The sequence below is a fragment of the Equus quagga genome, unplaced genomic scaffold (genome assembly GCF_021613505.1).
Source record: "Equus quagga isolate Etosha38 unplaced genomic scaffold, UCLA_HA_Equagga_1.0 72560_RagTag, whole genome shotgun sequence".
Classification (NCBI taxonomy): Eukaryota; Metazoa; Chordata; class Mammalia; order Perissodactyla; family Equidae; genus Equus; species Equus quagga.
In genome coordinates this window covers 130,100-202,188 of record NW_025802468.1, presented here as the reverse complement: position 1 = coordinate 202,188, position 72,089 = coordinate 130,100, and the positions used below count along the sequence as shown (strand labels likewise).

At 35.9% G+C, this 72,089-nt stretch overlaps 1 protein-coding gene across 1 annotated transcript; it reads right to left on the bottom strand.

The window, feature by feature from the left end:
• Window positions 1–38,787: 38,787 nt before the first annotated feature.
• On the bottom strand, window positions 38,788–71,339 carry LOC124234185 (membrane-bound transcription factor site-2 protease-like). The gene is made up of 10 exons (XM_046651435.1): window positions 71,265–71,339; window positions 64,499–64,647; window positions 63,067–63,283; window positions 57,041–57,144; window positions 55,024–55,151; window positions 46,084–46,202; window positions 44,955–45,135; window positions 41,176–41,270; window positions 40,626–40,815; window positions 38,788–38,907 (listed from the first exon to the last, which is right to left on the bottom strand). The coding sequence occupies exons 1-10, from the start codon at window positions 71,337–71,339 to the stop codon at window positions 38,858–38,860; spliced, it is 1,308 nt and encodes a 435-aa protein (XP_046507391.1). The 3' UTR covers window positions 38,788–38,857.
• Window positions 71,340–72,089: the final 750 nt, after the last annotated feature.

The window sequence follows — 72,089 nt, the reverse complement described above, 5'->3', positions numbered from 1 at the left end:
CCATAGCCCACAACCCATGGTCCCTGGCAACCAGTGTTTGATTCTCTGTTTCTCTAAGTTCAATTATTTAATTCTACATGTAAGTGAGATCATACAATATTTGCCTTTCTGTCTGGCTTATTTCATTTGAATGATTTCCTCCTTGTCCATTGATGTTGTTGCAAATGGCAGGATTTCCTTTTTTTTTTTTATGGCTGGATAACATTCTATTGTGTATAAATCTCATGATTTTTTAAATTAATTATCCATTGAAGAACAGTAATGTTGTTTCCATGCATTGAGTATTGTGACTAATGCTACAATGAAACTAGGACTGAGGATATCTCTTTGAGATAGTGATTTCATTTCTTTGATATCTACTAAAGTGGGATTGCTGGATCATACGGTAGTTCTATTTTTTATTTTTTTCAGGAACCTCCGTAAGGTTTTCCATTATTGATGTAAAATTGACATATTCACCAACAGCGTACAGGGTTTTCTTTCCTCTACATCTCCACCAACACTTGTTATCTCTTGTTTTTTGTTTTTTCGGGATTTTTTTGATTCTAGCCATCCTAACAGGTTTGAGGTGATATCTCATTGTGGTTTGATTTGCCTTCCTCTAATGATTAGTGATGCTAAGCATCTTTTAATGTACCTAATGGCCATTAGTATGTCATCTTTGGAATTATGGCTATTCAAGTGCTTGACCAGTTTAAAAATCAGATTTTTTTTTTTTTGGCTATTGAGTAGTATGTATTCCTTATTAACCCTTTATCAGATAGAGAATTTGCAAACATGTTCTCTTGTTCCATACATTGCGTTTTCATTTTGCTGATTGTTTCTTTTGTTCTGCAGAAGTTTTTAGTATGATATAGTCCCACTTATTTATTATTGTTTTTGTTGATTGGACTTTTGATATCATATCCAGAAAATTGTTGAATTTTATCAAATGCTTTTTCTGCATCTATTGAGAAGATCATATGGTTTTTGTCTTTCATTCTGATAATATGCTATATCTCATTCATTGAATTCCATTAGTTAAACTACCCTTGGCATCCCAGGGAAAGATCCCATGATCATATCTTTTCAATATGCTATTAGCTTTGATTTGCTCGTATATTGTTGAGGATTTTTTTCATGTATATTTATCAGAGATATTGGCGTAATATATATTTTTTCATAGCGTCCTTATCTGGCTTTGGTACTGACCTCAAGTGATGATTTTGGGAGGGTTTCTTCCTTTTGAATTTTTTGGAAGAGTTCAAGAAGGATTGGTGTTAGTCTACTTTAAATTTTTGGTAGAATTCACCTGTGAAGCCATCAGATTTGGGGCTTTTGGTTGTTGAGAGATTTTTGATTATTGCATTGTCAGTCTCTTTACTGGTAATTGATACGTTTAGTATTTTTATTTTGTCATGATTCAGTCTTGGTAGGTGTATGTTTTTAGGCACTTGTCTGTTTCTTCTACAATTTGCTGACATATTATTGTTTAGTAGTCTCTTTTTACTTTTTGTATTTTTCTGGTATCAGTTTTAATATCTCCTAATTTTATAATTAAAAAAATTTGTATTTATTGAAGTCATTTCTCTTTTTTATTAGTCTATTTAATGGTTTGCCAATTTTGTTTGTTTTCTCAAAATATCTACTCAGATTCATTAACCTTTACTTATTCCTCTTCTCTATTTTATTTATTTCCTTTCTAATCTTTGTTATTTCCTAATTCTGCTAACTTTGTGCTTGGTTTGTTATTTTTATATTTCTTGAGGTGTAATATTAGTTGTTTATTTGAGATCTTCCTTTTTTCTTAATGTAGGCATTTATAGCTCTAAACTTTATTCCTACCACTGCATTTTCCATGTTTTGTGGATAAGTAGAAACCAAAATAAATTGGAAGTGGCTATATGTACATCAGACAAAATAAACTTTCAGCCAAAAACAGTAACAAAGGACAAAGAAAGTATGTCATATGTATGTATGTATGCATTTATATATATTCATATAATCTAGAGCTCAGAAATAGCTAAAACATATACATATATATAGAATATTCCATCCAACAGCATCAGAACACACATTCTTCTAAAATGTACAAAGACCATTCTTCAGGATAGATCCCATGTAAGGTCACAAAAAAGTCTAAAAAAATTGAAGAAAACTGAAATTATACCAGTTATCTTTTCCAACCACAATGGAATAAACTGGAAATCAATAACAAGAGGAAACTTAGAGTATTAACTAATATGTGGAAATTAAACAACATACTCCTGAACTACCAATGGGTCAAAGAAAAAATCAAAAGGGAAATTTAAAAATATCTTAAACAAATAAAAATGGAAACACAAAATACCAAAACCATGGGATGCTAAAAAACATTATAAGAGGAATGTTTGCAGCCATAAATAACTATTTTAAGAAAAAAGAACAGGAGAGATCTCGTCAAGATGGCGCCCTGAGCAGACGTTGAACTCGCCTCCTCCCATGAACACAACCAGGTTACAACAATTTTGGGAAGAATCACCCTGGATTGAAAACTGAAAACTGGACAAAAAGAACCCCCACGACAAGGGACAATCCTGAAGAAGGCAGAAGAGGCAGTAACTCCAGCAGGAGAGGAAAAAAGCCACCATTGGGAGCAGTGGAGCTTCTCAGCTGGCCAGGTGGGAGCCAACCTAAGGTACAAGCCCTCCCTGGAGGAGGTCCGGAGCAGGGGCAATACTGCTATAACTATCCTTGGGACTCAGCCCACCTGAGAAGGGGGTCTTACTGTCTGGCTTTGCTGGCTATTAACTGCAGTGAGGACACCCCAGAAAAGCTATCAGCCAAAAGCTGAAAAGATCTGGGTCTTAAAGGGCCCACACACAAACTAACTCACTGCAGCAACCTAAAATCACCAGAGAGAAGGCTGACTGTCCTTTGATGAAATAAGACTCACTGGTGGGCTCTGGGGGCATCTTGGTGAGAGGAGGATCCTCTCTGGAGACTGAGACATTAGCGGGGGCCATTGTTCCGAGGTGGTCCAGGCGTGCTGATATGGACACCAGTGGGGGCCACTGAGGTGCATCCCATGGGCTGTTAGGCCAGGGGCCTGCCACACCCACTAGAACACAGAGTTAATCCAGTTCAGCCAGGGAAGGCAACCAGTACAGATAGGAATTTAATGTACTGAAATAAACACTTTAAAAGAAGTCTCTGCTTACTTAAGTCTAGGTTTATTTTTCATTTGACTAAATTGAAACAGATAATTAGAGGAGCCCTACATCTACCAAAGAAATCAAATACATTATTTAGGAATCCCCAAAAGAAATCTCAAGGCCCGGATGCCTTCACTAGAGAGTTCTGTTAACTGTTTAACAATAAAATTTGGAAGATTCATTTAATGGAATACCATTTGCCCATGAAAAGAAATGAATCTGCTACAACACAGATTAACCTTAAAAATATGTTAACTGAAAGAAGCCAGATGCAAAATGCCACATATTGTATGTTTCCCTCTTTATGAGATCTCTAGAATGGGCAAACCACAAGGACACAAAATTTATTAATCATTTCTGGGGGTTAGAAGGAGGGAAAAATGGGGATTGACTGCTAAAGTGTATAGGAGTTTCTTTGGGGGGAGTGAAAATATCCTGGAATTAGAAAGTAATGATGATCACACAATTCTGTGAATATACTGAAAAACACAAAAATGTACAGTTTAAATTTAAAAGGCTAGATTGTACAGTATGTGAATCATACTTACAATTAAAAACTACATTAAAAATATGTTTTAAAAAATGTCTTTTAAAAATTCTACTTTAATAGCTTAAAGCATGCCTACCCTCAAATAACATGCCAATCCATAATTTTCTGCCTCTTCTTTTGCCAACAGAACTTTGTTTTATTTTTCAGTACATTAAATTCCTATCTCTTTCTGAGCATTTTTATCCACTGGCACAATTTCAAAGTACTCAGACAGTATTACAATTACTGTTAAGCTTTTTATGTTATCATTTCACATTCTTCCAAACTTTTTATTTAACATTCCATCCAACAACATATTTTGTGGAAGTTTGGTATCATTAGCAGTTTCATGAAGACAAAGAAATTAACATGCATGTTAAACTACCCACAAAGTTAATACAGCTCCAGAATCTAGACCATGTTATCACTCCCACGAGCTCCTTTGAGTTTGCAGATTTTATTCAGACCACTGCAGTAGAGGAGAGACTAGCCCAATTCCAGTCTGTGCATAGGTGACCAGGTGGCAGGAGGGGCTGGTGTGATTAGTCAGCTGTGTCTGCTAATTGTGCATGGTTCACATACTTGGTTTCCAGAATCATGTGAAGATATTTGTGAGTTTTCACTAGAACCCAGCCTATAATTCAGCTACCATAAATAGGACAGGGTTACAACCACAGTAAAATAGTTTAAAACTCAGAATATACATGGATGTGAAAAAATACTAAGAGTTTTATTAAACATCTTTTAAACAGACACCCAAATACTACCCAGTAATTTTCTAATTAAATCTTACCTGTGAAGTTTAATATAACTATGGTGGTTTCAATTCAAATTGTTAAGACCATAAATTTTCCAAATCTTATCCATCTACCAACTCTAAAATCCAAGCCCTAACTTTCAAAGCTGCTAGAGACCACAGAACTTCAGTCTTTGTCTCCTAAGAAAGAAGCTATGGCTTGCAACAATTCAATTTTTTTTTGTTTGAGGAAGATTAGCCCTGAGCTAACATCTGCCATCAATCCTCCCCTTTTTGCTGAGGAAGACTGGCCCTGAGCTAACATCTGTGCTCATCTTCCTCTACTTTAAATGTGGGACGTCTGCCACAGCATGGCTTGCCAAGAGGTGCTATGTCCATACCCAGGATCCGAAATGGCAAACCCCAGGCTGCCAAAGCGGAACATGCACACTTCACTGCTGTGCCACCAGGCCGGCCCCAACCAACTGAAATTTCATCAGCATTATTACATACTGAAAGGGTGCAAAGAAGATTTCAAACTATTAACTCCTGCAATGCAAAAAACAAGAGGATTTCCTGAGAGGGGGAAAACCCCCCACACAACAAATGTCTACCAGTTTTTAAACTGGAAAAACCTCTATTTAAGAACTGTTGCATTTGGGTATTTGGGCTTATCTAAAAATACCTGCCCTGGGTTTAGGTAACTTCTACTGACAGAACCAATTTCTTAAACAGTTTTATCCCCTTCAATGCAATTAAAACAAAAAAGAACTCCCAAATAAGAACAAAATAGGGCTTTTTGACATAAAGTACAAATAGCTTTACCAAGAAGCACTTCTATATGTTTAAAGAAATAGATAATAACTGGAAACTAAACTTTACAAAAAATCATTATGGTTTATTTATGATGTCTTAAGGCAAGCTGTCAAAACTAATTCTAAGAATCGACATTATTCAGCCTGCAGTCATTATGGAACATGATCAGTACAATTCAGAATGTTTTGTAGAGTTTAAGAGAATTTACAAAATAACCACTATATAAAACATTTTCACCACAATTAACATACAGGAAAATACCTAATACCTAAGTAAAGGACAAAAAAGCTTTCCAATCCAAAGCTGTTACATGTCACTGAGGCTATTAGCAAGAAAGGTAGTTTCAACCAATGACAGCTTCTGTTAAAAAAAGGGTTGGCTTCCAAGGACATGAAACTTAGAGAAGATACCAGATGTTTCAGAATAGATGTGTTCAGTAAAGTAGCCATAGCTACATGTACCTACTTATTTAATTATAATAGCTGAAGTGCTTAATAGTCACATATGACTACTAGCGACCCTACCAGACAGCACAAATCTACAGACATTTTCCTCATGAAGAAAATTCTACTGAATATCACCAGTCTAGAATCATTTAGGGGGTTGTTTTTTCTGAATTTCCAATCAAGCTAATGCTCTAGAGACCAGAACTTCTGATTTTGTACCCAGTGTTGTTAAATCAAGGTTACACTATAAAGACAATTCAGTTTTTAGGCTCTTTCTACACTAAATTGTCACAAAACTTAAGACTTGGAATTCTGAGTTCAGGTGTCTCCTACTTAGAATTAAAGAAACGTGAGATTCCAGTGGAGTGTTGGAGACGGAGGGAGAAGTCAAAAGTAGACCCTCTATATGCTGGTATCAGACTTTATTCTTAGGTTAATGGAGACACACAGGGTTTTAAGTGGGACAGTGACAGCCACAGTGTTGAGTTTCTATTAATTGCACCCTTGGAGACAAACGAGGAGAGCATGGTTAAACTTTGGCCTGAAGAAAAAAGAGCATTAAATTCAGTTTGGCAGGTAAAATCAGGCTGACTAGCTAACTGGGTGTTGGGGTGTGGTGTTGGCACCTCAAAAGTTTCTGATACTTTGTTTTTTAATGCAGAATGTACCATAGTGACTTTCATTCTTTAATCACCATCAGAGTCACTGAGTTAGTGTCTATTGAAGTAAGAACAAAACGCTGCGCCTTCCATATGGGCAATCAACCTACCAGCCTGTAGCTGGGTGATTGCTGGGAGCCGCGGCTACATCATTTGATCGGCTGTTTGACAGCGTCCAGCCGATTAACGCCGAGGGGTGCAGGGTTGCCCCTTGGTGAAGAATAACCGGCCAGCCCCTCACATAGTTCTGAAACCTGTGCTGCTTCTAATTGCCCTTCATTCCTTTTCCTTTCTTAATCTCCAGTTTTCACTCCTTTGGGTGGCTGCTTGGGAGGCACTACCTCCTGGGAAAATTAGATATACTAAGAGAATGTGACCACCTGCAGGTAACTTTCAAGATATTTTTCAGTTAATTAATGGAGGAGCACACAGTCCCTTTTGAGACAAGCAGAAAGGAATCCTGCCCAGATAAGATGTCGAATTAGGTTTATGGTCTCCATCTGGTTAATGTTTCCTTCTTCCTCCAGTTCTTTGTCTAAATATATATGCATCGTCCTTCCAAGTTTGCTGGTTAACTGGATGATCAAGAAGTATCTATATATTATTCTTGACCTTCTGCTTTCTGTTAAAATGTTATAAAGGTTTTCTCCTAAAAGCAATAAATAATAAATAATTGATGAGTAGAAGGGCCGAGGGGTGCAGGGATGCCCCTTGGTGAAGAATGGCCAGCTGACACCCCTGATATTTTCTGAATTATATGCATGCTTTCTATCAAGGTTATGTCTATACTTATTTCTGTTTTTTATTCTTGAAGATATATAGTTTAGCTTAGCTTTTCAGCCCTTTACTTTACTAACAAAATGATATTTTCTCTGGGCAGTGTGCTTAAGGGACTGTTAGCTCTACAATCTAAAAGACAAAGGAATGCTTTCACCCCTTAAAGGTCACGGGAATGTAAAGATGTTTAACTGCCCGCTGAGAACGCAAATAGCCCTGGGGATAAGATACCCTGGAGTCGCCTTTTGTTCCCATTAACCATCTACACTAATGGCGTAAATGATTAAGGGAGCCAGGGATGGCTCCCACAGGATGTAAACAGATGGAATGCTGCCCTGTCTGGAGGCCTGGACCTTCTCTCTTTGATTTAACTTTACCATGAATGACAACAGATGTCTAGGTACCTACCTCTTTTAGCTTAGAGACAACAAACACTAGTTAATTGTGAAGAAGACTACCATTAACCTTATGCTCTATAGAAGAGAATGCTAATAAATATTCTTGTGCTTGTTTTTTACTTCCTTATCTCTCTGAGAATATTTGTAGAGCTATTTCTGTACTAATCTTGAAAAATATAAAAACCACACTCGTGCACAGTAAAGTTGGACTTGCTAACGCCAACCCAAGTCTCACGTTTCCTTTATTTTCCCCTCATTGCACTGATGCCGTCCATCCCTCAGGAACCTGGACTCAGGCGGGGCGGGACTCCGGCAGGTGATCACACTGGGAATGTTACTATGTCAGGACCCCAGTCTTGGTTTCTGCTGCTAGCTGATTGGGCACTCAGCAGTGTCCATTACTGATCCCAGGCTTAACCTCCATCCCAGCCATGATGGCCACTTTGTTCTTGAGATCACTGGGCTATGACAGAGGTAGCTGGGGAAAGAGGCTGACTATATCCACAGGAAGGGTCATCTTTAGTAGTTAACTCCTAAGTAAATGTCCAGTCACACAATGGCAAGTTAAATATAAGTATCTGAGTAATAAAATTACAAGATGATAGTTCTAAAATTGTTAACCTGAGACTATTATAAACAACTGGAACATATTAAACCAAGTCTCTTGAGGTTCTAGAGAGTTAACTCACTGATCAAATCAGATACTTCAAAAAACTGCAAAATGCTTGATTATGAGGAAGGACTAGGGAAATTCATTGGTACTGGGTCAGTATTTAGTAAACACCTGAAAAATCACAGAGTAGAAGGAGCAAACAGTGGGAACATATGTTATATTCATGATGTTATGCCTCAATAATCAAGAACCTTTTCTTACTGTCTATAGTTATAGTTTGGCTGGTAACTTCAACTAAACTCAATGGCTTTCTTCCTCTGGGCACAATGACGTGAGATTCTTTGTATTTGCAATTTAATAAGCCTTATTCCTTATTAATATCCCTTATGTTAAACCTAAAACTTTTAAATTTCATTTTATTGTGTCCCTGTTAACACTCTGCTGATTTGGTATGTACTGGAAATACTCACCTCTGTGTAATTTTATCCAACTACTTACAATCCTAGAAGAGGGGCTGGCCAGTGGGGCAGCAGTTAAGTTTGCACATTCCGCTTTGATGGCCTGGGATCCCAGGTGCAGACATGGCACTTCTTGAAAAGCCATGCTGTGGTAGGTGTCCCACATATAAAATAGAGGAAGATGGGCCCAGATGTTAGCTTAGGGCGTCTTCCTTAGCAAAAAGAGGAGGATTGGTGGCAGATGTTAGCTCAGGGCTAATCTTCCTCCAAAAACAAAACAAAACCAATCCTAGAACACCGCATTTCTTCTCCCACCCTTCTCTTAGATTAGTTTTCAGGAACTCCTGAGGATCTTTAAATTTAGCCTTGGAAATTATTCAAAGCAAGTAATTGATTTCTTTAGGTCTCATTTCTTCTAGTTGAAGAATACTTGTGCTCAATATTAAAGTCCTTTCGTTTCTCCAGTTTACTATCTGCCCAGCTGGTTAATGCTCAAGGTTTCAGGCTGCTCAAATATAGATAAAATCAAGTCAGTCTATTTATAAGACTAAGACAGGATCAAGAAAATCTAGATCCAAAGGCTCACTTCAGAGTTATTGCTATAAAATGTTTTCCAAAATTCCTCATAAGAATTGGTGGTGAAGGAAAGGCTTTTGCATCAAATTCATTTGACCTGTACAAAAGTGAGGATGTTAGAAAAGAATTAACATCAATCCTTTTCCAAATCTTCCTGGAAGAGAAAGGAATGTTTTCTAATTCATTCTGTGCTGTCAGCATTACCCTGATGGCAAATTCAGATAAAGTCATTACAGGAAAAAAAATTACAGACCAATATTCCTTAAGAATATAGAAGAAATATCTTCAAAAATACCAGTAAAGCATTTCCAACAGTGTAAAAAGAGATTACACATGATAACCATATGAGACTTATCCTGGGAATGCAAGAGTAGTTCAATCTAAGAAAATTATCAATGTAATTTACCACATTAATTAAATGAAAGGAGAAAACCCCCACATGATCATCATAATTGAAGTAGCAAAGATATTTGCATAATTCCATACCCTTTCACAATAAAAACTCAGAAAATTAGGAATAAAAAGGAATTCCCTCATGAAAAACCAAAAGCAAACATCATGCTCACTGGTGAAAGAATGAAAACTTACCTCTAGTAGGCAAAGAGGATATCCTCTTTCACCACTACTATTAAACATTGTATTGCAAATTCTTTCCAGGCAAGAAAAAGAAATGAAAGGCATCCAAATTGGAAAGGAAAAAGTAAAACTGTATTTGCGTGACTCTATATACAGGGAATTACAAAGAATTCAAACAAAAACTACTACAGCTTGTAAACTATTCAGCAAAGTTGCAGCAACAAGATTAAAACACTAAATTTAGTTCTGTTTCTATACATCAATAATAAACAATCTGAAAAAGGAAACAATTCCATTTATTACAGCATCTGTATTAATTTCCTAGGACTGCAATAATAAAGTAAAACAAACTGGGTAGCTTAAAACAACAGAAATTTATTTTCTCATAGTTCTGGAGGCTAGAAGTTCAAAATCAGGTTGTAAGAACTATGCTTCCTCTGAAACTGTTATAGGAAAATTCTTCCTTGCCTCTCCCAGTTTCTAGTATTTGCGAGTAATCTGTGGCATTCTTTGGCTTCTACCACTCTATTCTTTGCCTCTGTCATCACAGGGCCATCTTCTCCCTATATCTATCTCTGTCTCTTCTTTCTTTGTAAGGACACTGATCATGTTGCATTAAGGGCCCAACCTATGCCAGTATAACTTCATCGTAGTTTAAAATATCTGCAATCTCTTTTTCCAAATAAGGCCAGATTGTGAGCTACTAGGACTTAGGATTTCAACGTATTTTTTAGGGGGCACAACCAATAACCAATAACATTTCACCCTCTGGCCCCCCACAATTCATGTCCTTTCCAACATCCCCCAAATCTTAATGATTCCATGGCTGCTGTGCAGGTGGAGGAGATCCACTTACCTCCTTCAACTGTAGCAGAGACGTAGGGCATTGACTGGCATGCAACTCTCAGTGCAGATAGGGAAAAGGCAGCCTTCCACAGATATGCTCTTGCTCTAGGAGTTGCTTCTTAGCCCACAGGAATGCTCCCCACCAAGGCAGCTAAGTCAGTACGGTGGTGCCCACACCAAGCTGAGCAGCCCAGGTGGGCTACCAGTGAGTGCAGAAGTGGGAGCACAGGCAGGAAACAAAGTGCCTCTTCCCTGCCATCCTGCCTGGTCCATCAGCTTAGGTGGTCAGCCAAGACAGGGTATCCTTGCCAGATCACCTGTGCCTGTGTATGTGAAGCAGTGGTGGCCAGATGCAGGGAGTCCTATCAGTACAACTTCCAACAGATGGACACAACTGCCAGTGGATGAGGCAGGTGCAGAAAACATAGCTCATGCCCCTTCAGTGGTGGCAGGTGGAATCTAAACACCCCACTAAACCACTAACCACCCCATCAAACCATGTGAAGAAATACGTTAACACTCCAGACCAGAAGGAAAATAACAAGTGTCCAGAAACCAATCCTGAAGTCACAGAACTTTACAATCTAAATGACAGAAAATTCAAAATAGTTACGATAAAAAAACTCAATGAGTTACAAGAAAACTATTCAGTGAACTCGGGAATAATATTAATGAGCAGGAGGAATTCTTCATAAAAGATCAAAACTCTAAAAAACCCCAAACAGAAATGCTGGAGATGAAAAACCCAATAAATGAGATTAAAATGATGTAGAATCCTTAAAAAACAGCACTGACATTAAGGAGGACAGAACTGGTAATTTAGAGGGCAGAAATTTAGAAATGCTTCAGGCAGAGGAGACAGAACTAAGATTAAAAAGAAATGAAGAAATTCTTCAAAAACTATCTGACTCAATTAGGAAATGCAGTATAAAGATTATTGGTATTCCAGATGGAAAAGGGAGGGAAAAAGGAGCAGTGAGGTTGTTCAAAGAAATAATAGCTGAGAACTTTCCCAATCTGGAGAAGGAGCTGGAATTATAGGTAAATGAAGCTAACAGAACTCCTAATTACATCAATGCAAAAAGACCTTCTCCAACGCATATATTAATAGCACTGGCAAAAGTCAATGAGAAAAAAATTTCATTAATTAAGGGCAGCAAGGCAGAAGAAAGTAACCTACAAAGAACCCCTGTCAGTCTTTCAGCAAATTTCTCAGCAGAAACCTTACAGGCTAGGAGAAGGTGGAATGATATATTTAAAATTCTGAAAGACAAAAACTTTTAGCCAAGAATACTCTATCCAGTGAAACTATCCTTCAGATATGATAGAAAAATAAAAACTTTCCCAGGTAAACAAGAGCTGAGGGAGTTCATCACCACAAGACCCCCCCCCCCCAGAAAGAAACAAAAAAGGCCCCCAAACCTGAACAAAAAAAAAAGGTTTATAAAACCTCGAGCAAGGAGATAAATAGACAAAATCAGAAAATTGCAGCTATCAGAACAGGTTAGCAAACACTTGATTATAACATTAAAAATAAAGGGAAAGAAAGCATCAAAAATATAATCACTTCATTTTAATCAAAAACTCACAACACAAAAAGAATAATTTGTGACAACAACAATGTAGATGGGGAAGAGGAAAGGGATGGAACCTCCTTAGGTAAGGAGATAAGAGGCTATCAGATAATGGTTATCAGAAAACATCTACAAGATCTTTTATACAAACCAAAGAGTAAGTGCAAACAAAAAATCAGAACAGACATGCAAGTGATAAATGCAGAGAAAACTATCATAGAAAGTCACCATGCTGAAATGGCAGTTGGAAATACACAGGGCAAGAAACAAAGGAAATTCAGAACAACTGGGGAACAAGAGATAAAGAGGCAGTATTAAGCCCCTCTAAGTCAATAAAAACCATAAATATCAATGGATTGAATTCTCCAACGAAAAGACACAGAGTGGAGGGATGGGTCAAAAAACAAGAACAAAGTGCTGGCCCCATGGCCGAGTGGATAAGTTTGCTTGCTCTGTTTTTGAGGCCCACGGTTTTGTTGGTGTGGATCCTGGGCCCACATAGGGCACTGCTCATCACGATGAGGCAGCATTCCACATAGCACAACCAGAGGCACTCACAAATAGAATATACAACTAGGTACTGTGGGCATTGGGGAGAAGAATAAAAAAAAAGAAGAAGATTGGCAACAGTTGTTAGCTCATGTGCCAATCTTAAAAAAAAAGAAAAGAAGTGCAAGACAAAAGCTGAGAGAGTCCAAATACGTGGAGACTACACAACATGCTCCAACCAATGGATCAATAAAGAAATTAAAGGAGAAATCAAACAATATCTGGAGACAAATGAAAATGAAAACACATCATACCAACACGTAGAATGCAGCAAAAGCTGTCCTAAGAAGGAAATTCATAGCAATACAGGCCTACCTAACAAAAAGAAAAATCTCAAATGCGTAATTTTTTTTTTTTAAAGATTGGCACGTGAGCTAACAACTCTTGTCATTCTTCTTCTTTTTTTTCCTTTCTGCTTTTTTTCCTCCCCAAATCCCCCCAGCACATAGTTGTATATTTTAGTTGTGGGTGCTTCTAGTTGTGTCAAATATGTAATCATAGGCTACACCACCAGAACTAGAAAAAGAACAAAGCCCAAAGTCAGCAAAAGGAGGGAAAAAATAAAAATTAGAGCAGAAATATATGAAATAGAAACAAATGAGCAAACAAAACAATAGAAAGGATCCATTAAACTAAGAGCTGGTTCTTTGAGAAGATAAATAAAATTGACAAACTCTTAGCCAGACTCACAAGATAAAAAGAGAGAAGACTCAAGTAAAATTAGAAATGAAAAAGCAGAAATTATAACAGATACCACAGAAATGTAAAGATTATAGCAGAATACTATGAAAAACTATATGCCAAAAAATTGGGCATTCTAGAATAAATGGATAAATTCTTAGCCTCATACAACCTCCCAAAACTGAATGAAGAATAAATACAAAATATCAGTAGAACATCACAAGTAAAGAGATTGAAACAGTAATAAAAAGTCTCCCAAAAAACAAAAGTCCAGGACCAGATGGCTTCTCAGGAGAATTCTACCAAACATTCAAAGAAGATTTAATACCTATCCTTCACAAACTATTCCAAAAAACTGAAGAAGACAGAATGCTTCCTAACCCATTCTACCAGACCAATATCAGCCTGACCACAAAGCCAGACAAGGACAACACAAAGAAGCAAAATTACAGGCCACTATTGCTGATGCACATAGATGCAAAAATCCTCAACAAAATATCGGCAAACCAAATATAGCAATACATTAAAAGGGTCATACACCATGATCAAGTGGAATTTATAGCAGGGATGCAGAGATAGTTAAACATCTGAAAATCAATCAATGTGATAAACCACATTAACAAAATGAAGAGTAAAAACCACATAATCATCTCAATGGATGCAGACAAAGCATTTGACAAGATCTGACATCCATTTATGATAAAAACAGCAATAAAATGGGTATAGAAGGAAAGTATCTCAGCATAATAAAGGACAGATATGACAAACCCACAGCCAACATCATACTTAATAGTGAAAAACTGAAAGCCATCCTGAGAACAGGACCAAGACAAGAGGGCCCACTCTTGCCACTCTTATTCAACATATTACTGGAGGTTTTGGACAGAACAATTAGGCAAGAAAAAGAAATACAAGGTATCCAAATTGGCAAGGAAGTAGTGAAACTCTTGCTATTTGCAGATGACATGATTCTATATATAGAAAACCCTAGGAAATCCACCAGAAAACTATTCAAAATAATCAACAAATACAGCAAAGTTGCAGTGTACAAAATCAACTTAGAAACATCAGTTGCATTTATATACTTCAATAATTAACTTAGAGGAAGAGAACTCAAGAATACAGTCCCATCTACAATCACAACAAATGAATAAAATACTTAGGAATAAATTTAATCAAGGAGGTGAAAGACCTATACCATGAAAGCTGTAAGACATTAGTAAAAGAAATTGATGATGATATAAAGAAATGGAAAGATACTCCATGTACATGGATTGGAAGAATAAACAGAGTTAAAATGTCCATATTACCTAAAGCAATCTACAGATTCAATGCAATCCCAAACAGAATCCCAATGACATTCTTCCTGGAAACAGAACAAAGAATCCTAAAATTCATATGGGGCACAAAAGAATAAAGCTGGAGGCATCACAATCCCTGACTTCAAAATATAGTACAAAGCTATAGTAATCAAAACAACATGGTACTGGCACAAAAACAGACACACAGATCAATTATGGAACATAATTGAAAGCCCCAAAATAAAACCACAGATCTATGGGCAATCTTCAACAAGAGAGCTAAGATACTATGGAGAAAGGAAAGCCTCTTCAATAAATGGAGCTGGGAAAATTGGACAGCCAGTTGCAAATGAATGAAAGTAGACCATTATCTTGGCACCATACACAAAAATTAACTCAAAATGGATTAAAGACTTGAAGGTATGGCTTGAAGCATAAAACTCCTGGAAGAAAATATAGGCAGTATATTCTTTGACATCAGCCTTAGAAGGATCTTTTCAAATACCATGTCCACTCAGGCATGGGGAACCAAAGAAAAAATATACAAATGGGACCTCATCAGACTAAAGAGCTTCTCCAAGGCAAAGGAAACCATGAACAAAATGAAAAGACAACTTCCCAAGTGGGAGAAAATATTTGCAAAGCATATATCCAACATGAGATTAATCTCGAAAATAGCTAAAGAACTCATACAACTCAACAACAAAAAAACTAAATCAAAAAATGGGCAGAGGAGATAAACAGACATTTCTCTAAAGAAGATATACAGACGGCCAATAGGCACATGAAAAGATGTTCAAGATCACTAATTATTAGGAAAACGCAAATCAAAACTACAATGAGATATCATCTCATGCTTGTCTGAATGGCTATTACTAAAAAGACAAGAAATAAGAAATGTTGGAGAGGATGTGCAGAAAGGGAACTGTGATACACTGCTGTTGGGAATATAAATGGGTATAGCCTTTATGTAAAACAGTATGGAGATTCCTCAAATAAACATAAACCACTATATGATGTAGATATTTTACTTCTGTTAATTACCCAAAGAAAACAAAACACTAATTTAAAAGATACATGCATGCCTATGTTCATTGCAGCACCGCTCAACACAATAGCCAAGACTTGGAAGCAACCTAAGTGCCCATCAACAGATAAATGTGCAAAAGGTCTATGGTATATACACACCATATATATATGTGGAATACTACTAAGCCATAAAAAGGTAAAATCTTGCCATTTTTGACAACATGGATAGACTTCAAGTGTATTATGCTCGGTAAAATAAGTCAGACAGAGAAAGACAAAGCCTAGATCTACTCATATGTGGAAGAAAAAAATAAACACATAGATACAGAGAATAGACTGGTGGTTACCAGAGTGAATGGGCATTTGGAGAAGGGCAAAAGGGGTACAGGGGCCCATTTATATTGTTGTAGATGGAAACTAGACTTTTGATGGTGAATATGCTATAGTCTATACAGAAGTTGAAATACAATAATGTACATGATGTTTATATAGCGTTATAAAGCAATATTACCTTAGTAAAAAAATCAAACCAGAAAAAGATATCAGTAAATAAAAAGAAAGGAAGAAAGTCTGAAATAACAACCAAACTTTATGCCTCAAGAAACCAGAAAAAGAACAAACTATGCGTATGACTAGTAAAAGAAAGGCAATAGTAAAGATTACAGTAGAAATTAAAATAGAAGCTAAAAAGACAACAGAAAAATATCAAAAACACTGCATTAATTTTTTGAAAAAGAAACAATTTGATCAACCTTAACCTAGACTAACAAAGAAAAAAGAGACAACAAAATTATAAGTTAAAGAGGAAACATTGCAACTGATACCATGAATCATAAGAGGCTGCTATAAACAATTATATATCAACAAATTGGAAAACCTGAAAGAAACAGAAATAGATACATTCCTAGAAACATACAATCTACAAAGACTGAATCAAGAAGAAATAAAAAATCTGGACAAACTAATAGCAAGTTAGGAGATCAAATCAGTAATTCCCAATTCAGAAAAGTCCAGGACTCAATGCTTCACTGGTGAATTCTACTGAACGCTTAAAAAAGAATTAATACCAATCCTTTTCAAGCTCTTCCCTACAAAAATACTGAAGAGTGGAGAAGTCCTAACCAAGCAATCAGACAACAAAAAGAATAAAAGGCATCAGAGTTGGGAAAGAAAAAGTAAAATTGTCTCTATTTGCAGATGATACAATTTTACATGCAGAAAATCCTAAAGAATCAACCAAAAAAGTGTTAGATCTACTCAATGAATTCAAAAACTTGTGGCATACAAAATTAACATACAGAAATCAGTAGCATATGTATACACTAATAATGAACTATCTGAAAATGAAAAAAAGAAAATGATCCCATTTACATAGTCATAAAACAATAAATCACTTAAGAGTAAATTTAATACAGGAGGATAAAGATATTTTTCTACACTGAGAAATATAAGACACAGATTCAGGAAATTGAAGAAGACACAAATAAGTGGAGTATCCAGTGTTCCTGGACTGGAAGAATTAATGTAGTTAAAATGTCCATACTACCCATAGCCATGTACAGAGCCAATGCAATTCTTATCAAGATTCCAATGGCATTTTTTACAGAAAGAGAAAAAACAGTCCTGAGATTTACATGGAACCACATAAGACCGCGAATAGCCACAGCAATCCTAAGAAAGAAAAACAAAGTGGGTAGCATCACTATTACTGATTTCAAGCTATATTATAAAATTATAGTAAATCAAAATGGTATGGTATTGGCATAAAAACAGACACATAGACCAATGGAACAGAAATGAGATTCCTGAAATAAACTCACATATGTATGGTTAACTAGTATTTGACAGTGAAGTAAAAAATACTCGATGGAGAAAAGATGGTCTGTTCAATAAGTGGTGCTGAGAAAATAGGATATTCATATATGAAAAAATGAAACTTGATCCCTGTCTTAGACTACTCACAAAAATTAACTCAAAATGGATGAAAGAATTAAAATGTAAGCCTGAAAACCATAAAATTCCTGAAAGAAAATTTAGGAAAATGCTCCTTGAAATATGTCTTGGCAATGAATTTTTAGATATGAACCTAAAGCATAGGCAACTAAATAAACAATAAACAAGCAGGACTAAATCAAATAAAAAGCTTCTGCATAGCAAAAGAAATGATCTTATATGAAAATAAAACCTATAGAATGACAAAGCATATTTGGAAACCATAGATGATAAGGGGTTTAATATCCAAACTATATAAAGAACTCATACAACTCAATAGCAAAAAACCAAATAACCCAATTAAAAAATAGGCAACGGACCTGAACGTTTTTTCAAAAATGACATCCAAATGTCCAACAGGTACAAGAACAAGTGCTCATCATCGCTAAACATTAGGGAAATACAAATCAAAACCATAATGACATATTACCTTATACCTGTTAGAATGACTATCATCAAAAAGACAGGAGATCACAAATATTAGTGAGAATGCAGAGAATAGGGTACCCTGTGCACTATGGGTGGGATTGTAAATTTATACAGCCACTATTGAAAACAGTATGAAGGTTCCTCATAAGAAAAAAAGTAGAACTATCATATTATCCAGCAATTGCACTTATGGGAATTTATCCAAAGAAAACAAAAACACTAACTTGAAGAGATATATGGACTCCCATGTTTGTAACAGCATTAATTACTATAACCAAGACATGGAAACAGCCTACGTGTCCACTGACGGATGACTGGATTAAGAAGATGTGGTGTGTATATATATATTGGATACATATAATGGAATATTATTCAGCCATGAAAAATGCCACCTTACCATTTGTGACAACATGAACAGATCTTGGGGGCATTATTGTGAAATGAGAAATAAGTCAGAGAATGACTAATACTGTGTGATGTCACTTATATGTGGAATTTGAAAACAAACAAACAAAACAACACAAAGACCAGAGTCATTGAGAAAACAATTAGATTTGTGTTTACAAGAGGTGGGGGGTGGGGAAACTGGATGAAGGTGCTCAAAAGGTACAAAGTTCCAGTTATAAAATGGGTCAGTATTGGGGATATAATGTACAACATGATGACTATAGTTATCACTACAGTTAACTACAACAACGTGATGACTATAGTTAACATTATTTGAAAGCAATGAGAGTAAATTCTGAGAGTTGTCATCACAAGGAAAAAGAAATTTGTTTCTTTTATTTGTATCTACATTACATATGGATATACCCTAAACTTATTGTGGTAATAATTTCATAATGTATGAAAGTCATTATGCTGTATGCTTTAAAATTACACAGTGCTGTATGTCATCACACATCAATAAAACTGGAAAAACAGAGAAGTAGCTACAAAGTCTAGATGAGGCTGTCATGACAATTAAGCATATGAAGACGCTCAACCCCTAAAAGGACATTTCAAGTGTAAAAGCACAGAGACACATCACTTTCTATTAGACAGTGAAGATCAAAATGGCTGATTTTTATTGGAATAGAATTGTAGAGTGTGTGGAGAAAGGGACACTTGAGTATGAATTTAGGGACAAGTACATAAGTGCAATCTGTTTGGAGAACAGTTTGTCAATTACCTATCAAAATTACAAAATCACATAGCTTTTGAGTCAGGAATCCTTACAAGTAGAGGCATGCGTGTGCAGAAAAATGTGAGAACAATGTTATTTGCTGCTTCACTGTAATATAAAAGTTGACATCAATCTCAATATGCCTCATTAGGGGCTGGTTAAAATGATTATGATTCAAGGGCTGGCCCAGTGGTGCAACAGTTAAGTTCGCACGTTCAGCTTCGGTAGCCCGGGGTTCACCCGTTAGGGTCCCTCGTGAGGACCTACACACTGCTTGTCAAGCCATGCTGTGGCAAGTGTCCCACATAAAATAGAGGAAGATGGGCATGGATGTTTGCTCTGGGCCAGTCTTCCTCAGCAAAAAGAGAGGATTGGTGGCAGATATTAGCTCAGGGCTAATCTTCCTCAAAAAGAAAAACTGATTGTGATTCATTCATGCTATGAAATATTGTGTAGCTCCTAAAATGATAAACCAATTATTTATATATTGACATGGGAGAACTTTGAGATACATTGTTAGGTGAAAAAGCAAGGTTTAAACTGTTTATAGTATGTTACCATTTATTTTACTTTTTAAAGGATATTTATATTGTATGCTGACATACATATACCACGTCTCTGTCAGGAGATGAAATAAATCAGTAACAGTGGTTGCCATTGGGAAGAGGAGGGGGGTGGTAACTTTTGAAAATTTTACCTCATGCTTGTAGTATGTATTCAAATAAATGTGAAAAAATAATTTAAAAAAGTGAAAAATTATAAATTCTCTTTCTCTCTTTCTAAGATATATGCCAATCTTTTAAAAAGAGAGTTTACTTTTTGGAGCATTATTACGTTTAGAGAAAAACTGTGTGGATGATACACAGCTTTCCCATATAATCCCTGTCCTACACATGCACAACGTCAGCACTATCTTCATCCTGCACCACAGTGGTACGTTTGTCACAATCAATGAACCTACATTGACACATCATTATTACCCAAAGCCTGTATTTTTATTAGAATTCACTTTTTGTGTCATGCATTCTATGGTTTTTGCTAAATGTATAATGACCAGTATCCACTGTAGTAACATCATACAGAATAGTTTTACTATCTCTGTACACCCACATGTATACCTATCAATTTCATTTTTACCTGACAATTACATATGTGAGACATCAGCTTATAACTGGTATCTTAACTTATTTCTCCTGAACTTCAGACTTAGATAAAACTTCTTTTTAAGGAAAACATTTAAATGCTTTTATACATAGGGGCTAGAAATCACCATCTTCACTTTCACATATGCAGATATGATTTTAAAGTTTTCCATCTCTAAGATTATACACATATTCATAATCTTTTTCTTGTGATAATCTTGATTTTTTAAAAACATTTAACTGTTTAATCCACATATAATGTATTTTGATGTTGGTGTAAACTAAGGATCTAACTTTGTGTTAAAGAATCTTAAAAAATAAAACATGGTAAATTTGCTGACTTATTAAAAAAGGCTACAGTCATAAAAAGGTATACCCATATGTTTTACTTACCTTAAAAAATGATACACCTATTCCAGTACTGAAAATGACTCTATAGTTAAAACGAGTGTGAAGTAAAATGTGAAAGCACTTATTAGAAAACACATTCTTTCTTCCCACTCTTTTACCAAATGCTTATTTATTCAAAGAGCTGAATATTACCAAAGCACACATCTACGGAAGGTTGATCAAACATTAAAATAAAAATAAAAATAGTTTATATTATCTGTCATCTAGTATTGTGGTTCCTAACTGTGGTATAATGGGATCAGAGAAGAGACCTGGAACAACAGGTTGATGTATCAGAAAATGTGCTAAATTCTCAGCCTATTTTATCTGCATCATGGCCCTTAGCAACAGAGAGAGAATATGTGTGTGTAGAGGGTGAAAATGGAAAAAGTAGGAGGGAAGTCCTAAAGTTGAAATTCAAGAATGTTATAGTTAAAATGCTTTCTTTAGGGAATTCCCCAAACGTAGACTAACAAAAGACCTCTCTTAGGAAAAAATAAAAATGAAACATGACAGTCTTTTCACAAATGAAACATGACAGTCTTCTCATAAATATGCCATTTAAAAAACAGTAGCACGGACACAGGAACATCATTTAAAACATATCCTTTTCTTGGATTGCAATACTCTTTTGTACAGAGATTACTTAAATGGAAATTAAATGCTGCTTTTAGAATTTGCGCAAAAGAAAATAAGATCTTACTGTAAGTAAAGGAGAAATAATTCAATAGAAAAGAGTACAATTTTAAAAAGCACAGGAAAACACATAGATAATGTTAAAGCATAAGATGCTGGGAAACATTTATTCCCTTTTTGGTAAACATCAAATGTCACTAAGATTTCTTCAGTTAAAGCTTAAGAACTAATTATAGCACAAACAATAGAACTAAAAAATGGAAAAAAAATACTTGTGTACCATTAATATTTGGATATTTAAGTAAATACCTCAGGAAAAAATGATCACCAAGACCCACATATCCACAAAGCGTATATTTATGATTTACTGTTAGAACAATGACCCATAAGAGCAATTATCAAAAGGTCAAGTTCAAACAGAAATGCCAAAAAGAATACAGGTATTCTTTACAGACCTCAGGTAAAATGTAAGCAATGCAAAGTAAGAACATTGAGAATAAAGTTTAACTGTCAGTAACACTTTCTCAAATCCTCAAAATACTTCATTTTCCTATTATTCTACAGAAACTAAAATGATTTCCATAAGTAAACTAACATGTCAGAGTCACAAAAACTTTCCAAGTTATTTTTTATGTTATATCTTTACAGCAAATAATCAATACTAATTTTTGTAGTTTACTTAAATAGAAACATTCTTTTCTATTTTATAAATAACACTAATCATCATGAATTTATCCACAGTTTTCAAGCATTTGTGATACCTCATCAACTGTGACAGATATTCAAAGATGGTCCTTGACACACATTCAAGTAGAAAAGGCAAACACATATTTCCTTTTGTAAATAATGAGGCCTTTCTTACATAATATAATCATCTAAAGAAATGGGAAGTTTATTATTCTATTAATATGTGATCTCAAAGGACTAAGAATAAAACAAATGCCATATTTTCCTGAGATAAACTAAGAATTTTTCTAGTTTTAGTGCTGGTATTAACTGCTTTAACAAAATGTTAAAATTATATTCAATATACATAATCTGTTTAAGAAAGAAATCTGTACTAAAGTCAAAAAAGATCTGAAAGATGATAGAAGAGCTTTAGTGCTTGAAAAAGCAACTCAATGATCTGAAAAATGTTACTCCATGGGTTGTCTCACTTACTGAAGTTACTGCTTTGAGTGTATAAAAGCAGCATGCATTTTTCATCAAACAGCATGCTCTTACACTTCTAAGACTAATATCTTCACACTGGCCTGTTGATTTACCAAATTTCCCAGGTTATATCTCAAGTTTAAAAGATCTTGAACCAGGCAGGACTCTTGGCCTCAAGAGTCTGCTCCTAGGCTCTGGCAAATCCGTTTTTATACTCATGTGTAGCCAAACTAATGGTACTACAAAGGCTTGCATGGACCCACAGAGGTAACTTAAGGGAAAGAAGGAAGGCAAGGACTTGGTATTTAATCAATCTATACAGTGAAATATGGGAGCTGCTGATGAGGACTGAGCATGGCTTGGGGATTAATGTCCTTCCTTCTTGAATTAGAAACCTAGGAGCTAGGCCTCATGTGGCCCTAAGAGCACAAGAGAAAATATCTAAGCTGAAAGTGTTCCAAGCTTCAAAGCTCTATGGAGGATAGTAACAAGGATTGCTGAAGAGTCATATCTGTGCTGTTTCAGAAGACTTGCCTTAGTTCTGATGTTCTTCTCCAAATGCGTAGCTCACATGCTACTATGAGAACTTTCATGTGGTTTATTCTGAATATCAAGGTTAATTCTGGTTTTTGAGGCAGTAGGGGCATGTTATCAAACAGGCAAGTCTTGTGGGGCAAAACATGTCGCATGATATCATAGGTCTTATTTTATACCTTATTTGGCATTATTAGACAAAGATTTTTCCCTTTCATTTCAGGAGATGGTTTTATTTAATTTTATTAATTTAGTTGAAATCTGGCCTCAGTTTTCAGAGTAGAAAATAATACACCATTAAGTTTAAAAATACTTTTTAAAGAAAGTAAAGGACAAGAGACATAGGCCAAGAAAATGTTCACTCTTCTACTTGGCTGAAGTTTGGTGTCCATCAAAACTTGATTAGTGATGCTTTATTAAAATGTTTTTCCTGATTTTTTCCTTTTTGAGAAAGATTAGCCCTGAGCTGACATCTGCCACCAATGCTCCTTTTTTTTCCTGGGGAAGATTGTCCTGAGCTAACATCCGTGCCCATCTTCCTCTGTTTTATTTAGGGGATGCCACAGCATGGCTTAATGGACCATGGATAGGTGTGCGCCCAGGATCCAAACTGATGAACCCTGGGCTGCTGAATCGGAATGCGTGGACTTAACTGCTACGCCACAAGGCCAACCCAAAATGTTTTTCCTGATTGATTTAACTCAATTCTGTTCTCTTTTACACTATTTAACACAATATGTAGTCATGCAAAATGATATTACATTAATTTGTATTTTTTAAGAAATCATTCCACAAGCATCTGAAGTATGCTCAGTCTTTAAAACTAGAATGTAGTCAGTGCCTATGCCTTTCATTTCTTTTTTTAATCCACCCCAGAGTTCGGATACTTGGAATATAAGAGTAGCTCAAAGTTTTTAGCTAAGATTTAATTTTATGGAAACACTTTACATTTCATACCAGTAAGCTATTGAGTGGCAATGAATATTACAGCATACTCATATATTGTAACTAAGAGATTCTATCAAAAGAATGGAAATTTTACCGTGCTGTAACCATCCAGAGTCCCAGGGTCATGTTGGCAGCCAAAAGTACACTGCCACCAACTAAGATGAAAAATCCTATCAGATCTTTGACATCATTATCTCCAATCACTGAGGTAAGCGTGGCATCCAGGAAAGAGTTTAAAATCCACTGTCCATCCAAAGCAAAGCAGGGCACTGCATTAACGATGGCCAGAGCTCCTGAGAGGGAAATCAGGTACCTGTTTAAATTCAGTTAAGGAGCAGAATGTGAATGAAGTGGACATCATATTTCAGTGAGTTAAAAAAAAAAAGATATTTTAAGAATACAGCTAATTTCTCTACTTAAAAAAAATCTCTTCCCAAAGTACAGGCCATTAGTTTATATTTTAAAATTAATAGACTTTACTTTTTAGAGCAGTTTTAGGTTCACAACAAAATTGAGTAGAAAGAACAAAGAGTTCCCATTAGTGTCTAGTCACACACACACAGAACCTTCTTCACTGTCTTCATCCTGCACCAGAGTGGTACATTTGTTACAACAGATACAACTATATTGTCACATCAGTAGCACTGCAAGCTCATAGTTTACATTAAGGCTCGTTTTCTAAAGTGGTCGTACCATTTTGGATTCCCACCAGCAATAAATGAGAGTTTGTGTTCCACCTCCTCAACAGCTTTTGGAGTTGTCAGTGTTTTGGATTTTAGTCCAAAATCCATTCTAATAGGTGTGTAGATGGATATCTTTGTTGTTTTACTTTGTATTTCCCTGTTGACATCTGATGTAAAGCATCTTTTCATATACTTATTTGCCATCTGTGTATCTTCTTTGGTCTAGTGTCTCTTCAGGTCTTTGAACATTTTTTAATTGGGTTGTTCATTTCTTATGGTTTCTTGAATATTTAAATAACAGCCCTTTATCAAATGTATCTTTTGCAAATACTTTCTCCATCTCCAAGACAACCTGTAGCTTGTCTTGACATTGTGTTTCAGACAGAAGTTTCAAATTTTGCTTTTTACTTTTTTGCTGAGGAAGATTCACTCTGAGCTAACATCTGTTGCCAATCTTCCTCTTTTTCTTGAGGAAGATTTACCCAGAGGTAACATCTGTGCCAATCTTCCTCTACTTTATTTGTGGGTAGCCATCACAGCATGGCCACTGATGAGTGGTGTAGGTCTGCACCTGGGAACTTAACTCAGGCTGCTGAAGCAGAGTGCACCAAACTTAACCAGTGGGCCATGGGGCTGTCCCCAGAAGTTTTTAATTTTAAAGAAATCTAGCTCATCAATTACTTCTTTTATGGATCATGCCTTTGGTATTGTATCTAACAAGTCATCTCTATACCTAAGATTATTTATATTTCCCATATCTTATCTTGCAGGAGTTTTCTAGTCTTGTATTTACATTTAGGTCTATAATCCATTTTGAATGAATTTTTGAGTAAGGTCTGTGTCTAGATTCCTTTTTGTTTTGCATGTGGATGTCCTGTTATTCCAGCAACATTTATTTTGCTCCATTGTATTGCCTTTGCTCATTTGTCAAAGATCAGCTGACTATACTTATGTGGGTCTATTACTGGCCTCTCTACTCTGTTCCATTACTCTGTCTATTCTTTCACCAATATCAAGGCGTCTATATCACTATAGCTTTATAGTGTGCCTTAAAATTGGGTAGAGTCAGCCCTCCAACTATGGTCTTTTCCTTCTTCATTGTTTTAGCTATTCTGGGTCTTTTGCTTCCCACACAAACTTTAGAATCAATTTATCAATGTCCACAAACTAGCTTGCTGGATTTTGAGTGGAATTACATTCAATCTATAAAGTTGAGAAGAACTGACAACTTGGCAATATTGTCTTCCTATCCATGAACATGGAATATCTCGCCACTTAGTTACTTTTTCTTTGATTTTACTCATCAAAGTTTTCCTTGATGAGTTTTTTCAATTCATCTGTCCTTTTGTAGACCTTGTATATATTTTGTTAGATTCATACCTAAGTATTTTATTTTGTGGGTGAAATGTAATGTAAATAATACTGTATTTTTTTTTTAGGATTGGCACCTGAGCTAACATCTGTTGCCAACATTTTTTTCCCCTTATTTTTCCTCTTCTTCTTCTCCAACACTCCCCCAACAGTACATAGTTGTATATTCTAGTTGAAAGTCCTTATAGTTCTGCTCTGTGGCATGCTGCCTCAGCATGGCTTGATGAGCGGTGCCAGGTCTGCACTCAGGATCTGAAGCAGCAAAACCCTGGGCTGTTGAAGTAGAGCATGTGAACTGACCCACTCAGCCACAGAGCCGGATCCTGTATTTTTAATTTCAAATTCCACTCATTTATTGCTGGTATATAGAAAAGTGATTTACTTAAAAAAAATTGTTTTTTGAGGAAGATTAGCCCTGAGCTAACATCTGCTGTCAATCTTCCTCTTTTTGCTGAGGAAGACTGGCCCTGAGCTAACATCTGTGCCCATCTTCCTCTGTTTCCTATGTGGGGTATCAGACACAGCATGGCTTGATATGTGGTGCATAGTTCCACACCTGGGATTCAAACTGGTGAACCCCAGGCTGCCTAAGTGGAACATGCAAACCTAACCACTATGCCACTGATCCAGTCCCAGAAAAGTGATTTACTTTTTCAAAAAAATTTGAGGTCATGATAGTTTATAATGTTGTGAAATTTCACTTGTACATTATTGTCAGTTGCCATATAAACATGGCCCATTTAGGCCCATGCCCCAAGTCCCTTCCCTTCTGGTAACTACTAATCTGTTCTCTTTGTCTCTGTGTTAACCTTCCACATGTGAGTGAAGTCATATGGTGTTTGCCTTTCTCTGGCTTATTTCACTTAACATAATACCCTGAAGGTCCATCCATGCTGTTCCAAGTGGGATGATTTTGTCTTTTTCATGGCTGAGTAGTATTCCATTGTATATAAATACCACGTCTTCTTTATTCATTAGTGGATGGACACTTGGGTTGCTTCCATGTCTTGGCTATTGTGAATAATGCTGCAATGAACATAGGGGTACAAAAGTCTCTCTGAATTGTTGATTTCAAGTTCTTTGGAAAAATACCAAGTAGTAGGATAGCTGGGTCATATGGTATTTCTATTTTTAGTGTTTTGAGGAATCTCTACACTGCTTTCCTTAGTGGTTGCACCAATTTGCATTCCCACCAGCAGTGGATGAGGGTTCCCTAGACAAACGCTTTACTTTAAAAAAATCCTAACTTGTATTCTGCAACCCTGTAAAAACTGTTTATTAGTTCCAGAAATTGTTTTTTGGTGATTCTTTCAGATTTCCTACATGGGTGAACATGTCATGGGTGAAGAAAGACAGTTTTATTTCTTCCTTCCCAATATGCATCCATATTAATCATGCACAGCATGATGATGTTTTTGGTCAATGACAGAACACATATATGATGATGGTCCTATAAAATAAGTACCATAAGGCCTAGGTGTGTAGTAGGCTATAATATCTATGATTGTGTAAGTAATGTAGGGAGGAAGAAATTTTCCTTTACTGTTTTAGGTTTTTTGGGTTGGTCTAAGAAATAAATTGACATGAGATAGATTAACAGGAGAAAAACAAAGTTTAATAACATGTATACATGGGAGAAACCCAGGAAAATCAAGTAACTCACCAAAATGGTGAAATCCCTCACTTTAAAAACTATCCTCAGCCAAAGTCAAAAGATGTTTGGGGGTCTGGCCCCATGGCAGTGGGTAAGTTTGGCACACTCTCCTTTGGCAGCCTGAGTTCATGGGTTTGGATCTTGGGTGCAGACCTACACTACTCATCAGCCATGCTTTAGAGGTGACCTAAATATAAAATAAAGGAAGACTGGCATAGATGTTAGCTCAGGGCAAATCTTCCTCACCAAAAAAAAAAAAAAAAAATCCACAAAACAAAAAAACACAAAGCCAAAAGATGTTGGGGCAGGGAGAGTCTGAAACATCAAAGGAAAGAAAGGCAATTCACAGTTAGTCAAGAGGAGTAAACATTTAGAAAACAAGTTTTTGGCCATACAGAAAGAGAACAACACAGAGGGGAGCCCAACAAACAAGCTTTTCTAGGTTCCTTCCTGGCTATCGTCTAGTTCATGTTATGCTAAGGTGATAGCTTGCATCCAGAGACAGGGTTATTTTAATCTGAGTTCTTTTAGCCAGTTAAGGGGGAACTACCCCCTTAACTGCTTAAAGGAAGGAAAAGTTTCTGAGTCTTTTGTTCTTACAAACAATTAGCTGGCTCCATGGCATAGTGGTTAAGTGGCTGTGCTCCACTTTGGAAGCCTGGGTTTGCAGGCTCTGATCCTGTCCATGGACCTACACCACCACTCATCGTCCGTGTTGTGGCAGCATCTCACATACAAAGTGGAGGAAAATTGGCACAGTTATTAGCTCAGGGCCAATCTTCCTCAGCAAACAAACAACAACAAAAAAGCCAATTAGACAAAATAATCTTCATTTTCAAGAGAGACATTTTGGTGTGGCAATTTTATTCCCCTTCAGTACACTCTATGATGTTTGCACATGATGAAACAGCAGAACACTATGCATATTTCTCAGAATGTCTTTCTCTTTTTAAGTGATGCATGATTGCATTACCATTTCTTCTCTTTTTGCTTTAGCCAGTACATTCAGTATTATTTTCAAAAACAATGGTGAGAGGAGACATCCTGGCCTTGTTCCTGATCATAGTGGGAAAGCTTCAAGTTTCTCATCATTCAGCACAAAGTTCGCTGTGGATTTTTTGTAGATAATTCTTTATCAAGCAGAGGAAGTTAACTTTTATACTTAGTTTACTAAGACTGTTTTTTAAATCATGAATGGATGTTGGATGTTGTCAAAAGCTTTTTCTGTATCTATTGATAAGACCATGTGATTTTTTCTTCATTCGCCTATTGAAGTGATGGATACATTAATCAATTTTCAAATATTGAACCATCCTGGCATACCTGGAATATATCCCACTTAGTTGTATGTATAATTTTTTCTATACGTTGTTGGTTCAATTTGACAATATTTTTTTGAGGATTTTTGCATCTCTGTTCATGAGATATATTGATCTGTAGTCTTCTTTTCTTGTATTTGTCTGGCTTTGTTATTAGGGTAGTGTTATTAGGGTGTCCTCACAGAATGAGTTAGAAAGTATTTCCTCTGCTTCCATGTTCTGGAAGAGATTGTAGAGAATTGCTATAATTTCTCCCTTTACAGTTTGAATATAAAGAATTAATTACTGAACCTATTATGAGGCTGGTGCTTTCTGTTTTCAAAGGTTATTAATTACTGAATCAATTTATTTAATATATAAAGGCCTATTAAAATAGTTTATTTTTTCTTGTGTGAGTTTAGGCAGACTGTGACTTTCAAGGAATTGGTCCATTTTATCTAGGTTATCAAATTGTGAGCACACAGTTGTTTATAATACCTGTTATTATCCTTTAAATTTCCATAGGATTTTTAGTGATGTGCTTTTATTTCTGATATTAGTAATTTGTGTCTTTCCTCTTTTTTTCCTTAGTAAGGCTGGATAGAGGCTTATTGATTTTTATTGATTTTTTCTGAGAACCACCTTTTGATTTTATTTTCTGGTTTTCAAAGTCACTGATTCTGGTCTAATTTTTCTTCTTTCTTTCTTTCTTTGTTTTTTTCCACTTTTGGATTTAACTTGCTCTTATTTTTCTAGTTTCCTAAGGTGAAAGGTGAGATTATTGACTTTAGATCTTTCTTCTTTTCTAAAATATGCATTGAATGGGAAAATTTCCCTCTAAGCATTCCTTTTGCTGAATCTCACAAAGGTTAAGTTGTATTTTTATTTAGTTCAAAGTATTTATTTCTCTCAAGATTTCCTCTTTGAAATGTTATTTTAATGTTTTGCTTACTTTCAATGTATTTTGGTATTTTCCTCATATTCCTGTTATTGATTTCTAGATTAATTTCACTGTGTTTTGAGAGCAGACATTGCATAATTTCTTTTCCTTTTTAAGTTTAAACTATGTTTTATGGTCCAGAATTTGGTCTACCTTGGGTGAATGCTCCATGTGATCTTGAAAAGAACATGTATTCTGCTATTGTTGGATCAAGTAACCTATAAATATTAATTATATCCAGTTGATTGATGATGATGTTGAGTTCAACTATTTCTTCTTGCTTTATCTATTTTTGATAGGGGGTGCTGAAGGCTCCAATTATGATAGATTGCTATGTCTTCTTGGAGTATTGACCTTTTTATCCTTTTTATTTCTGATAGCTTCCCTTGCTCTGAAGATTGCTGTTTAGATTAGTGTTAGCAGGGCATACCTTTCTCCATCTTTTTACTCTTAATCTATTATTTTTCTTTACATTTCAAGTGGTTTTCTTGAAGACAACATAGAGGTGGGTCTTGCTTTCTGCTCCAGTTCAACAATCTCTGTCTTTTAATTGGTGTATTTAGACCTCTGACATTTAAAGTTATTATTGCTATAGTTGGGTTAACATCTACCATATTTCTTACTGTTTTCTATTCATTGTCTTGTTCTTTGTTCCCATATTCATCTTTTACTTCTTTTTTTGTTGCCTTTTGTGTTTTGTTTTTTATATGATTTCATTTTTTCTCCTTTCTTAGCATATTGTGTGTATATGTGTGTATTTATCCAAATATGTACACATATATGTACACACACATTTTATTTTTTTAATTTTGTACCTTCTTTTAGTGGTTGCAGTAGAGTTTGCAATACACATTTACAATTCATCCAAGTCCACTTTCAAATAACCCTCTTCCATTTCACAGATAATGCAAATTCTTTGTAATGACAAAATATTCCTAATTCCTCCCTCTCATCTTCTGTAACATTGCTCTCCTTCATTTCACTTATACATAAGCATACAGAATTGAATATATTGTTGCTATTGTTATTTTGATCAAACTGTTATCTGTTAGCTCAACTAAGAAAAATGAAAGTTTTTATTTTATCTTCACATCCATTTCTAATGCTCTTCCTCTACATAGATGTGAATTTCACACATACGTAATTTTGTTTCTCTCTGAAGAACTCTGATTTCTTGCAAGGCAGGTCTACTGACAACTTCTTTCAATTTTTATTTGTCTGAGACAGTCTTTATTTTCCTTTACTTCTGAAAAATAATTTCATAGGATACAGAATTCTAGGTCGGTGGTTTCTTCTCTCAAAACTTTTAGGTATTTTCCTGCACTCCCTTCTTGCTTGCATGTTTTCTGAGAAGATGGGTGTAATTCTTATCTTACTCCTCTATAGGTAATTTTGTTCTCTGGTTTTGGTCAAGATATTTTATCTTTAATTTTATGCAGTTTGAATACAATATGACTAGGGGTAGTGTGGGGACCTGGAATTGGCCACCCCAAGATATGTCTCTTTGGCATCAGGATTATTTGAGGCTCATTGCTTTTGATAAACTGGGACAGGCAAGGAGGCTCTGAGGAATGGAACTTGCCCTTTGTTAGGACACGTTTACATTTGTAAGGTAAATCTCTATCTGTAAAGTTGCCTCCCTCTCTGTACCAGGAAGAAGAAAGGCGATGACCTTCTCTCTAAAAACTCTTAATCAATACCAAAGGCAAGGACTTAAAATCTGCATTTTATTGTGTTAGTCTGGTAACCTCCTGTAACTGACTTCCCTCCCCCTCCCAACACTGGCATTTCCTTTTTTTTTTTATTAATGTTATGATAGATTACAACCTTGTGAGATTTCAGTTGTACATTTTTGTTAGTCATGTTGTGGGTACACCACTTCCCCCTCCGTACCCTCCCCCCACCCCCCCTTTTCCCTGGTAACCACCGATCAGATCTCCTTCTCAATATACTAATTTCCACCTATGAGTGGAGTCATATAGAGTTCGTCTTTCTCTGACTGACTTATTTCGCTTAACATAATGCCCTCGAGGTCCATCCACGTTGTTGTGAATGGGCCAATTTCGTCTTTTTTTTTGGCTGAGTAGTATTCCATTGTGTATATATACCACATCTTCTTTATCCAATCATCAGTTTCTGGGCATGTAGGCTGGTTCCACGTCTTGGCTATTGTAAATAATGCTGCGATGAACATAGGGGTGCAACGGACTCTTGAGATATCTGATATCAGGTTCTTAGGATGGATACCCAGTAATGGGATGGCTGGGTCATAGGGTATTTCTATTTTTAACTTTTTGGGAAATCTCCATACTGTTTTCCATAGTGGCTGTACCAGTTTGCATTCCCACCAACAGTGTATGAGGGTTCCTCTTTCTCCACAACCTCTCCAACATTTGTCACTCTTGGTTTTGGATGTTTTTGCCAATCTAACGGGTGTAAGGTGATATCTTAGTGTAGTTTTGATTTGCATTTCCCTGATGATTAGCGATGATGAACATCTTTTCATGTGTCTATTGGCCATATTCATATCTTCTTTTGAGAAATGTCTGTTCATGTCCTCTGCCCATTTTTTGATCGGGTTGTTTGTTTTTTTGTTGTTAAGCAGTGTGAGTTCTTTGTATATTATGGAGATTAACCCTTTGTCGGATAAGTGGCTTGTAAATATTTTTTCCCAATTAGTGAGCTGTTTTTTTGTTTCAATTCTGTTTTCCTTTGCCTTGAAGAAGCTCTTTAGTCTGATGAAGTCCCATTTGTTTATTCTTTCTATTGTTTCCCTCAACTGAGGAGTTACAGTGTCCGAAAAGATTCTTTTGAAACTGATGTCAAAGAGTGTACTGCCTATATTCTCTTCCAAAAGACTTATTGTCTCAGGCCTAATCTTTAGGTCTTTGATCCATTTTGAGTTTATTTTGGTGTGTGGTGAAAAAGAATGGTCAATTTTCAATCTTTTGCATGTAGCTGTCCAGTTTTCCCAGCACCATTTGTTGAAGAGACTTTCTTTTCTCCATTGTAGGCCCTCTGCTCCTTTGTCGAAGATTAGCTGTCCATAGATGTGTGGTTTTATCTCTGGGCTTTCAATTCTGTTCCATTGATCTGTGGACCTGTTTTTGTACCAGTACCATGCTGTTTTGATCACTGTAGCTTTGTAGTATGTTTTGAAATCGGGGATTGTGATTCCGCCGGCTTTGTTTTTCTTGCTCAGGATTGCTTTAGCAATTCGCGGTCTTTTGTTGCCCCATATGAATTTTAGGATTGTTTGTTCAATTTCTGTGAAGAATGTTCTTGGGATTCTGATTGGGATAGCATTGAATCTGTATATTGCTTTAGGTAGTATGGACATTTTAACTATGTTTATTCTTCCAATCCATGTGCAAGGAATGTTTTTCCATCTCTTTATGTCATCGCCTATTTCTTTCAAGAAAGTCTTGTAGTTTTCATTGTATAGATCCTTCCCTTCCTTGGTTAAGTTTATCCCAAGGTATTTTATTCTTTTCGTTGCGATTGTGAATGGGATTGAGTTCTTGAGTTCTTTTTCTGTTAGTTCATTGTTAGTGTATAGAAATGCTACTGATTTATGCACGTTAATTTTATACCCTGCTACTTTGCTGTAGTTGTTGATTATTTCTAATAGTTTTTCTATGGATTCTTTGGGGTTTTCTATATATAAGATCATGTCGTCTGCAAACAGCGAGAGTTTTACTTCTTCGTTACCTATTTGGATTCCTTTTATTTCTTTTTCCTGCCGAATTGCTCTGGCCAGCACCTCCAGTACTATGTTGAATAGGAGTGGTGAAAGTGGGCACCCTTGTCTTGTTCCTGTCCTCAGAGGGATGGCTTCCAGTTTTTGTCCATTGAGTATGATGTTGGCTGTGGGTCTATCATATATGGCCTTTATTATGTTGAGGTACTTTCCTTCTATACCCATTTTACTGAGGGTTTTTATCATAAATGGGTGTTGGATCTTGTCGAATGCTTTCTCTGCATCTATTGAGATGATCATGTGGTTTTTGTTTTCATTTTGTTGATGTAGTGTATCACGTTGATTGACTTGCGGATGTTGAACCATCCCTGTGTCCCTGGTATAAATCCCACTTGATCATGGTGTATAATCTTTTTGATGTATTGCTGTACTCGGTTTGCCAGAATTTTGTTGAGGATTTTTGCATCTATGTTCATCAGTGATATCGGCCTGTAGTTCTCCTTCTTTGTGTTGTCCTTGTCAGGTTTGGGGATCAGAGTGATGTTGGCTTCATAGAATGTGTTAGGGAGTTCTCCATCTTTCTCAATTTTCTGGAACAGTTTGAGGAGAATCGGTATTAAGTCTTCTTTGAATGTTTGGTAGAATTCTCCAGAGAAGCCATCTGGTCCTGGACTCTTATTTTTGGGGAGGTTTTTGATTACCGTTTCTATTTCCTTACTTGTGATTGGCCTATTCAGATTCTCCATTTCTTCCTGATTCAGTTTGGGGAGATTGTAGGAGTCTAGGAATTTGTCCATTTCTTCCAGGTTGTTCAATTTGTTAGCATATAGTTTTTCATAGTATTCTCTTATGATCTCTTGTATTTCATTGGTATCTGTTGTGATTTCTCCTCTGTCATTCCTAATTTTATTAATTTGCGATTTCTCTCTTCTTTTCTTGGTGAGTCTGGCTAGGGGTTTGTCAATTTTGTTAATTCTTTCGAAGAACCAACTCTTTGTTTCATTGATCCTTTCTATTGTCTTTTTTGTTTCAATATCGTTTATTTCTGCTCTTATTTTTATTATTTCCCTCCTTCTGCTGACTCTGGGCTTTGTTTGTTCTTCTTTTTCTAGTTCTGTTAGGTGTCGTTTGATGTTGATTATGTCAGCTTTTTCTTGTTTGGTGAGGTGAGCCTGTATTGCGATGAATTTCCCTCTTAGGACTGCTTTTGCTGCATCCCAAATAATTTGGTATGTCGTGTTCTCATTTTCATTAGTCTCCAGATAAAATTTGATTTCTTCTTTAATTTCTTCAATGATCCATTGTTTGTTGAGAAGCGTGTTGTTTAGTCTCCACATTTTTGCACCTTTCTCTGCTTTTTTCTTGTAGTTGATTTCTAGTTTAATAGCATTATGATCAGAAAAGATGCTTGATATTATTTCAACTCTCTTGTATTTATTGATGTTTGCTTTGGTTCCCAAAATATGGTCAATCCTTGAGAATGTTCCATGTGCACTTGAGAAGAATGTGTAACCTGCTGTTTTTGGATGAAGTGTTCTATATATATTAAGTCCATCTGGTCTAATTTTTCATTTAATTCTATTATTTCCTTGTTGATTTTCTGTCTGGATGTTCTGTCCATTGGTGTTAATGGTGTGTTGAGGTCCCCTACTATTATTGTATTGTTGTTGATGTCTTCTTTTAGTTCTATTAAGAGTTGCTTTACGAATTTTGGTGCTCCTGTGTTGGGTGTGTATATATTTATAAGTGTTATGTCTTCTTGGTGGAGAGTCCCTTTTATCATTATATACTGTCCCTCTTTATCTTTATCTGTTTTGCTTTGAAATCTACCTTGTCTGATATTAGTATAGAGACACCTGCTTTCTTTTGTTCATTATTAGCTTGGAGTATTGTTCTCCATCCCTTCACTCTGAGTCTGTGTTTGTCTTTGGGGCTGAGGTGTGTTTCCTGGAGGCAGCATATTGTTGGATCTTGTTCTTTGATCCATCCTGCCACTCTGTGTCTTTTGATTGGGGAGTTCAATCCATTTACATTTAGAGTGATTATTGAGACGTGGGGGCCTACCACTCCCATTTTGTGTCTTGTTTTCTGGTTTTCTTCAGTTTCCTTTGTTTCTCATCCCATGGTTTAATCTGTTCTGATGTAGAGCTGCTACTCTCTGTTGTTGTCCTTCTACTTATCTCCTCTGCTCTTGGTTTTGTAGCCCCTTTCCTTTTTTGGATTTTTCAGGAATGAGGGTTTTCCTGAGGATTTCCTGAAGAGGAGGTTTTGTGGCAATGAACTCCCTTAATTTTTGTTTATCTGGGAAAGTTTTTATTTCTCCATCGTATTTGAAGGATATTTTCGCTGGGTAGAGAATTCTCGGCAGTAGATTTTTGTCATTCAGATTTTTGAATATATCATTCCACTCTCTTCTAGCCTGTAAAGTTTCTGCTGAGAAATCTGCTGATAGCCTGATGGGGGTTCCTTTGTAGGTTAGTTTCTTTTGCCTGGCTGTCCTTAATATTTTCTCCTTGTCGTTGACTTTTGCTAGCTTCACTACTATATGGCGTGGAGTTGGTCTTCTTGCATTGGTAAAGTTTGGAGATCTATTGGCTTCTGTCACCTGAAGATCCATCTCCCTCACCAGATTTGGGAAGTTCTCAGCCATTATTTCTTTGAATAGGTTTTCTGCCCCTTTCTCCTTCTCCTCTCCCTCTGGTATACCTATAATCCTTACGTTGCATCTCCTAATTGTGTCTGATAATTCTCGGAGAGTTTCTTCATTTCTTTTAAGTCTTGCTTCTCTCTCCTCCTCTGCCTGCAACAATTCTATATTGCCATCTTCCAAATTGCTAATTCTTTCCTCCATATTATCGGCCCTATTGTTCAGAGCATCTAGATTTCTCGTAATCTCCTCTATTGTGTTCTTCATTTCCAATATTTCTGTTTGGTTCTTCTTTATCGTATCAAACTCTTTTGTGACATAGCTCCTGAACTCGTTGAGTTGTCGGTCAGAGTTCTCTCTTAACTCATTGAGAATCTTAATGATGGCTGTTTTGAAGTCATCATCATTTAGATTATATATCTCATTTTCTTTGGGATTGTTTTCTGTGTATTTGTTACTTTCTTTCTGTTCTGGAGATTTAATGTATTTTTTCATATTGCTTGATGTTGTTGATTTGTGCCTCCGCATGGAGATAGAGTTTAGTTGCTCCTTTCACTTGTTTCAGCTGCTGCGGTGGGGGGAGCAGCTGTTTATACTTCACCAACCAGGAACCCTGTCCGTAGTTGCTAACTGGGCCTGGGCCCCTCTTCGTAGCCACAGTGGCCCTTTGGATTCCCTCCTCTGCCGTGGGGGCCGTCACAGGGGGGCTTCAGGCTGCAGGTGCCTACTGTTGCAGCCCACCTAGATGTGCTCTCTCCTTGGGGTCTGCAACGGTGTTATGGGCTTTTCCAGTGGCCAGGGGTGGGATCACTTATATTTGTCGCTCCGTTGCTGTCGGCACCCACCAAATCTCACTTGTCCTCTGTGGGTCGCAGGAGAGCTATTGGCATCTTCTACAGTCTGTGGTTAGTACACCTAGCTATGCTGCTTTTGCCCTGGGGTCTTCCAGCCTTGTGGCTGGCGGCTGGGTGCCTTCTACTGGTGCTGTGCAGAGGCTTTCCCTAAGGCTGCTGTGAGCCTGTAGGGTTTCCCCCTAGGCTACTAAGCTGGGTCTCTGGAACTCTCTCCAGCCCCAGTCCTCTCCGAGATCTCTGGCAATCCCTAGCCTCACGGGGCGGGCAACGGCAGCTAGGGGGTTGCCCTGCCCTCTGGGATTCTCTCCGGGCCGCTCCCGGAGCCGTGAATGCTCAGCGTGGCCCCTCTGCTAACGGCAGACAGAGAGTTTTGTCTGCTGCCCGGGCGGAGCTCCGGCGCTTCCCCTCCGGGTCGCAGAACCGGCCTTTGAAAGTTCCCCCAGCCCCGGTCCTCTCTGAGATCTCCGGCAATCCCTAGTCCCACGGGGCGGGCAACGGCAGCTGGGAGACCTCCGTGCCTTCCGTGTCTCTCTCTGGGACCCTCCGGGCGCCCCGAGCACCAGGCTGGGTCTCCCCGCCAATGGCGGGGAGAGACTCTCCCCGCGGGCTCAGGTGTGCAGCTCCAAAGTTTCCCTCTGCGTTTAGTGGGGTGGTGATAACGTTTGTAGGAATGGCAATCATTAAATAGTTCTATGATTAGGATTCAATGCTTCTTATCTCCCCTGCCTCCCCCCGCCTTCTTAGGTAGGACAGGACAATTAGAGAAGGCCAGAGCTGGGTATTTGACTTTGCAGGAGGGTTAGGCTCTGGTAAAATCCCAGCAGTTTAAGCTCTGTTAAAAGTTTCTTCTGAGGACAGACCTTATTAAGAACAGAATGCTGGAATGTATTTCAAAATGGTTACGTTTTCTCTCCCTCTGCTGGAACGAGGAGTGAATTTTTCTGCAATATTATGAGAACCTAGTAAAGTTCCTGGAGGTAATTTTCACAAAAGTATGGGTTCTCTCTATGACTCTTTCCTCTGGAAGTTTTCTTATTTTTTAACTCTCAGAGTCATCCATACTGATTCTCCAGCAATTCATCAGTTACAGGTTTTTCTGCCATAGTACTGGTTCCAAAAGAGGTTTCTGTTTATGGAATTCTGTTGCAATAAGTTGTGATTTTCTGCATTTGCCTGTCTTTCTCCAATTACTTTTAGTAGCAGATTGCTCTATGACCTTGCTTCACTGATGGATCTATGAAGAGCTGACTTTTCAGTTTGTTTATCTTTTTACTTGCTGTTAGGATGCAGTGGCATCTTCTAAGCTACTTACATGCTGAATAAAAAACTAGAAGTTGCTCTTTTTAGATCTCTAGTATTAAAAATATTTTTTAAGTACAAATTTCCTGAATAGATCAAAATAAGGGCCAACAATATGTATAATAACCTAGTCTTTAATGAATTTCCAAGAAGATAAGACTAAATCAGGGATCAAGAAAATACAGCCAACAGGCCACATACAGCCCACCATCTGGTTTTTCTAAGTAAAATTTTACAGCAATACAGTCATATTAAGTTTTTTAAAACACATTGTCTATGGTTGCTTTCACATTGACAACATCAGAGTTGCAGATGTGACAGAGATCATCATATAGCCTGCAAAAGATAACAAATATATTTACTATCTGGCCCTTTAGAGACAAAAGTCTGTTGACCTCTGATCTCAACTTTAATGATATCTCAAAAAGAGATTGTGGAATGAGTAAGAAGTGGGAGAAAATTACTTTTTTTATCCATACCACATAAGCCACAGCATTATGAATTTTATCAACATCAAACCAGACTTTCCAAAATATCATCAAATATTGAGCTAGACTATTAAATTGGTTGAGAAAAATTATTCCGAACCATACACAGGCACACAAAAACAAGTAATTATTCTAGAACACCTAATGCAAAATAGTGTAATGCACAAATTCAGACCTCAGTGTGTCTTCCTATTTTGAGGTGAGAGTAAGAGAAAATTGATTTTATATGAATCATGACTTTCAAATACATGTATAACTCAAAAAATATACTAGAATTTGCATCAAAGAGAGTTTTTACCCTTTCAAATCTGCATAACTTAAAATCATATTTACTCCAAGTATTATGCCACCCAACATATTTCTGGTCTGTTATTTTCTTCATTGTTTAAACAGGATAAAGATTAAGGGATTGTTAAAATCTGTAGCAGTCGGTGGATTCAATAATCCAGTTTATTCAACTCATGGTACGCATCTCTGCATTACTCTAATTGGTGACACTTTTTCTTTGTGTTGTACATAATATTTGCAGTTTAGAGTCACTTAGTGTCAAACTAATGAATATGGATGATTCAGGTTGTATGCATTGAAAGCCCTGTAAATAGTAACATAAAATTCAGTGGTTTATCAAGTGATGAATAGAGAAAATGTGGTGGTTTATGTTATAATGAAAGGTTATTCAGCCATAAAAAGGAATGAAGCAATTATACATGTTACAACATGTATGAACTTTGAAGATATTAGGCTAAGTAAGATAAGTCTGATACAAAAGGCTAAAGATTGTGTAATTTGTTTCATACAAGTAATCTAAAATTAGCAAATTTATATATAGAGAAAGTGAGGAGTGTTTGCTGGGGACTTCGGGGAGAGGGATAAATGGAGGATAATTGCTAATGCAGTACAAAGTTTTTTTTTGAAGTGATGGAAATGTTCTAAAGTTGACTGTGGTGATAGTTTGCACAACTCTATGAATATAGAAAAAGCCATTGAAATTGTACACTTTAAATGGATGAATTGTATGATATGTAAATTGTATTTCAATAAAGCTGCTATTAAAAAAGTCATATACAAAATCTTGTACAAAATGAGTTAGATTATATCATCTTCAGCCACATGAAGAAACTATATATTTAAGCCAATCATATTGTCACCGTTACTGATCCGGCTTTGAAATTATATAAAATTCATGTGGCAAGAGTAAATTATGATATAGTCCCATTCCCTTCATGCTGGCATTTTCTGGAGTATTCTCTTCTTAAAATTGTTTTGAAGAATTTGGATAAATTTAATAAATGTCATTTTTTTTGACTTTGGCATAAATGGTGGTAAAGGAAAATGTGTGAGTATCCATAGGCAGAGATGGGCTTCAACTACATCTGGCTTTATAAACTCAGATTTTTTCCTACTGTTTAAATTTCATTTAAAGCTTATTAAGAACAAGCTAACAAGACTTTGATGAGTGATAAAAGTTGTCACGTATAAACTCAATGCAAGGATTTACACTGAATTTCCACCTTTGAGAATATATATGACAATGATTTCCTGGGAGTTCACCACAAGAGTACCCACCTGTGTAGTGAAGGTGCAGTGGATGTCCCATGTACAACGTATCAATTTGAGGTGGATGTTTCACTTTTATTAAGTGAGTATGAATTTCCAAAGACAGCGCTATGCGGAAACTTGAACCCTTTTTACAATCCTTATTGGTCCTACACTCGTGGGTGCCTTCAACTGCTTTCCGGACAGGTAGACATGAATGCTATAATCAAAATATTAATTAGTTAATTAAGTGATTTATAAACAAGAAAAATCCAAGTTACCTTCCTTCAATATTTTTATGTCATCTAGCATATTAGGGATGTAGGTACATAAAAGAAATGACATTTATATGTACCTCCTACAAATTAGGTTTAAGTAAGATCTGACCAAGTAAGATATCATCACCATAAAATGTATTTTCAGTACAAAGAAATGTAACATATATAATATAGGGGTTTTAAGAAATGGTATAAACTAAACAGACTAAAAGAAAAAAGTTATCATATATTTCATTTTAACTGTACATAATTATTTTTCAATAATTATATAAGAGAAGCAAAGCTACTTCACAACAACTTACCAAATGCTTATTAAAATTATTTCTGTAGGAAAAGCACACATTTGTGAGGCTGTGGTTGTTACAACATTCAGTGGAACCATCTAGCCGTTTATGTGCTAAAGAGAAATATAACAATAAGTACAACAAGAATAAGTAAAACAAGCAAAACAGAATAAGTAAAATGGCATATAAACTCAGAAACAAATGTACAAATTAGAGTTCAGTTTGATGCTGCTTGCCATTATTTGAAAAAGAATATTTAATTTATAATCAAGAAATAATACTACCTTCACATCAACTTACCATAAGGCTACAGTTCCAAGATCTCAGTAGGCTTCCCAATATCTCCTGTCAGCTAACAAGCTATGTCCCTACGTCACTGACCGAACATTACTGTGTGCATAAACTATGTTCCATGCCTTCTTATCAGGAATCATTTTTAAATATTAACAACTAATAATAGCAAATTCTCATGAAGGATTGTGTATAACATAAAACTGTAAGTAAAAAATTTGGTAACACTCATGACACTGTTGATACATATTGATACAGGTGAGCACCAAGACAGCAAATGCAAATAGTTACAGGAGTTATGCAGATACCAAATAAATAAAGCAGATTATGTTTAGGAAAAAAAAAAGAAATGGTGAGGACTATGATGAATTAAATAGCACCTTCCCCTTCTATGAGGAGTTCAGGTGAGCCATTCAACTTGCCAGATTTTTCCCAAGAGAAGGCAGAAATGTGGACTCACATGCAGCCCTTAATTTCTAAACACTTACAACCAATTAAAATAAAAACAAATATTTGCAAGTGAAACTTAACATATCTGTTAATACTGGATTGGATATTTAGACTAGCATACATTAGATCTCTGGGTTAGGGTTCTTCATATAGTGATAATTCCCAAAATATCCATGGATGTGCTCTTCCTGGTAAGATTAAATACATGCCTGACATGCAGAATTTTCCATAAAGACTTAATATTTTGTTTTCATGTAAGAGTTACACTTGATATTTTTTTATTGACCATTATTAATTTAAAATGTTCTGGTTTTGAAAAAAATATGATTTTAGGATCTTTTCTTATGATAACATAAAGTAGTTTCTGTGACTCAATTCTTAACTTGAAAATGGGGATGCTACAGATAATCTTTATATTAATACATTTCTGCTCATCATGAGAGGTTAGTTCACTTCTACTTTCTATCAATCACAACAGGCCAATCCAATTCAAGATTGCAACAGGAGGTCCAGGAAGCTTCTGTAGGGTTAATTTAACTCTGAGAGATGAGAATTAACCCTTGGGTAACCCCAGTCTGGAAGACGGTTAAAAAATTTTAAGTCTAGAGCAGTTTCATAATTCCACTACAGAAAGCATCAGTACACATACTGTATTTTATCAATTCAGAAGGTATATTGAACTCCATCTTATCAAACATGAATATTGCCAATAGGATTACAGTCCCCAAATTTGAGCATATTTTCCTTCATATCTATTCATAAGGAAGGAATACCAAAACTGCCAAGAATGCTACAATCTGTGGCTGTCTTAGTATTACTTCCTGATAAGCCTATCTCCAAATGAGAGGTGCACAAGTTAGGGCTTCAACATATGAATTTTGAGGGGGATAGAGTTCAGTCCTTAACAATGGTTTTCTTAAATGTCTACAGTTCTAGTGACTAAGCCTACCATTAAAATTAATCTAGTATATAGGTTAAATTATTTTGTAGTTACTATGATTCCTGTTAGAGGTACATATATTGATTAATGAATTACTTTATCCTTTGTAACTCAATACAGTTTATCAGAATTTTTACACGAACTATAGGAAAAGGACAAACTGTGAAATAGTGGTTTATTTTTCTTAAAGAAGAATACATTACAAGTTACATACTGACCTGTCTTCTGAAATATTTTGAAAGATGTTAAGTAGCTCCCAGAAAAGGGAAACATTCACTAAGATTACCACTTCAAAGAATCAGGAAGTACCGAGTACTACTCATAAAATTTGTAGTCAATAAAAGAAAAAGATTATAACTTTAATCAAGTCTCTGGACTTAATGAATACTTTATAGGAAATCTGCAGGACAAATATGTTAATGATATTATGAGGAAGGACACAATGAGACAAAGTGACATTATAAAAAATTCTACAAAAATTACTCAATTTCTGCAACAAATAAATGGCATTTCAAAAAAATGGGAGTGGAAATTGTTGTAAAATTAAAAGAGACTTAAAAGATATAACAACCAAATGAAATCAGCAAACTCTAAAAGGACAATTAGGGAAAGCTAAATACAAAGTGGGAATCAGGAATTTTTCTTAATCTTTTTAGGTTTGATAAAGAGACAGCGGTTATGTTTTTAAGAAGTCATTATCTATTAAAGATATATACTAACATTAACGGATAAAATGCCTGAAAAAATTGGGATGATTAGATTAAAAGGTTGGCAAATCTGATTGCTAATTTGATGATTATTGAAGTTGGCAAAAGGATTCATGGGTGTTAATTATACAATTCTGTTAATTTTTAATTTATGCTTAAAAGTTTTTCTAAAAAAAAGTTAAAAAAATGATTTGTACTTAGAAATTTTTTTTTCCAATTGGTTCTTTCTACTTTGCCACACACAATACTCTATTAACATTTATTCTTGCTTATTAATCATGATTGTCAAACACGTAAAGATACAGTTTGTGGGTATAATTTTTTATTTCCCAGTATTTTCAATAAAATGAGCTTCCATAATTTTATAGTAACATCTGGGAAGCTGATTCATTAGGGCTAAAGGAACCCAAAATAAGCCAGTGCCACCTGTTGAAAGATCAACACACGTGACTTGAAGGGGTATCTGTGATGTCATGATGACTCCCTCTAGATTCCTGCCATACAAAGTAACTCTATTTCAAATGTCTTTGGACACGCCACCATCTAGGTAGCTATCACTGGCACCAAAGTGCAATTTGGACCTTTAACTTGGTCCAAATATCTCTTTCAGAATCCCCATGAAAGTTTTGGGTTAATAATTTATTATTTGGAAGGCTTATGTTTGATTTTATCTGTCAGGTTATTAACTGTCAGTATTTTACCTATTCTAAAAAAACCTTATGTAAAGCTTTTTACTTATACATTTTTCTGCTATAAATGTAAAGATTAAGATAATATCATATTAGGGCATGTACTTACTGGAATTTAGCTACTGGTCATGGTAAGCTTGAATGACTGGCCCCCCCTTTTTTTTTTTAATAGATTGGCACCTGAGCTAACAACTGTTGCCAATCTTCTTTTTTGTTTTTTTTTTTCTGCTTTTTGTCCACAAATCTCCCAAGTACATAGCTGTATATTCTAGTTGTGGGTCCTTCTAGCTGTGGCATGTGGGACGCCACCTTTCAATGTGGCCTGATGAGTGGCGCCATGTCCGCGCCCAGGATCCAAACCAGTGGAACCCTGGGCTGCCGAGGTGGAGCACAAGAATTTAACCACTCGGCCACGGGGTCGGCCCCTGCCTGGCTCTTTTGAAAGCAGAAAGAATTAGACTCTGGTATCCTGAAAATGAAATAAGATATTATAGAATTAAGTTCAATAAAAATGTAAAGTAAAGGAAATATATACAGTTGTATCAACTTACTAAGAATAATGTCTAGCAGTGTGGATCTATTATTACTTTCCTGATAAATAAAGCAATCTTTCAAAACGATCTGAACAAAATAAATCCACAGACATTTTCTAAGCATTGGTAAATGGCAAGTATGTACGGGTGCTTGAAGCAATGTATTATAGTGAGGAAATATACACACCTCTAACTGGAAAGCTTAATTGCTGTAAAGTTGAGCCACTTATACAGTAGCCTATTTGGGGCTCATAGGTGATGCTATCTAGACATTCATTCCAATCTTGCACATTCATAACAGGACAATCCTGTAGATGGGTGACAAGGTCTCCTGCAAAAAGACCTATGGGTCCAATAGAAGGTGAGTCCTTGGGAATAAGGCAAAACCAAATCAGATAATGTGCAAAGACAAGCTATAATTAATCTGAGCAAATCACAGTTAAAGATTTTGAGCTATTTAAGTAGGACATTTTGAATAGTGCAAAATGTATTCAGCTTTGAATCCAAGATACAGAATCTTAGAAAATTCTATGATTTTAAATTTTTGGCAACTGAAATATAATCCATTTGCTGACTGATAACATTAAAATGCTAACAAAGTCTGTCCCAGGATGCCAATTCACTTTTTTTGGGGGGAAGAGGGGTAAAATCAGTCATCATTTTCCTGTGCAGCCTTTACTTTTCTATTTCCTAAATAAGTAAAAGCATAAGACAATTCCTTATAAATATAAATATAGTCCCAAAAATACAGACAAAACTGTTGGCAATATGAATAAGTAAGCCAACTACTGCTCACGGGTAATTTTCCTGTTCCCAATATCTGAATAAAACTCTTGTTGTCATCACAGTAGTTTAGCATCTAAGGATGTGAAATACAGAGTTAAAGACATTACTGTAACCCTGCTATTAAATGTTCTGGCTGGCAAGCCTAGGTTTCTTTTTTATTTCTTAGGAGAAAATACATTTGCTCAAAAACAGGACTGAAACATAAAGATAAATGATGCATTTTATCCACAGACTACAGGTAGAGAATCTTGATACTATCTTTATAATTCAGAACAAAAACAATTTTCATGGGACTTTTTTTTAAAAGCATATGTGTTTCAAAACATTATTTGTCAGATCTGAAATTCTTCAAAAGAAATTCTATTTACAGAAATAGCAATTACTTTAGAAATTATAGAAACAGCAATTTCTTAACAAAAAACTTAGAATTCTGTAGAGTAAAAACACTTAAAAAAATGTTCCTGACAGAATATGCTAAGTATTAAGTCACAAAATTGGTGAAAAAATACCCTACCTAATGTATTAATTACCTCAGAAACTTCAGTGATAAGCACGCCAACTCCAGTGTAGTAAAATGGCAAGAGAATTACAGGGAGTAGAAGAAGAGCTAAAATACCCAAGAGTGCAAGGATGAAATTATGCCAGATACCTGTAAAAAGAGAACAAAAATATAAACACAACCAAGTGTAGGGATGATGTATGAATGTTCATAATGCCTGGACATTCTGATAAATTATTAAAGCGATAAGAAGTCATTGTGGCAGATATATCTACTTATTAGTTACAGTAGCCACATGTACTTCCTCTTGTAGAGGCCTCTTTCATTTCAGACACTGAAATTAAAACATTAGTAGGTTAATACCACATTTAGAAGACCAGATGATAACACAATTTAACAGTCATAGAATTCACATCATCAATCTACTATGCCACTAAGTTCAGAAAATTTATATATCATTAATTTAAATAACTCTGTCATCTTTAAAAGAAACTTCAAGGGTATTCAAACAAAAAGTTAACAGAAAAGTTAGAATTTTCACAGAACTGTGCTTACAAATCCAAATGGCACTTGCAAAAAGAGGTTATTTTCATCTTAAATGTTAAATTATTATCAGGATTAGTACCTGTGAAGCAAATAATGTATATGTCTTACATCATGCCACAAGTATAAAACAATTGTGTGTTTCCTAATAAAAAATAAAAATGAAAAAACACATAATGAGGAATAAGTTCATGTAGAAAATACTAAAAAAGGAAAAAAGAAAAAACAAGAATGAAATAAAAGAAGAACAAGAGGCCACGACCACTAAGGCCACTGCTTCACAGGAAATGACAGTGAATATTTTGGAATATATTCTAGTTATTGTGTCTTTATTCAGATGCAACTTTTTAAAGAAAAGTTAGGTAATACATTTTTGTGACCTCTTTAATATACTGCAAACAATTTTCCATATCATTAACTATTTTTGTTACATATGAATGTAATAATCCAGAGAACAATCCATTAGAGCTGGACAATTAAACTCTTTCTTAGTTATGATGAATATCATTTGAATATTTACCTTTCTTCTGATAAATTCCATATGCGGAAATGAGACAATTACAGAAGGCATACACTGAAGTTTTTGGTATATGTCACTGAAATGCCCTCCAGGAAAGCTGTGAATAACTTACAGTCTCACCAGTTGGATAAGGAGTTGTCCTTCCTCCCCAACCCTGCTGACTCTGGATTATTAAAACTGAAACAGTAACAATAAAAACAACAAAATGTCTACGTATTTGATGGGTTAATAAAGTTATTTCATTCATTCTCAGGGAGGGTGATCATTTATAGATGTGTATATTCACTATGTGTAGTTTTAAAACATTGTAGTAAAATATACGTAACAAAATTTATTATTTTAACTCTTTTAAGTGTATGGTTCTGGGCATTAAGTACATTCATAATGTTGTGCATCCATCACCACTATCATCTTCAGAACTTTCTCATTTTCTCCAACTGAAACTCTACACCATTAACAGCTTCTTCTGATCCCGGCCCCTCTACCCCCGCCAATCCCTGGCAACCTCCATGCTATTTTCTGAAAGCTTTTTATTCAGTTTTTATTAATTCTTTGTTATATACTCCATACTTTGCAGACAATTCATATTACATTTTTAGTTATATGCAAATTTTTAAAATAATTTTATGTGGTCAAGTCTATTATCTTTTCCATTATATAATCTACCTTTAGAGTTGTGCTCAGTAAGACATTTCTCATACCTGAGATTCTAGACATACTCATTTTAGGGGGTTTAGTTTTCATTTAATAGTGTTTTAGCTGTTATCAAGCAAGGCAAATATTTTAACTTACCTCTTTTGGTTATTTTTACTTTTTTATACTTTCTGATGAATGTGACAATCACTTAAGTACCACATATTATGCAATGACACTATAATGAGTGCAATAAGTAGGAGTGTATCAACATTTTCACATTTATAATACAGGATAATCTCTCTCCATTTATTTAAATCTTCTTTTATGTATTTCATGAAAAATTTGTAGTTTTCTTTCTCTAGCTCTTATATATTTCTTCTATATGTTAATTTCCAAGTTTTTTTCCTTCACAAGTATTACTTTCTAAATGAGACTTTCTCCCCATTACACAAACTGGTTGTTTCATATACACGACCACCCATTTTGTAAAGTTACTTTATAATCAACCACCAAACTAAACTTTCTATTTAGGTTTTTTTAATCTTAAATTTTTTTTCTTGCTTTTCCCATCATTGGCTAGAAATGATCATTTAAATCTTCTGAAATTCTCCTCTCAGTTTTTTCCTGTTTGGTCTTATAGCAGTGGCTAGAACTTCCAGAACAATGTTAAGTAGTTGTGATGGTGTATTTTCTTTTGATTTTTTCCCCCATAATTTAAATCAAAGAATACTCAAACAACATAGAGCATTTAGATTATGTTGGCCCATTTTATCCTAGTTTAAATCATAAGTAGTAAGACTGGGACATGAGTAGAAAAATCTTCCTGTGGGTTATTCAGGATCTAAGACTATATCAGGGGTCAAGATAAAGAAAGTCTGTGACTATGATGAAGGCACAAAGGTAGCCAGGACTTGAACCTGGCAAGCTGTCAATTATTATTAGGGGGGGTGAAGGTTTGCCTTAAGCACCCCACATGTATTCAATGTAGTCTGGAAACAAAACAAAAGGGAAAAGAAAGTGACCTCAATTTACTTCTTTAAATCACAGAAATGATTTTCTGATGACCAGATGACTTGAGACATAAAATAGCAACTTATATAATTATTTCTCAAATCACTCACAGAGTTGCATCTCATAGATTATCAGCCGTCATTATAATATAGTGATATAAACCAATATGATTTTTGCTTTTGTTGTTTGTGCTTTTGGTGTCATACTCCAAAAATCACTGCCAAAACACATGTCAAGGAATTTATTCTCCACATAAAACCTCTATGAGTTTTATGGTTTTAGGTGTTATGTTTGAGTCCTTAATCCATCTGGAGTTAAGTTTTATGAGTCGTTCAATTTTATTTTTCAGCATGTGTTTACGCAGTTTTCCTAGCATTATTTGTTAAAGAGGCTATCCTTTCTCTACTGGATGTTCCTGGCTCTCTTACCAAACATTATGTTGATCATATATGTGGGGGTTTAATTCTGGATTCTCTGTTCTGTTCCATATGTCTATTTTTACGCCAATACCATTCTGTTCTGATTATCGTAGCTTTGTAATATACCTTAAAATCAGGAAGTGTGATGATTCCAGCTTTGTTCTTTCTCAAGATTGCTTTGGTATTCAGGGTCTTTTGTGTTTTTGCACAAATTTTAGAATTGTTTTTCTATCTCTGTGAAAAATGCCATTGTAGTTTTGATAGAGATTGCACTGAATCTGCAGATGGCTTTGGGTAATACAGATGTTTTAAGAATATTGCCTCTTCTGAGCCATGAATACAGGATATCTTTCCATCTATTTCTGTCTTCTGTTATTTCTTTCCTCAAAGTCTAGTAGTTTTCAGTACACAGATCTATCACATCCTTGTCTTATTCCTGGTCTTAGAGGAAAAGCTTTCAACATGTCACCATTGAGTATGTGTTAGCTGTGGGTTTGTCAGATACAGCCTTTATTGTGTTGAGATATGTTGCTTGATACATAATTAGTTGAGAGTTTTTATCATGAAAAGATGTTGAATTTTGTTAAGTGCTTTTTCTACGTCTATTGAGATAATCATGATTTTTATCTTTCATTTTATTAACGTGTTCTGCTACATTGATTTGTCTATGGTGAACCATCTTTGCATCCCATGGATGAATCCCACTTGATCATGGTGTACGATCCTTTTAATATGCTGTTGAATTCAGTTTACTAGTATTTTGCTGAGAATTTTTGCAACTATATGCACCAGTGATACTTGTTTGTAGTTTCTTTTCTTGTAGAATCCTTATGTGGCTTTAGTATTACAGTAATGCTGGCCTCACAAAATGAACTTGGAAGTGTTCTCCCCTCTTCACTTTTTTGAAAGAGTTTGAAAAGGACTGGTATTAATTCTTTAAGTGTTTGGCAGGATTCACCCATGAAGCTACCTGGTCCTTGGCTATCCTTTGTTGGGAGGTTTATGATTATTGCTTCAATCTCCTCATAGTTGCTATTGGTCTGTTCAGATTTTCTATTTATTAATGACTCAGATAGTAAGTTTTATGTTTATAGGAATTTATGCATTTCTTCTAGGTTGTCCAATTGATGTATAATTGTTCATTGTATTCTCTTTGTGTGTTCACAGCAGTATTTGTGTTTCTGTGGTATTGGTTGTAATGTCTCATCTTCCACTTATAGTTTTATTTTCCTGAGTCCTCTCTCTTTTTTCTTCATAAATTTAGCTATAGTCTTGTCGATTTGTTTATCTTTCAAAAAACCAACTCTTGTTTTTGTAGCTCTTTTCTTTCATTTTTCTATCGTCTTATTTTTATTCAGACTTTTATCTCCTTACTTTTGATAACTTTGAACTTAGTTTGTTCTTATTTTTCCTGTTCGTTGAGGTATGAAGTTAGGTTTATTTGCGATCTTTCTTTTTGCTTAACGTAGTCATTTATTGCTATAAACTTCCTTCTTAGCACTGCTTTTGTTGCATCCCATAGATTTTTGTATGTGTTGTTTCTGTTTGCATATATATATATATATATATATATATATATATTCTTTCTTGATTTTGATCTGTTTTGCACATTAGATTCGTTTGAAGGACAGCTTCCCATGTTTAAAAATTTTGAAAAAAAGAATCCTGGACCAAATGATCCCTTGAGTACTAACATGACGCAGGTCTACAGTTCATCTAGAATGGGTCTGGCTGCCCTCCCAACTATAGGGCCTCACTCAAGCCTTGGAGCCAAGCCAATGGAAGGCGCTGGGGAAAAGAGTGGGGAGGGCAAAGACCCAGCAGCACCGGACACCCTGGACTTTTCTCTGTACATGCAGAGAAGAACAGCACTCACAGCAGCGTGGCTCCAGGTGAGGCCCAGTCCTCGTCATGGCTTGCCTGGCCTTGACCCGCCCCTGTGTGCTCGGGAGCCCTGCCTCTCCATAGAGTTGCTCTGGTGCAGGATGTGATGCTGCAGTCCATTGACCACATACAGGGTCTCATCCTTCTCCAGCATGATCATAGGAGTCCATGTAGTTTTCCGACTGTTCCTCCACCTTGCCATTTAGTAAGCCTATCTCGAGAATGTTCTCCACACAGGGAACCCCATCAGCCACAGTGAGTTCTATCTTGTAGTCTCCCAGGAGGAGGATGTTGGTTTTGCCCTGAAGCTGGTGGAAGTAACTGGAGTTATACAATTCAGTCATTATAGACAATGAAACTGTATTATAAACATTAAACTTTCTAAGAGACTAGATGTTAATTGTTCCCACAGTAGAAGAAATGATAATTATATGAAGTGATAGAAGTGTTAGCTAATGCTACAATGGCAGTCATATTTCAACATAAATGTGTCAAATGAATATGTTGTACACCTTAGAATTAAGGTGTACTAGGAGCATTTTTGTCACCTAACTTGTGATCTATCAGGGGGAAACTTCCAGGTATACTTGAAAAGAACACAGTTTTAACTATTTAAGACAAACTGAATTTTTTTTTTCCTTTTTCTCCCCAAAGCCCCCCAGTACATAGCTGTATATTCTTAATTGTGGGTCCTTCTAGTTGTGGCATGTGGAATGCTACCTCAGTGTGGCTCTATGAGAGGTGCCATGTCCACGCCCAGGATTTGAACCTACGAACCACTGGAACCTACGAACCGCCTGCAGCGGAGTGCATGAACTTAACCACTTGGCTATGGGGCCTGCCCATGAAAAATTTTTAAGTATGGAGCCAGAATTATCAACATCTATTTTTAAAAGTTAAATTTTTTTTTTGTAATAAAGCATAGAGAATGTTAAAAAATGGAACATATACAGATTTTCTTTCTAAATTCTTTCTAAAAATTCTTGATTCTACTGAAGTGTTTCTCAAACTGGTCAGTGGGGACTGGTGGGATGGAAGTGGAATTTCACACTTAGGGAAATTTCCAGCACTTTGGGTAAGGGAATTCTTTATTTTACAGGACTGTCCCTTATATTAAAAGATGTTTAGTAATTCTAGTTCCCTCCCATTATATGCCATTAGTAGTTAGTCTCCAGTCCCTGAGACAACAATGGACACCTTCACTCTACACATCCAACCATACCCAGGAGGGTGATACCACAACCCATTGAGAATCATTCTCTTATGATGGCAGAAATTTAACCTAATGATAGTTTATAGCATTGCAAAATTTAAGTGGTACAGTATTATTTGTCTGTCACCATATATATGTGCCCATTTACCCCTTATACCTACCCCAACCTGTTTCTCCTTTGGTAACCACTAATCAGTTCTATTGTCCCTGTTTGTTTATCTCCCACATGAGTGAAATCATATGGTGTTTATCTTTCTCTGTCTGTTTTATTTTGCTTAACATAATACCCTCAAGGTCCATCCATGTTGTTGCAAGTGGGACAATTTTGTCCTTTTTATGGCTAAGGAGTATCCCACTGTATATGTATGTGTATGTATACAAACACATACATAACACATCTTGTTTATCCTTTCATCAGTTGATGGGCCTTGATTTGCTTCCACGTCTTGACTATTGTGAATAATGCTGCAATGAACATAGGGGTGAATAAGTCTCTTGAATTGTTGATTTACAGTTCTTTGGATAAATACCCAGTAGTGGGATAGCTGGGTTGTATGGTATTTCTATTTTTAATTTTTTGAGAAATCTCCATACTGTTTTTCATAGTGACTGCATCAGTTTGCATTCCTGCCAGTAGTTTATGAGGGTTTCCTTTTCTCTACATCCTCTCCAACATGTGTTGTTTTTTGTTTTGGTAATTATAGCCATTCTAACAGGTATAGGTGATATCTTATTGTAGTTTTTATTTGCATTTCCCTGATGATTAGTGATGAAAATCTTTCCGTGTGCCTATTGGTCATCTGTAAGTCTTTGGAAAAATGTTCAGATTCTCTGCCTACTTTTAGATTGGGTTGTGTGTTTTTTTGTTGTTCAGCTTTGTGAGTCCTTTATACATTTTGTAAATAAACCCCTTGACTGATAAATGATTTGCAAATATTTTCTCCCAGTTGGTGGGTTGTCTTTTCGTTTTGTTCCTGGTTTCCTTTGCCTTGCAGAAGCTCTTTAGTCTGATGAGGTGACATTTGTTAACTTTTTCTCTTGTTTCCCTTGCGTGAGTAGAAACGGTATTCAAAAAGAGCTTTCTAAGACCAGTGTCAAAGACTGTACTGCCCATATTTTCTTCTAGGAATTTTATGGTTTCAGGTCTTCCTTCCAGTCTTTGATCCACTTTAATTTTTGTGTACGGCAAAAGATAATGGTCTACTTTCATTCTCTTGCATGTGGCTGTCTCATTTGCCCAATAACATTTATTGACGAGACTTTCCTTTCTCCATTGTATGATATTTGCTCCTTTGTCAAAGATTAGCTGTCCGTAGACGTGTTGTTTTATTTCTGGGCTTTCAATTCTGTTCCATTGATCTCTGTGTCTGTTTCTGTACCGGTACCATGCCGTTTTGATTACTAGAGATTTGCAGCATATTTTAAAGTCAGGGATTGTGATGCTTCCAGCTTTCTTTTTATTTTTTCCTCAGGATTGCTTTAGCTATCAGCTATCCCTATTTCTTAGCTGGATTTTTTTTTAACTAATCATGTGTTTACTAACTTAGATATAAGATACTGTGATGTTTTTACTTTACTGTCATATACTGAGAGACGACTAAGATCCCTATTATTTCATTTGTATTCCGAGGGGATAGCATTTAAACTTCCTTACCACTCTCTTCCTGTCCACCTAAACATTTTTGTTACTTTTAGTATATTTGTAACATGTTGAAGAATTCTAATCCCACACTTGTTTAGCGTCAGTTGTTTCATATAAATAGATACAGATGTATGATGGATTTGCCTTGCATCAATTTAGCTAAGCTAGAACAATCTAGAATTTTACTTCTGCATAGATCTGGGTTAGCATTGGCACAATATACATTTTGCATGAGATTTATAAGGCTGGATATGCAATAGTTGCTATCTTCTTTGTATGTTTAGAAAGTACAGGGCACAAGGCTCTGTTGCTGCATATATATCAATTATTGCTTATCTGCTGCGTCACTGGGTAGGTCTGGGTGGGCAGCTGGACCCACAGCTCTTTTAATTTTGCCCGATCCTTCAACTTCTAGTCCGGTATTTAGCTGCAAAATGAGTAACTCCCAATTCTCCTTCAGAGTATCCCTGACATAAAAACTGAAGATTGCAAGTCATAGGAGCTTTAGAAGAGTTATCATTCCATGAGTTCTCATCAGTTCCAAATCAGCCTTACATGATCTGGTTAACATCCAGTTTTTCTTTCCAAATGCCTGCCATGGGGACTTTGGATTTCAGTACCAGACACAGAAACAACAACCTCTAAACAGCTGCGATGATTGTATAAGGTGAAATCCCTAAAACATGTACATATATGTGTGTGCGTACATGTGTGTACATGCATATATAGGTCTGTGTATTTTTTTCTTTTTAGTGCTTCTGCTTCTCTGGAAAAGCCACAATTATAGAAGGACTCATCTACCTATCCTTTCATACTATCCCATCTTCATTCCTGAATTATTTCGATTCATCCTTCTGTTGACTCTTCATGTTTTTCCTTGATTTGGTACAAATTTCACTATTTTTCAGCTGTTCATTATGTTCACTACATCTTGCGTGGTTGAACTGAATTAGTGTTTTTATTCTGCCTCTTTTAAAGGAAAGGCTTGTAAAATGAGTTTACCAACCAGAAAGAAAGAAGTTTTCATTTGTGGTGAGGACATTTTCCTAAAACCACCATCAACATACAGATAAACATTAAAAAAAAATTTTAAAGTCTATTACCTGCACAAAATATTCTTAGCTGCTGGACTGGTGATATAAGTTGCAAATGAGTAGTGAATAGATCAACAAATGCTCCAGGATAAATAATGAAGAGAAAAATCCCAAAGCCATTAAATCGAACTTGCTCCCTAGGATATCACAAAAAAATTTTTATTAATGCATTGGCACTTATCAAATAAACAATGTTACATGATCTTAAGACTTCCAATTGTAATTTGCTTATAAAAACCAATAATTTCTCTGGATAAAGCAAACAAAAACCAAATCAGATCATACTTATACATATTGATCAATTTTTAATAGTGTTTAAAATAGATTTGTGTATCTGTGAAATCTAATTGTTTATAACAGGGATATTATAATAAGCTAGATGAGAGTTAACAGACAAGAAGTGAAAAGTAACAGCTAAAATAAAGAAAAGTGAAAAGATTTAAGAGAGTATTTAGAAATTACATGACTTGGTATATAGAATTGAAATGAATGACAGATAGAATGAAATCTGAGACTTCTGTTATGCAAATAATGTCACCTAATAAGCAATGGAGATAAATAGAAGGCCAATACTGGGTGTGGAAGAGCAAAGATGATGAGTTCAGTATTGGATTGGTTAGTTTTGTACCATATGTATGCCCATAGTAAGATGTTAAGTTTTATGTATAGTATGAAACTCAAGAGAAAGATCTGAGGTAGAAATACAAAGTTAGAAGTTATCAACCCACAGATGGTATTAGAAGTGGATGCACTTTGCTAGAGAGGAGTGTGTAGCTGAAAAGAGAGGGAGGTTAAGGACATGATTCTTACAACACTAGCATTTAGGAAAAGGGCAGAGGGAAACAGCCTGTAAAGAAAATATAAAGTATCTAACAAGAAGTGTAAAATGAGGAAATTATAGTCTTGTGGTAACTAAGTAGGTACCAAAGCAGTGTATTCAGTAACCAGCCACCTCAAAAAAAAAAAAAAATCACCTCTATTTATGTTGTATAGTTTCTCAGTTCTAAATGTCCAAGGGAAAAATAAATTTTTCTTTGCAGCTAGGATCTTCAAAGAAATTATTCAAATATTTTAAAAACACATGTTTACTGATTAAACTGTTAATAAGGATGCTTCTATATTTAAACCCTAAACCCACAAAGCTAAATATGTTAAGGCAAAGGTAAAAAAAAAAAAAAAGTAGATGACCACTTAATTAACTACTGTGTACATTTATATAACAGTATATGCTCTATCAATATGATGCTTTATTGCTAATCAATAGCTTTTGTTCTCATTAAATCTTCTCCTCTAAAACAGTTATTCTTAAAGTTTTTATCTGGCCCATATATCCAATGCATAAAACACATTTCTTTAAGTATACTTTGTCATTTTGGTAATAATTATCAGTGGAGGCTAGAGGGATTGTAATTTGTTTTCTCTGTAATCACTATTTTAGAAGTTGAATGGACTCTTAAATACCCAGGTATAATTCAATGGTAAGTTTGTGGCAGCCAAGACCAAGAACAGGGCATAATACTTAAAGCGAGTCCCACGTTTCATCCACCAATCTCAACTTGGGATTGTGGATAAGATATGGTAATTATTAACAAACTCAGCTCTTTCAGTTTTCTTGTAGTAGCCAGTAGAGGACATACACAGAAGCAGAAATATTTCAATGGATAAGTCAAAGAAAATACTAAGAAGGCAGACGGGTGGGCTTTGAGTGCAGTGGTTATCATTCTGACCTGGATATAATTAGAAAGCTTAGGTTTAAGGATTGAAGAAAAACCTTTGAAGTAATATAAAAGTTAATCACCCTGGGAAAACAAAGTCCTAGATTACACAATCCATGTAGTGAACTAAGCATATTCATTAATATATTATTCTTTTCTATAAAAGATAAGCCACCTCAAAGTAACGGTAGCACAATATCCATAGGAAAAAAACATACTCAAATATCAAATGTAGGAGATTTCAGTAACAAGTCTTCCTAAATTAAAAGCATTATTGCAGGTAGAAAAAAGAAAAAGGTAAATACCATTACCTAATGGCTGCTTTCCCATGTCCAATTTCATGTACAACCCCACTAATGAGGACTGCAGCAAAGAAATAGGTCAGCTGGTTGACAGGCAAATTTATACCAGGAACCTGTTCACAGACACAATGATAAATACACACTTGGGCACCAGAAGACCACGATATTGAGTCAGAATTAAAGCTTCAACCTCCAAGCTGAATGTTCTGTAACCTAAAAGTAGCATAAACAGCAGTGATTCAGTTCTCCATTTCTACATAATAAAAAGTGAAAACACTAAGTTTATTGAGCTGTTAAAGAGGCAGATTCTCTATAACAACATAACATCAATCTATAGAGAACAGCAAACACCAGATTTAAGATGGAAAGTTTATTTTACTGAAGTCGTCATCGAAGAAAAGAATTAGGGAGCCTAGCAAAGTGCCAGGGAATGCAGAATAACAATGAAGGAGTCTGCAAGAGACCTACCCTCAAGGACTGGAAGTCTGATTTGAGAATTCTTACTAAAATTCCTAGTCCTCCCTTTGAATTATTATTACAAAGTTCCAAGTAATTATGCAATATAATAAAGAACAACCTATCCCAGTAACCAAATGAGTTTCATTTTAATATTCTCAAGTTACAAAGTTGGTAATTAAAGCTAGTATATTAAAGTGTCTAATGTGGAGCAAAATATTCTCATTTTGTCTATCTTGTCCACCAGATGAGTCAGAAAAATAGCATCAAGGAGATACTTAAACATTACATTCAAATTAAGATTTCAGGCAGAAATGTAAAGCACTTGAAACATATAGTTGTGTTAAGGCTATATATGAAGCAGTGGAAGTTGCCTTGCAAACGTGTTTTTGAAAGGCCGTGGGTGTATATATCACTGTATATCCCTGGGGAGTTTGCTATTGTATCAGCTGCACTGTATATATGTTTTTTAGATAGGCAAGAATCTTTCTATAAGATAATCACTCCCAAATTATGAAAACAGTTAAAGAGCGATTCTAAAAATCAGGCTAAGTGGGCACACCAGCCATCACTAATACAAATTATATTCATCTATTTCTCACAGTGCAGGATTTTGAAGTCAAAATTATTCTTCTGAGGAAATTTCTTCTTTCTTTCATCTTTGTTGTTTTTGAAGATTGGCTCCTGAGCTAACAACTGTTGCCGATCTTTTTTTTTCTTCTGCTTTATCTCCCCCAATCCCCATAGTACAGAGTTGTATATTTCAGTTGTGGGTCCTTCTAGCTGTGGCATGTGCTAGGCTGCCTCAGTGTGGCCTGATGAGCAGTGCCATGTCTGCACCCAGGATCTGGGCCCCCAAAAGCAAAACCCTGGGCCCGCAAAGCAAAGTGCACAAAATTAACCACTCGGCCATGGGGTTGGCCCAACTTTTATCTGATCTATCAAATAAATTTCTTTTCTTCTTTTCTTTTTTTGGTAAGGAAGATTGGCCCTGAGCTAACATCTGTTGCCAATCTTCCTCTTTTATCTGGAAGATGTCACTGAGCTGACATCTGTGCAATCTTCCTCTATTTTCTATGTGGGATGCCTCCACAGCATGACTTGATCAGTGATGTGCTAGGTCCATGACCGGGATCTCAACCTGTAAACCCTAGGCTGCCAAAGCAGAGCACATGAACTTAACCATTATGCCACTGGGCTGGCCTCTGCTTTTATTTCCAATAAATAAAAAATTTTATGTAGTCAAATCTTATCAAATCTATCATAGTTTCTGGTATTAGCTCTACATTTATAACATCTTCCCAATCTGATTTCATATAAATAGGAAGCTTTTTTCTCTTAAGCTCTTTTATTATTTCATATTTTGATTTTAACGAAATTGGTATTTATTTTTGTGCATAAGAAAAAATTTCCTTTTTTGTCCTCTTTTAATCCTGCTTGGCTCAATTCCTAAATTCTATAAATTCCAAATGTTCTTTTCCTAAAGTTAGTTTTTCTAGTCATTTTTAATTTATGCATAATATTCCATTGAATGACAACCCCATAATTTAACCATTCCTCAACTATGATGTATCTTTGTTTACTTCTAACTTCTCATAACAGTAAATAGTATTAGGCTAAAGACCTTAATGGATACTTTTTTCCATATACAGAGGTGTTTTCTTTGGCTTAGAATTCCAAGTGTGAAAGTGCAGAGTTGAATACCATGAACCTTTTTGTAATCCTCATTATCATAAAACCTCTTTACTCAGACCGTACTAAACAGCTTTTTCAAGAATACTCTTAAAGATATACAGAAATATGCATAGCGGAAAACAGAGAGCAGCTGATTTCTTAATGGTTTCAAAGCACAACTGTCTTAAGCTTTTTTTTTTTTGTATTTTGTAAGCTTTATGAATAAATTGAGCAGCAAACAGAAGAAATAATTTCTTCTCAAAACAGAACATCTGCTATCCTAATCTTAGCTGTCAGGCAGACTAATGACATATTACAATTAAGCTTATTTCACTCATATTCTCTTTCTTTCTTTTTTTTTTTTCCGAGGAACATTAGCCCTGAGCTAACATCTGCTGCCAATCCTCCTCTTTTTGCTGAGGAAGACTGGCCCTGAGCCAACATCTGTGCCCATCTTCCTCTACTTTATAAGTGGGATGCCTGCCACAGCACGGCTTGATAAGTGGTACATAGGTCTGCTGAAGTGGAATATGCGTACTTAACCGCTGTGCCACCAGGCCAACCTGATATACTTTCTTGATGAACAATAACCACTTGTATAAACTGAGAGTCAAAATAACCTCCTTCTTCTTCCTCCAGCATAAGGTCTGAGAACTCCACTCCAAACGATCACTTGAATCCATCCCCTTCACTCTCCTTGACACTAATTTAGGTGTGTATCACTTATAGTGTGAATTACTCCAACTACTCCCTTAAATGGTCTTTGATCTAACTTTCCTTTGGTCTATTTTGCACACATCTATTCTACCCAAGTAAAATCAAAATTTCCTGGAATAGTACTTCGGAATCTGTTCTCTACTTATATTACCCATCTTAATTCCTGCACTGTCTCATTCTCTTGCCATCACCCTTAATCTTCCTACTACCGTATATATCCTATATACAGGTCAAAATTCCTGAAGGATTATTGGTCATTTCTAAGACCATGCGAATAAGCTCTGAGATCAGTGGTGGGTGACTGACGACTCCATCACTTGCCAGCTGAGACCACAGGCAAGTTGTTTCTCTGTGTCTTGATCTTCTCATCTGTAACATAGGGATAATAATAATAATTTTCTTAGGATTGTGGTAAGAATAAAATAAAATGGGCACAAAATCCTCACACAGGAAGCACTGCCTATTTTGTAGTGCCATCAAGCAAATTCTGACTCCTAGCATTCCTTCGTCCAGCAGAGTGAACCCTGCCCAGTCTTTTCATGCCACCCTCTCACCTTTGGGAGCTAAATCACACAGTGCTCTGCTGCTAATCACAGGGTTTTCATGGCCAATTCTTTCTGGAAGTTGGCAGTCATGTCCTTCTTCCTCATCTGTTTTATTCTGGAAGATACACTGAACCCTGTGCACAGTGGGTGACCCTGCTGGTATTTGAAATCCCAGTGCCAGAGCTTTCAGCATCACAGCAACACACAGCCACCACAGTGTGACAATGACAGATGAATGGTGTAGTTCCCTGACTAGGAAATGAACCTGGGCTACAGTGGTGAGAGTGCCAGATCTTAAGCAATAGACGACCTGGGCTGGCTACTGCGTATTTACTAGTTTTTTTGGTTGCTATTATTATTCTCTCTACCTTTCCATATTACACAGTTCCTTCTCCACCTCCTTTGTCCAGGATATGTGGACTTTCCTTCTCTTGAAGCTCTCCTTTACAGTAGCCTTGCACTTATAAATGGATTCAGTTACCTATGGTCAACTGTGGTTCAAAAATGTTAAATGAACACTTCCAGAAATAAACAATTCATAAGTTTTAAATTGGATGCCACTCTGAGTAGTGTGATGAAATCTCACACCATCTTGTTCTGTCCTACTTGTGATGTGAATCATGCCTTTGTTCAGCATGTTCCTGATGTATATACAGTACCCACCCATTAGCTCCTTGGTAGCCACCTTGGTTATCGCATCGACTGTCATGGTATAGCAGTGCTTGTGTTCAAGTCACCCTTATTTTACTTAATAATGGTCCAAAAGTGCAAGAGTAGTGACTGGCAATTTGGATGCCAAAGACAAGCCACAAAGGGCTTACTTTGAGTGAAAACGTAAACGTTCTTCATGATAAGCAAAGAAAAAAATATATGCTGAGGTTGCTAAGACCTACAGTAAGAACATATTTTCTATCCATGAAACTGCGAAGAAAGAAAAAGAAATTTGTGTTAGTTTTACTGTTGTACTTCAAATATGTATGTATATGAGAAAACACAGTATATATAGGGTTTGGTAGTATCTGTGGTTTCAGGCACTCTGAGCATCTTGGAACTTATCCCCCGTAGCTAATGTGGGATTACTGTATTCTCTTTCTAGTGCCAGGTACACCTAGGCTTCTTTCTTTCTGTTTTCACAGCACTTGTATGACAACAAATGTGGCACAACTAAACTATGGTAAACACTCCATGGGGGCTGAGATTAGACTTTTTTCCTCATATAAACAAAATCCAGCAAATGGTCAATGTACACTCAGTAAATGTTCAATGAAGAAATAAATCATCCCTCTGAGACCTCTCATACTGAATTTCTTAGCCTGTAAGAGCTATTATCATAGAAAAAAATTCTTTATTGTTCTCTTCAACTGACTTCTACACAGCCTCATGATGATCTAGCTGAATAGAGGCTTCAATAGTTGAGTTTCAAGAAATCTGTTACTAATCTTCAATAGCACAATATATTAACTAATAATTAAAAACATAACATCAATGGCTCATGGAAGTAGGAAGTATAAATGTAAAAACTGGAAGTAAAAGTTAGCCAAAGTTAGACTACCTTCAAAACTCTGCAGATGTGAAATGATAAGGTACAGGTAAACACATGTGATTTAAAGTGAGAATTATTACAAACAGCTTACAACCTAAAGAGTGTGACTTATCATTATTATCCACATCACAAAATCATTATGCCTATTCAAAGTCTTACCTCTTTAAATAAAAGGGTATTGTTGATAAGATTCTGTGGTAGGCATCTCTCAAAGATGGTCTTTAATGATTCTAGCATGCTTTGTGTAATTTCCTCCCCTTAGATGGCCTTAATGACTTGTTTTTATCAAAGTGAATAGGGCAAAAGTCATGAAATGTTACTTTTGTGATTAGCATATAAAAAGACTGTGACTTACATCTTGTTTCTATTCTCTTTATTGCCTTGAGGCTTACAGGTTCTACTGAAGCAAGCTGCCCTATAGAGAGGCCCAGATGATGAGAACCTAAAGGTGGCCTCCAGTCAACAACCAGCAAGGAAATAAGGGTTTCAGTCTATCAATTCTTGAGGAACTGAATTCTGCTAAAACCCATTAAATGAGCTTGGAAGCAGATCCTACCCTAGATGAGACTTCATAACAGTGCAGAACCTGGGGCCATATCTTGGGACCTTGAAGTAGAGGACCCAACTAAGTTGTGCCTGGACTTCTGACTGCTAACTCACAGAAGCTCTCTCATTGCAAGCCTCTAAATTTGGGAGTAATTTATGATGTAGCAATAAATAAACACTAAATATTCTGAAAACCATAAAGAGAAAGGGCAAGCATTTTGCATATGATTAAAATGTCATTTACACATTTTGGTGATTTTAAGTAAGTAGGCTTATTTTTCTATAGTTTCAATCTTTTAATACCTCATGAATACAATAGGAATCAAATGGGCTATTCATTAATCATTAGTAGTCTGAATAGTGGTACCTTTGTTCTACTACTATGTAATACAACAATTTTCACTAGTTCTTACTAATGTTTACCTTAAAGTATACAATTTACAATACTGTCAGAGATAATTTATTTTCACATTTTTATGATGGGTAGGAGTTAAACCACACAGAGTAACATTTTATAACTATATTTAAACTTCTTTTTAAAGGACAACACTTACCACAACTTGTAGCACTTGCTCATTGTGAACTGAAGAAGAGGAAGAAGATAAAGAAGAAGAGGAGGAGGAGGGGGAGGAGAAGGAAGAAGAAGAGAGTGAGGAAGAAGAAGTGGGAGAGTCAGCCATCATTTGTGCCAAAGTCTGCATCAGTGTTTTTCCAAGGAGGAAAAAAGAACTAAACATGGCAATTACTCCAAACACCATTCCAAAGTTGAACCTATCAAAAGGAAAATCACATAAATGTACAATTTGTCATACTCAAATACTAAGTAATGTATGAGTTACATTTTACAGCCTCAAGATACTGTCTAAAAATTTCAGTATTTCTCCTTCTTTCACTCATCTGAACTTCCGATATTTGACTGAAGCATTTGCACTAATCTATTGAAGCAATTTTAGCAAATTACAATTGTATAATAACCGATGAGGCTGAATATTGTTCCTAATTTTAAAAAAAGTTTCAGTTTACTCTCATGTCCTTTGTTCATTTAAATACTGGTATTTAGATTTTGTTCTCAAATATTTATGAAGGCTTTGTCAACAGGATATAATTTTCACTTATTCTATTATTTTTATTTAACTTTAACTTTGTTTTGTGACAAATGAATTTATTAACATGGTGAAATATAATGATGTTTTCCTTCTTTTATTGTTTCAGTAATTAAAAGTTACCTTTCTATATTTGGAATTAACCTATTATATTTTCTATTAACTTTTGGATAAGTGTTGTTTCTCAATGAACGTATCCATTTCATCTAACTTTTGAAATTAAAAGCCAGTTGTTCAGAAGAGTGATTATTTTTAATGTGTATAGATTCTGTAGAAATGTCACCTTTTTCAATGCTGATTTTTGGTCCCTTGTGTTCTCTATTTTTGATCAGTCATGCTAGAGGGTTTATTAATTTACTTAATCTTTTCAAAGAACCAACTTTGGCTTTGCTGATTTTCTCTAGTATAAGTCTGCTTTGTATTTCACTTATTTCTTTTCTTATTTGGATTATCTCCTTATTTCTATTTCCTTTGCTTTGATTTGCTATGGCATTTCTACTACGTTTTTCGATGATCTGTTCGTTTACATTTATTTTTACCTCATTTGGAGTTAACTTTTTAACAAAAAGCAATTTAGATAAAGTCCTCTGATCTCCCTCAGTACTAGAAATTCTCTAAATGACAAAAACCTGTCAGTTTCTAGTGTGTCCCAGAGATCATTATAAACCTGTAACCACAGGCACCAAAAACTCCTTGATTTCTAATATATGTGAAAGCAAAATGATGCAATCCCTTGGGCTAACAGAAAAGTCATAATAGTTACATAGGTAACTGTCAATGTTTTAAAACTTGGTAAAGTAAAAAATGATTGAAATAACTAATTTAACAAGCTATTTATCATTATCACAAGGAAAAATTCAAATCAAAAAGAAAAGATGAATACCACTGGTAAAGCATTCTTGCTTTTCGCCGTCCCCAACTGTAAAAGGCACGCTTGAAAACAGCTGTTTGCCATCTTATGTGAAAAGGGGAGATGTTTAATCCATTGTTTTCCAGCCAGTCTTCATAAGAATGCTTAAAATAGACAGATGACTGAGAAGGAAAGAAAAGTTCCATATTACTCAATTCTGAAGAAGAATTTGTACTGTTAAAGAAAAGCAAGCAGACGTATTTTCTACAGATAATCATGATACTGGCTGCCCAAATTTACCACTTAAAAGCTTTCTGTTCAATCCTGAGGCATCTAGACATAAAATATACTAAGTATTCTCAGACTAGGTAGTGTTTATTTACTCCAGAAACCATATGTACTATAGAGGAGAAATGAGTCTGGTATTGTGGTCTAAGAAGACCCTCAGACAAGGCATCAGAAAGGATGTTATTGACTTACAAAAAAAGGATATCTGAAATCAGTGCTGTCTATTTTCTTACTGAACAACTACCCCCGAGAAATTAGCCTGACTTTGACTACATAAATTATTGAAAATCTCTTAAATTCTCTGAGATTTGGTGGGCTAGCTACTTATAAGCAGATTCAAAAGACTGTTAGGCTCAAAAAAAAGAAAAAGAAAAATCTGATAGAACTGTGAGGAGAGACAGACAAACCACACAATTAGAGGTGGAGATTTTGATATCCCTCTCTGTTAAATTAATAGAATAATTAGGCTGAATATCAGCAATGATATATCAGATTTGAACTACGCTATCCATGAACTTGATCTGATTAACCTTTATAGAACACACCAATAACAGCAGAATAAATTGTTTTTTGAAACGTATGTAGAACATTTAGCAAGACAGACCACAATCTCGGACACAAAAAGTGTACATAAATTTTAAATGCTTCAAATCAAAGAAAATATGTTTTCAGATGACAATGGAAACAAACTAGAAATCAATAATAATATGAAAGATCTTTGAAAATCTCAAATATTTGGAAACTAAGAAACACTTCTAATTAGCCTATTGTATTAATTTTCTATACCTACCCAAACGCTTACCATAAAATTAGTGGCTTAAAATAAAACTAATTTATTATGCAATCATGCATCCCTTTAAGACAGGGATATGTTTGAGAAATGAGAAATCCGTCTTTAGGCGATTTTGTCATTGTGTGAACATTATAGAATATACTTACGCAAACCTAGATGGTGTCATCTACTAACAACTAGTTATATGGTACTAATCTCATGGGACTACCTTCATATATGCGGTCAGTTGTTTTTTGAAACGAAATGTACAAGACTGTACTACGGTTCTGTATGTCAGATGCCAGACATGGCTCCCACTGGGCTAAAATCGAGTTAACAGCAGGGCTGTGTTTTTTTCTGGAAGCTTAGATGTGAATCCATTTCCTTACCTTTTTCAGTTTCTCCAGGCTACCCATGTTTCTTTGGCTCACAGACCCCTTCCTCTATTTTCCAAAGCAGCAATGCTACATCTCTTTCTGACCTTTCTTATGTCATTAAATGTCTCTTTGACCACAGTCCTTTTAAGGTCTCTTATCATTAAAGTGGGTGATCCAGATAATATAAGGTAATCTTGATGACTTAAGGTCTATAACTGAATCACATTAGAACATGGATATTATGACTACCACATTCTGACTACCAAGTTTATGGATCAAAGATGACATCAAAAGGGAATTAGGAAGAATTTTGAACTAAATAAAAATGAAAGGACACTTTACTAGCATTTAGGAATGCTGGTAAAGCAGTAATAGGGGACAGGGAGGATGTATTACACTAAATACGTATATTAAAAAAGAAGGTCTCAAGTCAATGTTTTCAGCTCACCTTAAGGAAATAGAGAAAAGAGGAAGAAATTAAATCCAAAGCAATAGAAACGAATAAAATCAATGTGGATATTGATGAAACAGAAAAAAAAATAATCAGCAAAATCAAAACCTAATTTTTTGAAAAGATCAAGAACATTGATAAACTTCTAGATGGACTGGTGAAGAAAAAAAAGGGAAGACACAAACTACAAATAGAAATGAGAGAGGTGACGTTGTTACAGATTCTACATATATCAAAAGAATAACAAGGTATTAGTAATACCTTCTAACATAACTAGTAATGACAACTTCATACCAATAAATTTGACAACTTAGAGGAAATAGACCAATTCCATCAAAGACAGAAACTACCATCAAAAATCACTGAAGAAGAAAAAGTAACCTGAATAGCTTTATATATATTAAAATACTTGAAATTTACTTAAAAACTGTCCCATGCACCACACAAAAAAGTCCAGTCCTTAAGTCTTCACCTGTGAATTCTTCCAAATATTTGAGGAAGATGTAATAGCCAACTTTAAACACTTCCCAAAGATTCACAAGGGGATACTTCCCAAGTCATTTTATGAGTATACCAACTCTAGAAGACCCTCCCAACTCTCAGGAAACAAAACAAACTTTTAACAAACTGAATCCAATAATGTATTACAATCATAATACATTTTGGCCAAGATTTTTAACTCAGAAATACAAGAGTGGTTTAATATAAAAAAAGCAATTTATGTAATTTACCATATTAACTAAAAAAGGAAAACCACATGGGTCATTTCAATAGATGCAGAGAAAGCATCTTCCACTTCAGCATACATTCTGAATAAAGGCTCTAAGAAAACTTAAAATAAAAGGAGAACTCTCTTTTATCCTAAGAAGGTAAGAATGAAAAACGCATGGCTAAATTCATTATGGTGAAAGACTAAATGTTTCCCCTCAAAATAAGGAACAGGTCAAGATTATATACTTACCACTATAATTCTAGCCATTGCATTTAGGCAAGCAAAAGTAGTAAGAAGGATCCAGAATAGAAAGGAAAAAGTAAAATTCCCTTTGGTTGCAGACAGCATAATTGTTCAGAAAATCTGATGCAATGGGCAAAAAGCTACTAGGACTAGTAAATAAGTTTAGCAAAGTTGTAGCACATACTATCAATATATAATACTTGATTATATTTCATGCTACTGATGAGTAATAGAAAATTCAAATTTTAAAAATTCTATGTAATAGCATCAAAATTATGAAATATTTAGGAATGAATCTGACAAAAGATGATAAAAGTGTGAACTGACAATTATAAAATATTGCTGAGAGAAATTAAACATGACTTAGTGGTAGGGAGAAAAATACCCAGTTCATCGGTCAGGAGGGTTAATATTGATAAGATGTCAATACTTCCCAAATTGATGTAATTGAGTGAATATAATCCAAGTAAAAATCCCACCAGAATTTTTCTGTAGAAATTGGTATGCTGATTCCAAAATTCACACAGGAATGCAAAGAACTTCAAATAGCCAAAACAACATAAAAAAAGAAGAAAGTTGGAGGAAGTACTGGGTATCAAGAAAAATTAGAATGCTAACAATACTCAAACAGCATAGTATGGAACAGAATATAAAGTCCAGAAATACAACCAAAGACCCTGAATAGCCAAAGGATTCCTGAGAAAAAAGAACAAAGCTGAAGATATCACACTCCCTGATTTCAAAATATACTACAAAGCCATAGTAACCAACACAGCATGGTACTGGCACAAAAACAGACACACAGATCAATGGAACAGAACTGAGAGCCCAGAAATAAACCCACCCATTTATGGACAGCTAATATTCGACAAGGGAGCCAAGAGCATACGATGGAGAAAGGAGAGTCTCTTCAATAAATGGTGTTGGGAAAACTGGACCGCCACATGCAAAAGAATGCAAATAGACCATTTCCTTTCACTATGCACAAAAATCAACTCAAAATGGATTAAAGATTTGAATGTAAGACCTGAAACCATGAAACTTCTGGAAGAAAACATACGTAGTACGCTCTTTGACATTGGTCTGAGCAGCATATTTTCAAGTACCATGTCTGAGCAGGCAAGGGAAACGAAAGAAACAATGAATAAACGGGACTACATCAAACTAAAAAGCTTCTGCACAGCAAAGGAAACCATCGACAAAACGAAAAGACAACCTAACAATCGGAAGAAGATATTTACACACCATATATCAGATAAGGGGTTAATATCCAAAACATGCAAAGAATTCACGTCTCAACAACAAAAAAACCAACAACCTAAATAGAAATGGCCAAAAGATCTGAACAGAGATTTCTCCAAAGAAGATATACAGATGGCCAACAGGCATATGAAAAGATGGTCAACATCATTAGATATCAGGGAAATGCAAATCAAAACCACAATGAGGTAGCACCTCACCCTGGTCAGAATGGCTATAATTAACAAGACAGGAAACAACAAATGTTGGAGAGGGTGTGGAGAGAAGGGAACACTTGTTCACTGCTGGTGGGAGTGCAAACTGGTGCACCCACTCTGGAAAGCAGTTTGGAGTATCCTCAGAAAATTAGGGATAGACCTACCATATGATCCAGCTATTCCACTGCTGGGTATTTATCCAAAGAACTTGAAAACACAAATCCATAAAGATCCATGCACCCCTATGTTCACTGCAGCATTATACACAAATAGCCAAGACTTGGAAGCAACCAAGGTGCCCATGAAGGGATGAATGGATAGAGAACGTGTGGTGTATATACACAATGGAATACTATTCAGCCATAAGAAATGATGAAATCCGGCCATTTGTGACAACATGGATGGACCTTGAGGGTATTATGCTGAGTGAAATAAGTCAGAGGGAGAAAGTCAAATACCACATGATCTCACTCATAAGTAGAAGATAAAAACAATGACAACCAAACCCAGAGCAACAGAGATTGGATTGGAGGTTACCAGAGGGGGAGGTGGAAGGGGGAGGACAAAAGAGGTGATTAGGCTCACGTGTGACGTGATGGACTATAATTAGTTTTTTGAATGAACACAATGTAATCTACACAGAATTCAAAATATATTACGATGTACATCTGAAAGCTATATAATGTTATAATACAATGTTACTGCAATAAAAATAAATAAATAAAATAAAGTACAGAAATAAATCCACACAAATATGAACACCTAATTTTTGATGCAAAGATGATCCAGTGGGACAAAGACAGCTTCTAACGATTTTAACAGGTTAACAACTGGATATTCATGTGCAAAAAAATTGAACTTCATCAATCAAAATGACTCAATGATATAGATGTAAACCTAAAAGTATTAAACTTCTAGAAGAAAACAAGAGAAAAACTCGAGATTCTCTGTTAGACAAAAGTACAATCCACAAACTAAGTGACAAACTGGACTTCATCAAAATGAGAACCTTCTGTTTTTCAAAAGTACATGGTTATGAAAATAAAAAGACAAGCCACAGACTGAGAAAAGAAACTGTGCAACATAGACATCTGCTAAAGCATTTGTGTCTAGAATACATAAAAAATCCTTAAAAGTTCTTAAACAGTAAATTCTTATATAAATACAATACATTCTTAAATAAGAAAATAACCAAATTTTTTAAAAGGTCAAATTTAAAGACATTTGAACAAAGAAGATATGTGAATGGCAAATAAGCATCATCAGTCAATGCTCAGTATTACTAGTCATTAGGAAAATGTAAAGTAAAACCACAATGATATATCACTATACACCTATCAGAATAACTAGAGCTGAAGACTTAACATACTAAGTGTTGGTGAGAATATGATGAAACTGCATGTCTAATCCGGGGCTGTTACGATTCTAAAATGGCATGATCACTTTGGAAAAGCATGGCAGTTTATTAGAAAGTTAAAGATATACCTACCATATCCAGTCACTCCATTCTTCGGCATTTATCCAAAAGAAAAGGAAACATATGTCCATACAAAGATGTTAATAAGAGCTTTATTTGTAATGGCGCAAAACTGGAAACCGAAATGTTCACCAGATAAAATGATAAATAAATTGTTACATGTATGCAATGAAATACTATTCAGCAATAAAATGGTATGAGGGACTGAATCTAAATAATTACAGACAGAGAATTTAGAACCCCCCCATCTGCAAACTGTATATATGATGTATGATGTCATTTACATGAAAGTTTGGAAAATGTGCACTAGAGAAACAGGACACAGCAAAGCTTGGGAGCAGAAATTAGCATGAGGAAGGAGGAAATCTAGGTGATGACGGACATGTTTGCTGTATTGATATGGTGCCGCTTTTATGGATCTATATGTATGCGAAAACTTCTCAAACTGTACACATTACGTACATGCACATTTTAAAAAAAACTTGCAGTTAAATACTGTATCTGAATTACACCTTAAAAAGTCAGAAGGAGAAAGTCAAATACCGTATGATCTCACTCACTTAAAAAGCTTTTTTAAAAAAAGGTTGTGTACTGCATACTTTGTGTGGTCAGCAGCAGCTGGTAGTTTACTTCACCTGCAGCATTTTAGACCTTGTCCCAGGCCTGCTAAATGAGAATCTGCGTCTTAAATGCAAACCCAGATCATCTTAAGCACGTTCAAGTTTCCGACCACTGCTCTAAATTACAGGTTGATTTTATTCATTCCACTACCAACGTCTCTAGAGGGTTGTCAACTTAATGAAGACAGAAAACAATGCCTTTCCTAAGCAAATGTTTTCTTTTTCTCCCACACTTCCGAGCCCGTCACAGTCACCTCCAGGACAGCATTCGAAGCATGCACTGCCTGCACGGACCGGTACTGCGACGCACCCTGCAGGGGAAAAGAATGCCTCCTGCGACGCAGGGCTTTGGGCCCTGGTCCTCTGCTGCCCATTTGTGGGCCTGAGGCCTAATACCCTCACCTTCAGCATCAAATCGGTTAAGTAGACCACAGTCCAGCCTCCTACCACCAAAACCACCAGCGACACAGGAATCATGCCGGCAGCGGACCAAAAGCCTTGTCCTTCCGAGCCGCAACCAAGCAACTGCGCGCCTCGCACAATGTGTGCTTCTGCGCAGGAACCAAAATACCCCGAGTTCGTTTCTCGCGGTGGCGCCGTTTCTCTACGGACCTTTCGGGTGGAGACACAGGCTAACGTGCGTGCACTGAAATGGGTGTCGGACAGGGGCTTCTTTCTGTGGTACTTTTGGGAGCAGCTTTCCAGTTGTCAGCTGGGTTCCCCTTCCGGTTCTCCAGGGATTAACTTTGTAAACATTTCTCGGACTTCAGGCCTTGTGGCTGGCTACTTTCCGTGGCCACAGGTTCTCCTGTTATGTGTGCTCTTCTGTTATTTTTAATCTAGTGAACGTGTGGGCTCATCTGAAGTAATAAGGATCTCTGCCTTCCTGACCCTAGTGACATATTTGTTTATTTAGTTTGCGCCTTCCTTTCATATATAAAAATTCTCATATAGAAATACAACTGTGACCAACTGTCCGCAGCAGCCAGCTCAAGTAACGACTCTATTGTCTAGAAATTATTCCGTTGTAACTCGCAATCTGCCCAAGGAGACAAACAGCAACAAATGTAATAATCAGACCCAAAGCCGCAGTGCTTGATTAATAAGCATTTTTTCGTCCCGCTTCCAATTTAAGACCAACCTGAGGAAGACAAATACGCATCCCCCACAAATCACACAGGATGCCCTGCTTTCCCTTGTTGCCGCTATAAAACTGTCGTCTCCTCC

Bases quoted from the DNA above. Each gene is read 5' to 3' on its own strand.
- LOC124234185 (XM_046651435.1), bottom strand. From the start codon at position 71,339: ATGATTCCTGTGTCGCTGGTGGTTTTGGTGGTAGGAGGCTGGACTGTG. The intron at 41,271-44,954 runs GTGTGTATATTT...ATTTCTCTTTAG, and splicing joins ATTAAGCTTTCCAGTTAGAG to CACATAAACGGCTAGATGGT. The intron at 38,908-40,625 runs GTGGGTACTCTT...TATCTTTTGCAG, and splicing joins ACTGCACCTTCACTACACAG to GCTATATGATGATCTCTGTC.